We start from the raw sequence: 61,578 nt of genomic DNA on the forward strand, positions 1-61,578 counted from the left end.
GTTTGTGCAGTGTGTGGGCACAGACAATAGGCCTTTGTCTCTCCGCATCCTATTTTTCTCCAGTGGGTTGACACACAAACACACACACACACACACACACACACACATGCACACCTACACGCGCACACACACACACACAGTTCCTCCTGGCTTCCGTCAAGTTACAACAGTTTAGAGACAGCAAAACAGGAACAATCTGATCTTCTCTTCCTGCCTCACATTTCCTGCCCTCCCCCCCTCTTTCCCCTCCTCCTCCTCCTCCGATAGAGAGAGAAAGACAAACAGATGAATGAAAAGGAAAAATGAAGGCATAAGGAGAATGAACAGGAGAGAGGAGGATGGTGGGAGGCAGATGTGACGTGTGAATGTGTGCGGTGAGGATGTGGCCTGAGATCATGGGAAAAAACAGCAGGACCGAGTTGAGATTGTGTGATGGGGCAGGTGCTGAACGCACACAAAGAACAATCATCTGACATCAAGCATGATGGTGAAATCCTGCACGATTGTATAACGTTCACCGTGCGAGCAACTACTTTAAGGCTGATTTTTGGATATGATCGACATATTAAGGTTACAAAAAGGTATATATAAGATTTAAAGATGGCATTTATCCTTCTGTGTGGACAAACTGGGATAGAATTTGTGCCATAAAATTAAGAGATTATCAAAATATATTATCATTCATATTCCAGGTTCATTCTTACACAAACATTCATGAACTACCTATTCATTTTTATTGTTGATCACTTTGCAGATTATATATATATATATTTTTTCATGAGGAATTAGTTTTTGCATTGCATTTATCTTGTTTTGTCATACCCACAGTCAAAAACAAAAGGTCATATATTTAAAATCACATACTGCAAATATATTGTCACAATTTAAACGCTGGGGCCAATGGATAAATGGCATTTTTTCAAAAAAAAAAAAAAGTGAAAACAAAACTGTATTTACCATCAATCGATTGAGCAATTAACTCTAGCTTATGCAAACTGAGGCACGTGTTGCGAAATCACACTTTACAATAACATAATGCAAAAATTTAAAAGAAAAAAAACATTTAAGAAGATAAAAAATTATATTTCCATCAAAAAGTAAAGCAGGGAGGCCATGCATGTATACAATGAAAGCTGTAAAAGGTGTCTAAAACCATGCTGATGGCATTTTCTGAAGTAGCTTCCTCTGGAAATACTTCTGTTTATCACTGAGCATGCTCAAGGACACGGTTAGCTGTGTACACTGCCTCTCTAGTTAAATAAGCTACGACGAATACACCACGCCGTTTGTACGTGATGGGACAAATGCAAAAGAGCAGCACTTTTATATGTTTTGTGCACAACACTATCAGGCCGTGGCTGTGCAGACAATAGCTGCTACAAGGGTGCATTTCTGCCTGATTTTCATGGAATTTGTGGATAATAGAAAATGATTCTCTTTGTCACTGTATGAGGTTTAAAGCCTTATGCACATAAAACAGTCAATGGCGGTTGCACGTGTAAAAAATTGAAGATCTGTTTGCATGAAGATGAGAAGTCAGTTGCACCGTCTGCAGCGTGCAACACACAAACTCAGAGACTCCTGAAGACATAAAGTCGATACCGGTAATTTAGCGACAACCTTATGATGAAAGGTCACAATGCACGTTATGGAGCTGCTTTATGAGATACTCTCGCACACATATTTTCCTAAACTCTACCACACACACACACACACACACACACACACACACACACAGTCAGAGCACCTGATGAGATGTGGTTTCTGAAGAAGGAAGTGAAAACTCAGTCCATCTGCTTTAACAGGAAGTCAACAGAAGCCACATACAGGCATGCTGACGTCAATCAGAGCCACAGGAACACCTCCCCACTGCACACACACACACACACACACACACACACACACACACACACACACACACACAGACACACACACACAGAGTGATGCATACACGCCACAATAAATACTCATTCGGGTCCAACACCTTCTGAGACCACAATTTCAAAATTGCACTACACACACACACACACACAGAGTGATGCATACACGCCACAATAAATACTCATTCGGGTCCAACACCTTCTGAGACCACAATTTCAAAATTGCACTCAGCAAAGTTTAAAATACCATCACACAGTGAAATATTCACTAAGACACACGTCAATGAGATGAGTGATGCTTGCTTAACACACATGCACACACACTCACACACACACTTTAAATGTATGTAATATCACGTAATGTTTTATTTCGTTTTCAATTTTCACATGAACTCACAGATTCAAATAATGAATCATAATAAAAATTCATTCAGCACATTTTTGATCAACTATATACGTATTATCTGGGATCACAAATGAAAAAAGCCAAAACAGAAAACAGGACATAGATGGTCCTATGATGTCTACGGACAAAAGAGGAGTAACAAACACTGTTATCTTCGGTAGATTTTTTTTCCCCCTTGTTCTGCTCTGATCTCACATCAGGCCCTGAGCTGGATTCATTTAAAACTTGTTGGTTATTTGATGGTTAACTGGGCTCACTGTTCTCAGTTTCATTGTTGCTCATCTCTCTCTGCTTTTACACAACAGCACATTTGCTGTTGCGGTTTTTAATGTTCTACCTAGAGACTGTGGGAACATCTACCCACAGCTGTGCGGTCGAAGGTGTAATGCGTCAGTATTTTATCAGAAGATGTAATGATAATCTTGATAAGTGCGTGTAAGGTCAAATGTGTAAATAAAAAGTGCACAACACACATGCTTAGTGGTCCATCACACTGTACACTGTGCAGGTTTTTTTTTTGCATTTCATTTTATACATCGTTCTTGCAATAAAAACACAATATTCCTGTTGTTCTGCTTGTTGCTATAACATTTCTTTAAAAAAAAAAGTCTTTCTCAAAAGTTATGAGTTTTTATATCAGAAGACTTTGAGAGGAGAAATTTCTTAAGATGTTTTCCAAGTTTAAGCAAAGAAAACATTACAGTGATATAATTCAATGTGACCGCAGGCACTGATGCAGGTGATGTCAGCTGTTAAGATCTAGCTGTCAGTCTTCCAGGTGGGGATTGGAGGCCCAGGGTGCAACCATGTTGGTTGGACATGCACCCAAAAAATCTGTTACGTGAGATTTTCATTGTGTGTCTGACATTTAGCAGGTCTGTGTGTGCGTGTGTGTGTGTGTGTGCGGCCCACCCAGGTTGATAAAATCTCTTGGTTTCAGTTTGGGTAAATCTTACATTAGAACACCTCAAACTGGGTGGAGACTAGAGGCTTCTCTGTCTGTAGCCGCCAAGATAGCATGTACCAAACTGAAAACAGGGCGTTTAGAGAACTGCGGTGAATGAACGGTAGCAGCTGTATGCCTTGAACCTGCATGAGTCCCTGCATGCATACCTGTAGCAAACTATGATAAAAACAGCCAGTATTTACGTACTGTATTTATTGCAAAGAGTGCAGCCAGGAGCTTTTGCTAGACTTATCTTTGCTCTGAGCAGCCGTCCTCCCAGTTTTCAGCAAACCGAAGCAGTGAGGAGTCCGAAATGACAATAAAATGTATCACTGCTTGCAGAATACAGTTCCACATCATCGTTATGGAAGAGAACTTGTTGAATGTAACAAAGAAACACCTTCATTCCTCTTTGTAATCATGTAAACAATGAGTATAGGAATGGGTCAAATGTATGATTCTGTGCCAAAAGATGCAGTGAAAAGTTGGATGAAATGGAAAAAAAAATTGGTGCACCAGTGCAACCAGTGTAAAAGGTCAGTGTGACGCCCCAGTGATGGCATAATTTTGTATCAGAGGTGTACAAAGACAGTCTGAGTGACAAAGATCAGTGACATTTTTAATCCACACTGGGAATAAAGAGCCTAATGTCAAAAATAAAGAAAGAATAAGCATTAAAAGTGGCTTGTGTATTTGAATGCCAAATGACTGAACAGATAAAACCTCTATTCCTTCTCCCTCCATTGAGACACAAGCAGGATATGCAAAAAAATGTTTTTTTTAAACCTGTATGTGTGTACTATCTCATGCATCTCTGCTGAGCAAGTGGACCGACACAGATCTTAGTATTTCGCAAAGAAATGAACATACTCGCACACAGTTTGCACACACCTACACACAAACGCACTCCGTTAGATACTGCACAGTACTCATAAAGTCATCTGTGCTTACACACACACACTCACACACACACTCACACACTGCCTCTTGCTGGCCTAGACACGTACATGCACACACATGCAGCACAGACACACACACACACACACACACAGCTGCTTAAAATCAGATGTGATGAAAGAAGAAAAGGGGAGGTTTGCCGTTATCTTTAAGAGCGCTGCTTTAATAGGCCCAACTTTGTGCGAGCCTGCATGTGCATCGGTGTTTGTCTCAACTGCCAGTTTCATTGTGTTTGAACAAGGTTAATGAGCTCGATGACAAAATAGTCTGGACCACAACGCTGGAGCTGCAGACAGATGGTGAAAAAAAAAAAGCGAAAGTCGTCACGTAGGCGAATTCATGAGTACGGGACGAGACAAGGGAGGAGGAGGGGGGGACGGAATAATGAGAACGAGGAAAAATGGTGGCAGAAAAATGTTTGAAGCTAGATATGAGCCAGATAAGGTCGTTCACGTAGCTTTACAGAAGTCAGACACGTAGCGGGACATTTTTGTGAGCTTCTTACCTGGGAGACAAACTCTGGTGATTGGAGGCTGAGTCGTTGCTGCAGGAGACCTTCTGGAAGAACCAAAGAAAGACAGAAGGAACGAAAAGGTGTTACAGATAAAGAATATCCTGCATAAGTGCTGTATGTGACCATCTCATCAACAGTCAGATCATATAAATTACAAACACATGGTGTCAAGATGTCTAAAGCGAGAGGTCTGGCAGACATTTTTATAAAAAGATTGACTTTTGTCTGTTAAATATGAAGCTACAGCCAGCAGGTAGGTAGTTTATCTCAGATCAAAGACTGGAAACACTGGCCTGACTCTGTCCAAAGGCAGAGCTGCCTCTTTGTTAAGAGTGGAGACTTCAGACAGTCACTGCACCCAGGAAAGAAATAGTTCTGCACATATTCTCCTGAACTGGTGAACTTGTTGCTGCTGGTAGGCAGATTTCTATAACTTTCAGTAGAGGCAGGCTACTTACTGAGAGTCAAACCAATCTTTCCACCAAACTCTTGTCATCAGGTAGCTTTGATTAGGTTTGCGATTGCATTTTTGTTGTAGCTGAGCCTTATAGTAGGGCAGAAAATGTACTTTAAAAAGATTTTGGAGCATATTAAATACCACCCATCCAAATCATTTAAGTGTTTACTTCAGTCCACTAAGTGAAATATACATCTATGCAGTGGTGTGCCATCAGGGCCAGCAAGGCGGACCTAAACTCAATCAGAATCACTGACTTGCGTAGTAATGTTTTCCCATTAATCTTTTAACTTTATTCCCAATAGTCTTTCTCTTCATTTCATAGCGTGTCTCTGGGCTGTGGGGCTTCCAGCAACATATGTTTATATTAGAGCTTTCTTTTTTTTTTTAATCCAATCATATTTCAGCCATCATGTGTTGCCAGGGTCACAGAAATCTGCCCTGAGGCCTTCACAATCAAAAGTGCCTGTAGCTTAAAATACAGTGTAATGAAATTGTTGCTTTAACCAATCAGATTTAGAGTTGGTGGTCCCAGGGCCACCTAGCTGGCCTACGATGACATCAGCACTTTCACGTCCTCTGATTGGATGGTCAGAGAGCTTAGCCAAAGCTAGCGGTTCGTATCTGTAGCGACCTGCACAAGCTAAAACTTTATCGTGAAAGTATTATTTTTTTGTTTTTCTTTTTAAGTTAAACAAGCGGACAGTCTCAGCCTTAAAGGGAATTAAAACCGCCAGAAATACAACTGGACAGACCCGACTTTCAGCGATAAAACAGGACTTATAGTTGGAAGTGAAACGCACGGATTACCTGAAAAATTGATATCGGGATACCACCACAACAACCGAAAAATCGGATTTGCAGATCCAGCCCTACGAGTTCCAACATGTACTATCTATGTTGTTCCTTTATATTTACAGTTAACTTCTTCATTATGAGTTTTGTTTGTCTTTTTGTTAAATTAGCAAATTAGCTATGAAACCACTGATGCAGCGGATTGATGGGTTGATGACAAACCAACCTTTTTTTTTTATTTGTATTGTCAAAATTATTGTTAGGGACAAATAAAGCAGCTGCTGAATATGATTAGAAACTGTTACTTTTACTCCGTTTTTATATTTATAAAGCTGTGCAATGTATAAGTTACAATTTGCCTCGTTTAGTTTAGCGTCGAAGCTGTTAAATTTGAGTTTTCTTAACTCTTGAAATCCACCCAAACAAACTGAGTGTTCCATCAGCTCTATTCAGTGGATTCTGTTGCTTTGCTTTGACACTGAGAGTCACGTGTTTTACATCTTCTCTCAACACAGCTTACAAACATGTGGTGCTCACTTGATCTGCAAACACCAACGCAGAGGTCAGCATCCTCACTCATGTCATTAAATTAACTTCATACAGCTCTCCAGCCTCCTGCGTTCGCACTTAGTTGTACATTTTTTTTAATACGTTTGTTACAAGTTGGCCGTTCGTGACCTCAGAGACACTCTGTTCCGAGCTTGTTCCACAGCATCACGTGTGCAAAGCCACCCAGGCTCCCTGACATGTGTTATCGTCGGAATAAATGGTTAAGATGAGCGTGCCCCCACTACAATACTAAATATACTGTTTGGCGCTACGCTGTGCCTGTAGAATATATTCTTGGTAGTGATGAATAAAAGGGTAATAACTGATCAACAGAAATAGATTCACTGTAGAAGAATAAATGTTCCGCCATCTTCAATTTAGTATATCAGAAAATATAAAACCTATTCTTAGGCTCTGCGTGCGTTTTTTTGTTGAGCTGCGTGTATTTGTTCAATACCCAGACACAGGCATTGTACACTTGATTTGACTATAAATAGAGTAAACTGTGCTGCGTGGCGCTGGTCACTGTTCTGTATCATGTCCCGAAAAAACACAGTCAGATTAGTTCAAGTGAAAACGTGACATCTGAAGGGACAAAAGACTGTGCAGGCGTGCTCCTGGCGTTCGTGTGCCAGCGTCGATAAATCTCCTTTCAGCAGGGGGCTCGGTGATTGTCTGCCTGATCTTTGTGTGTGTTCGGTATATGTTGGTCAGTGTGTGTGTAGCCGGGTGCGCGTCAGGCTCCTCTCTTGTCTATGTGGAGACGTCAAAGCCGAATGTAGGTCAGACGGGCTTCAGGTTGTCAATACGGCGAGCTGAGTGTTAGTATAGCCGGCGGTGGAGGCCAGCGCTATTAGCATCTTTAGAAACTGATACGCATTCACACATGAGCCATTGTAGTGCAGAACAGAGGGAACGGTGGCCTACATACATATTTCCAGCACATCCAGATCTGCAGTCACACCTCCGCTGGGAGTGATGATGCTGAAGGTGACTGCTGCTGGAGCTTTACAGAGCCGTGCTGCTTTTGTGAGACTAGTGGAAAATGCAGAGTGCTATTTTTGTATAACTAAATGTATGTTGGTGTGAAAAAAGTTTGGAAGAGAGGATAATGAACTATGGGAAGAAATCAAAGGGCAACAGCTTTGCTATGTAAAGAGTAAACTTACTCACTGAAAGATTTTTAGGTTTTTGCATCATTGTATGGAAAACACACAGGAGGGACGACAGATTAAAAAAGCAGATCAAAGTGCATACAAATGCATCTGTATCAGTCGTCACGAGTGTGATTTTGCGTCACCACAATGCAGCAATTCCTCACAGAGAAGCATTATAATAGTATGACGCACAGTCAGAAACCATTCATTACTTTCTCAAGAAGCAAAAGAGAAATGAAGGACTACTTTTTTCTGTAGAAGCGGCATAATAATAAGTTACACTCAGTTATTTCTAAATTCCCCCACTGCAAAATGTTAAAAACTCTGGTAAAGCTGTGTGTGTGTGTGTGTGTGTGTGTGTGTGTGTTTGCACATGGCATGTTGTGTGTTTGTTTGCAGCACTAGTTCAGCTGCTCTCCTGTGATTGGTGGAAACAGCTGTGATGTCAGACGGCTTGCCTCAGTGAGTTTACAGCTCAATACCTCCACCTTGTGACCAACGGATGGAATTGCAGCGCACATTCTGACCAGGTGGATATTCAGCCTTTTTCCTTTGACTTGTTTTTGAGTTTTTTTAAAGCTATAATTATTATTTTTAGAAGTGGAGTCATTTTCAATTCATTTTGCACTTGTAGGGGAATATAAAAACAAACACAAAGCGGAGCTAAGTGGACTTCTACCTCGTTTATAGCGCCCTTTGTGATGCCATGTTGAGTCTGCCAGATGTATTTTTCTAATTTCTGTAAATGTGCAAATATGAGCTTAAAATTGAGCACAAGAAATACCTACTTTTGAAAACAAAAACAAAACCAAAAAAAGTCTTGATTCAGAAAAACTTACTTGTTGGAGGCACACTGGACATTGGTCAGTACTGTGAAGTTATTCCTTACACTTCGAAGGCTTGCCAGAACCTAAACAAGCACAGAGAGAGGTAATCAGTGGCATCCTTTGTACTTCATTTACGTCATTTGTCTTTTGTTTTTTCTGGCTGTAGCGCAAAAAAACGTAGAAACTCACTAAATTATACTTTTATACACTCATTTAAAGTCTGCACTTGATCAGCGTTGACAACCTCACTGCTTAGGAGGCATTTCTGGATAATTCAGGCCTGCCTTTACAAAGGGCTGCGTTTTGGGTAACAGAAAAAAGGCGATATTTACCTGAGCAAAAGGCGTTACGATCAGGTCATCACCATGTCTACAAACACACAAAAGACAGAAATGTGGTTAGAATCATACTCAAAATACAAAACAAAGAAAATATTAGGCCTTCCCATTGCATGAGGTTGATATGTGTTCTCTTAGCTTGGTCGAGGTAAGAAAGGAAAAATGTTGGGGATAAGCAGTGATTACCATGACCCAAGCAGCCTCATTACTATAATTACCTGAAAAGGAAGGAGCCTAAGGAGGGAGGATGGTCACGGGTCAAAAACAGTGTTTGTATGGAGACTAACCTGAGCCAAGGCAGGAGACTGAATTACTCATCTGTGGGTTTCCAGTTATTGTCATGTTATGCAATGTCTGGAGTCATGCAGTGGTCATAGAGGAAATCCTTGAGAGTCAACCCAACCCCATCATAGACAACCCATTGAGAGAAACGCCACTGGTGGGCACTTTAGTAGCACTTTGATAGTAAACACAAGCAGGACAACTGTGATCACAAGCATGATTTAAAAAAAAAAAAATCTGTTACTTAAACCAAAAAATACGACTTCATATTTATGCCTTTTAGTAATGAGTCGATAATTTACATTTTAAACTTTTTGTTGAATAAAACAAAGAACACATGTTTATTCTGTTAATATGATAACAGACAGTATGCATTTCCAATTAGTTCATCAGAGAACCTTTCACATAAAACAAACTTAAGTAGAATTGTACCATTGTATGTGATCTTATTATTTTAACGAGTTATGCAATCATGTTGCTTTTAATGACTCCAACCAAACTGAAAGTGAAAGTAACTTGTTAAAGATGTGTTGTGAAAAAAATCAAATCAGTTAAAGACTTTGATTAACACATGAAGGGTAGAGCAATGGAAGAGGCTTATTATACTGAACTACATTTTGATAATTTCACCCACAATTTTGTTACAATTTTAACGACTGAACCATAATGTCACATATGTTAGTGTCTATTTATTGTTTATAGTCAGAATTACGTTCTATGCTTATTGTCTATGTTCTGTTTATAGCTATATCCTATTTTCTTTTTTTTTCGCTAATTTAATACTTCTTTTCTATGTTCATTTTGCACCGTGGGGCAATCTTACTTCTCTGTATGTTGTACATATGGAAAAACTGACAATAACTTTAAAATTTAAACAAACAAACAAACAAACAAACAAATAAGGTATTTATATTTACTCATATTTCACTCATCTTGCTTGTCATTACTTGTATGTTATGGAACAAAGCTCTTATTTAATATTGTTTCATTGTAGAGGAGAGAGGTGTGACTGTTTAGTGTCACTACAGACTGGCATGATGAGGGAGGTAATAAAAAGAGGGTAGACTTCTGGAAACTAATAGCGACAAATGAACAGGATAAAAGTTAACTTCACCTTGACTGTTGAAATGAAATACTTGATATTAATGAAAATATTGATTGCTTGAGGGTGTCATGCATATTTGTGTCTGTATACTAATATACTATATATATTAATATACTATACTGTACATTAACCTTCTTATCCTTTTTTTTGATTGTTTACTGTAAGATTCTTCATTCACTGTGTTGTGCAGTATCACAAAGTTTTAACACCATAAATGTTCAAAAAATGAAAAATTAATAATTTTAAATTTGGTTTTTACTTTACAAATTAAAAAAAAAAAAAAAAAAAAAAGTTGTAATCAATATGTACAACATTTTTCCAAGTGTTTATATGTTTCCAACGCCGAACAAAACGACAGCTCTTTATATTACAGTTCATTCTTACTTAGGTTTTAAATTGTTTCTGTGCTCAGATGCAGTTGAGTCACTGGTGGCTTCTCTGAAGGCTGCAGGAACTTTCGTTTGTTGCATAACCTGGATATGACAAACGCTTTATTTCTGACTAACTTTGTCATGACACACGTAAGAATAAAATGATTTTGATGAAATGTCACAATTTTAAACTTTAGATTTGTTTAAATCTCCACATTAAATGGCTCCTCACAGATGAGTAGTTCAAGGACTGTTGTAAAGTTGAAATTATGTTTACAGTTTCTGGCTCAGATAAATGGTCATTTTAAAAACAAAACAAAACATGCATTTCAAACTTATTGGCAGGTGTTATGGTTCATGAGGTTAAATAGGAATGTGAACAGAAATGTGTATAGTAATGGTTTGACACTTAGCAGCAGCTGAACGAATGCAAACCCATTAAAGTCGAAATATGTGGTGGCTCAAATTTGCATGGTTAAATTCAAACTAGTTATAGTTCTATAGGTCTCCTTAGAATATACATTTCAACACTAAAGGCCCCTATTGGCTGTTGATTTAACCCCTAAAACACATCTCTGAGCTACATATTTAGAGGTTTGTAGTCATGACAATAATTTCTCTGCTGGTGATATGTCTTCTAGCATGTAAACACACCATATGGGAATGTCAGCAAGGTTAAAGAAATAGCTTGATTTGCACCAGATGGGATCCTCAGGTATTCCATAGTGATTAAGATATTCAGTTGCTGCTAACATTCACATTTAAATAAACTTATTTGCTTCCATATGTAAGCCTGCTTGCAGTCTAAGTCTATATCTGTGTGTGTGTGTTTGGTATTTACACTCTGTGCGCTTATTTCCAGTCATTGCTACTTACAGTTCGGAGGCAATGGAGGAGTTTCGTGACATGGACTTGGGTGACAGATCATAGTCGCTGTCGGAGCGATAGAGGAAGGACTCCCGGCGCTGGTTGTGACCGGGGAAGTTGGTGTGGAGGACCAGACCAGAGCCGGGGGAGGCCTGGGGGTCCAGAGGGCTGCAGCTGGCAGATGGGCCATTCTCCACATCAAAACTGGAAACAGACAAACACAAAGAGGTCAATTTTTTCTATTGTAATTTTTGATTTTTTTTTTTCCCAGTCATGAGAAAGCAAAGACTTTTTATTTTTATAGGTGGCAGAACAAAAGTGAGTGGAATTGGATTGAAATTTAAGCAATAAAACATTTTCTTTTCATTTTATGAGTTTTTGAAAATATTTATTTGGAACAAAAATTAAAAATTAAAAACAAAATAAAAAACATGGGGGGAAAAAAATGTACAACATGAGTTCGAAAAGGAGCAGGAGGAAATATAAATTTATTAACTCCCAGCCCCTTATCACCCTATGACTCATTTATCGGATTGATTATGTGTATGGAATTATTATATACTGTATATCGGCGCAGGTAATTGATTATATATTGATGCGTATCGCCGATATATAGTATATAATAATACCATACACATAATCAATACGATAAATAGGTTATTTACTAACAGATTGTTATAGAAATGTATATTACCAATATGAATATATTACAACATACATATATGTGTAGGCCTACATACACACTAATAACTAATGGATATTATATGATATATAACAATATTTAGTCGCCCTCATTGCGATATCTGTGATACCACTACTACTAATTAATCATTAACAAATGACAGCTATGGAGGTACACTACAACTATAGATAATTTACAAGATTTATATTGTATATGATAAGTAATAACAGTGTTAATGTAACCTGTCTTCCTCCTTATACCGACTGAATACATGTTTTTTTGTATATGCTTTTGAATAAGGCTGCAAATAACTCAAGTAAACTCAGAGGTCAATCCATACAAAGTGCCTTTCCTGTAATTTCAGCTCATTCTTATTCTGATTTGTTTTCATTATGAAGCACTCTGTGGATTTGATTAGGTTTTAATGCTTAGAAAGGGGAAGAGGAATTCCAAGTCAACAACCCCTTATCAGATGAGCTGCAGACACACACTCCCACATAATTATGTAGACAAACACACACACACATATATGAATAGATCTGACATGACCGGGCAAAAAAGGGCAGAGTGACACACTGGAGTGCACAACCTTCATTCACTGATGAGGATTAGTGGGAATGAGACGGAGGAAGGGGAGGAATGAAGGAAAAGGAGGAGGTGGATCTCAGAGACATCACTGAGGAGGAGGAGTTAGTGTGCGGACACCATCGCCACAAGGATGGGTTTCTTTTCTTTTCTTTTTTTTCTTTCTGTGGCTGTGGTGTATCTTCCCAGACACTTTCCAAACAAACAGCCCGCGTGTGACATTTACTTTCTCGACTTTTCCGCTGTAGTTTGGCTTTTCTGCAAGTCGGTTTCTTTCATGACTTTGTCCCGCCACCACTGCTCCTTCTGTATGGTAAACACACGCCAGCAAGAGGGGCGCTGGTTACACGACAAACTCTACTGACCCAGAACTCTGAAAGATTTATTCCTCGTGTTTATCCAGCAAAATATCCAGTGTTTGTGTAAAAAGGTCACTTTCTTTTTTTTTGGAGATCAGCTATATTGTGTATTTTTCTTGTATTGCTGCTCCTCCGCGACCCCTCTTCTGTTTATTATAATGAAATCTGGAATGGAAAATGCTTCGGTTCACTGAGGCAAGAGGATTTTCCAGAGGACAGACGCTGTAAAGATGTCAAACTTTCTGTTGCTGCGACTGGATTTCTCCATTAGTCCGCGATAAAGAGGTTCGAAACAGGCTTTTACTCTGATGAAATCGTAAAGATTAACTGCTCTATGTTCGTGTTATTATTATTTTTTACAATACATGAATGATGGACTTTATTTCTAAGCACCGTTTGTAGGACATGTGGGACTAAAGGTTCTCCTGTTTATTATCCCCAGGGGAAGTGAGACTTGAAAGCCAAGGAGCTGACTTTTTATTTACACAAATGATGAGCATCTGGGTCCAAACAAATATTATTACATGTGTGACATCAGAGAGAGAAAAAAAAAAAACTTTAAAGAAAAAAAAAAGACAGGTTGAGTGAAATTTATGCATTTTTCAAAACTTCAGATGTGCAGAATCTCTATACAGTAGATTTAACAGCAGGGAGACAAACAGGATGTAAATGAGACCAGACGATCAATTAAAGCCTCAAAATGGACAAACTCAGCCTCAAACAATTAGACTGAGATTAGAGATTACAGAAGAGTAGTTTAAGGATGGCTGATTCAAAGGAAGGGGGGAAGAAAAACAAAAACAGGGTCTCCTGATAACAGCCACCTTTCCTTGCTCTGATAATCTGAGGCTCCTCCCAGTGGCGAGAAGGCAAACAGCTCTTTCTGATGGACAAAGTAATGCTTTCCACCTCGTGTGACAAGTTCAGTTTTCAGGAGGTTCGGGGAATTCCAGAGATGGAGAGAAGCTAAAACTCATCACACACTGAGAAGAGTAAAATGAATGCAGGTACTATGACGGTATTAAGCATTTGTACTGCAGCTTTGGCATGACAGGTTGAAATGAACTGTGCTTATGTTAAATAATAAAAGTAAAATACACAAACACACACACAAAAAAACGTGTAGAAAGGTCTCCCTAATGGGCCGGTGACGATCCATAGAAATAAGTGAAAACTATGCTACTTATGTGCACAAATACAGGCACTGACGGGCATGAAGAATACAGAAACATGTGGTATCAATGAGACAAGAATGTTCATTCTGGGGGCACAATGGCCAGACTCAAGCAAAACAGAGAGTGTTGGAGATGCAGTCGTGACTCGATAATACGACGCTAACTGTAAAAACTTCTGTTATGTCGGATAGCAAGGCTGTCGGATTGTCAAGATGGAGGTCTAGATGCAAGGAGGGCTTGATGCTAGAAGAGTCATTTGTTGTTGATATTAATTGTTTATCGTTGTTACAATAACTAGTGTACTGATAGAACGCCACGCTGGATTTCACACCTAAATGACTGGTGTGATTGTGCACGTTCCGGCCAATTCCACCCTGTTGGAGTGCACCCCCAGGGTAGAAGTGGCCGCAACACAAAGGCACTACTTGGCTGCTGATGTCAGTTTAGGATAGCTGTTTCCACCATCGGTGGCGGCAGGGGAATGGCGGGCGATTCTAAAGTTTTTAGAAAAACAAGATACGCCCCACCGCTACCATCCATGTTTACTTCTGCAAACACTGAACATGCTCGCTGCGTGTGACGTCGTCATGTCCTCTTCTGAGCATGCGGGACACTTTTGGGTCGTATGAAGTTCACACAGCAGATCACATACAAATCGCATTTAATTGGAAATGTGAACAAACTCGCAAAAAAATCGGATTTCACCAAAAAAATCTGAATTGAGCATTAAGTCCTTTAGTCTGAACGTAGCCAATCTGTCGGATTGTTCAGTCAGACAATACGCTGTTATCCTTATTTGTGACATAAAATGTCATGTTGGAGTCAGAATCCAAGGCTGTCAGTATGTTAAGGCTATTTTTAATGGGTTCCGTTCGTTTTTCCAAAAAGCCTGTCGGATAGCAAGGTTTTAGGATTGTTAAGGGTCAGAATGTCAAGTCACGACTGTATTTGGGCAAGACAGGTGTTTAGGGACAAGCAATGATGTGATTATATAAAATATTTATAGATGGAAAGCTACCTCTTGACATTAGATGATCTAACATGGATCTATTTAAGTTCAGTGATCCGTTAATCAATGTTATTAGCATGATCTGGTTGTCGCTGATCAGTTTGCATCACAATTGTGTTCCTGAATATGTGTCACTGCTTGATGCATATCAACTCAGAGAAAGAAAGAAAGAAAGAAAGAAAGAACGAACGAACGAACGAAAGAAAGAAAGAAAGAAAGAAAGAAAGAAAGAAAGAAAGAAATGTTCATCACATGCGCTAGTTTCCCTACATAATTTAATGTTCAGTTTTCTGCTTTTAAACATGTCACAATGACGCACTCACATGATGTAAAAGAAGAAAAGGAAAGAATGAAAAAGAAGAGAGAAGATCAGAAGCAAATGAAAAGTGTACATGCACACACATGCATGCCTGCGCTATCATGCACTGAATGCTTGACTGCTCAGCCCTGAGGTCAATCCGCTGCTTTGTGTGTTGTGATCACGTGCAGAGACGACTAATTCTGGATTCAGCGCAGCCGAGTCCACTCGACCAAACCTCACTCCTTTGCTCTCTTCCAACAAAAGATAGAAAGTTTCCCGCTGACTTTGTGGGTGAAGATCAGATATAGCACCAAGGAAATTCAAAAGGATGACATTTTCACACGGCCAACAAACGCTTTCAAGACCCATCTGTCCAACAAGGCTGTCGGTTGACTCAGCAAACACCCATCAGTTTGCTTTTTTTTGTGCCAACTCTGCTCTTAGAGAACTCACATGCATCGGGAAGAGTCAGGTAAGAGAGAGGAGAGAAATGGAACAAGGTTTACAAGGTAGCTTCAACCTCAAAGCACACATGTGATGGTTACAGTATTAGGAGCCTATATATTGCAGTGTACAAGTACTCAAATACAAGTAAAAGTTACACATCCATAAAGGCACAAAAGCACTATTAGGAAAACATTAATTAAACAGAAAAATATCCCAAGTTGCTAAATGAAACTAGCAAAGTACAATCACCACAAAACTCTAATTTCCACCACTGCAAACTGAACTCTCGGAGATGTGGAGTTTAGTCACAGGTCTTATTGTTCGTGTGTTCTTTCATCACTAAATCATCATTTCCTTCCCCGATCTGAGCCACATGTCTTTACAGTTACATGAGTCACGTTTTTACAGTTTCGTGAGTCATGTTTGAAGGTGCGTTAACAGCCGAGGTGCAGGTGTGACGACAGCGCCGTTACAAGAAGTCAAACGAGGAGAAAAACATGGACAGCTCCGTCGCAGTCCTCCCCCCCTCAACAAAGAGGGCTGATGGCCACTGTGTTATGTAAGATACACCACACGACTACAAGTCTCAGAGTCTTTTGTCTCAGCGTTCATTGTCTCAGAGTCCTTCGTCTTTAGTTGTGCAAAATTATGGAACAATGTTTCAGTAACCCCGTTTGTAATGTTTGCTTGGACTATGTTAGTGTAGTCTACTGGAAATCATTCACTGTTGTTTGATATATTGATCTTATTGATTTGTAACGCTGACTAAATGTGGCTGAGCTAATGATGCCTATCAACATCAATTAACTTTTATTAATTCAATCCATAATAGAACAGATTAAAAAAAAAAGTCTGCACAGTGCTGCCCACTTAATGTCATAGAATATCCCGTTTATAATGATAAAATATTGAAATCCTGAATCATTTCCTATATAACCGATAGTAAAACATCCTGTTTATTGTCATAGAATAATGTCATAATCCTGGTTTTTGTCATAACGAAATTCCCCGAAATTGATTCCAGGAAAAACTTTTGCCCGTTTAAAGTCCTGGTTGGCCGATCGTTACGGCTCACAGGCCGAGTGTCGGTCATGCGTGGCAGATTATCAGCCACAGAAGGCAACGTGTTTGTTTGTTTGTCAGTTACCTGCTCACCTGAGATCTGATCACTGAGTTATTCACACATTGTCTGACGTTAATTAGGGCACATCAAAGAGAATTGTTGCAGAGCATGTCGTCACTCATGACTGAACTGCTCAGTTCATCATGATAAGTTAATCCTCTGTATACCCTCTGATTGAAGGAAATAACTTTTATTGATGAGGCGGCTTTTTGTACCGACAAAGGTGAAATTTTAAAACAAGTCTTTCCTTAAACACTGTATTTCCCAAATACATGCTAAATACGTCCGACATAGGCCATGTATATCGTGCTGCTGGTCCAGTACGCTAGTTTTCACACCCAAACTCGCCGCCATCTTGAAGCCCGGGTATTAGAACATCCCAGATATAGTCATAATTCCATCCTGGACCGAGGGTGTGAAAATAAACGGGCAGCACTATAATAATCAGGTGCAACATGTGTACACAGAACCAGCTTTTGGTTGCTGCTGTAAACAGATTCCTCCCGAATGTGGCTTCTGTGCAAAAAACGAATTCAAATGTTTATATGAAAATGAAAAAATAACAAAATATTTTTAGTTATGTGCTCTCATTTCACTTCAGCTCAGTGTGAGAGTCTTGTCTTGCTTTGTCCGTTCTGTTTCTGTCTAACCTGCTGTATCACCAACTCATAGTAAAACAGAGAAACATGAACCAGCAAACGGATCAGACCGAAGGAGAGACAAGTCAGGCGAAGATCGTGTTCGTGGAGTTGAGGACAAGCCTTTAGTTTGCCGTGCTAATGTGGACTAATGGATGTGGCTTGCTTTTTTTGCATTTATCTTTTCAGTGTTGGCTTTCATGTACGCCACCTTTAGTGTAAATGAAACGCAAAGGGAGGGGAGGGTGTGGCCGACATGTTGAGGTGCTCTGAATGAATCCAGTCCAGCATTTCACAGCCTGAATGTCAAACACTGAACCTTCAAGACTTGAAAAATTGAAAACCTGTCCTTCATTCATTGGGTTTACAGAAGTAAAAATCATAAAGTAGGTTGTTTTGTTTGACTAACTGCCTAAAACACACAGATATTCAATTTAGTAATTTACTTAAGGATTTCAAACTGATGATATACTTCTGTTAATTTGCACATCAGGAAAAACTTTTAGTTATGACCTAACATCTTTTTTGTTTTGTTTTGTTTAACCAATTAATTTTACTTCTATTCTTTGTATCATTTTGGGCTCTGATATGTTTTATATTTTCCATCTCTTTATCTTAACTTCATTAACTATTGTTGGCTTTTATTTGCTCTCTGTACTTTAAGTAGCCTGAATTTATTTATTTTCTAATTTATTGTCCTGGATCGTTGCATTTATACATCCCTTCAGTTACACACACTAATACATGAGTGAATTCAGACAACAAAGCAGCTCTACAGTGACATGAACACTGATTTCCTCGTTTCTCTTGTGGCTGACTGATGCCAATGCTTGTGTCTCGTTGGTTCCCAGGTAGCACCGACTTCAACCCCTCCTCACCCATGAGACTATTTGGAAAAGTTTGTTTAACTATTTGACCTTTGAAGGCCACTGCTGGCTTTCTGGATCAAACTAGATCAAAGGTCCACTTACTAGTTTTTCTAAATTTTCCACTGCATCACTTTCTACGGCCCCATTTGCAGAATAACGACTGTGAGATGTGATTAAAAGCTGGGAGAAGCTACCAAGTAGGCCCTAAAGCTGAGACAGTGTGTTACATACTCGTAGCCATGGTTGAAAACTAAACTAAACAAAAGCAGGGTTCTCGAACAGCTCTGTAATTGTTGTATCAAGTGATGACTGAAAGCTGAAAATTAAACTATTTATCTGAAAGCTGTGTTTTTACTCTGGTCTGCTTAACAGGACAAGAAGGGAAGAATTTAGCCTTCAATAAACAACACAGAGACAAGCATCTGGAACAAAGACCCTTTTCTATGAAGTGGGGAATCCTCATGGTCTAGAGCAGTGGTTCTCAATCTGTTTGACCCCCAAGATAACATAAGTTTGTGTTCATGCCCCCCTCAATTTGAATTTTTAATACATCATGAGTAATAACTTTGTGGTTTGTGCATTAATGCGTTAAAAAAAACAATGTGTTAATTCCACTGATTTATCTCTTTACATGAACATGTTAATTTTATTTTGAATGAATGAATGAATTGAATTTGTTTTGAACAAATGAAAGGAAAAAAAAAACAAAAGAAAATAATTTTAAAAAGAGCAAAAAAAGACTAATAAGATCGCACAATCAAATCATAATATTAACAAGTTCAAAAAAGGAGTGGGAAAAAGTATAGACTTTTAATTTTGACAGCCCTAATACAAATTTATTTGATAAATGTAGGATCTAGTTATTTATTTATGTATTTATGTATGTATGTATTTTTTTTTTTTTTTTTATAATGACCTGGTGACCCCCTGAATTTATCTTGGGACCTCCATGGGGGTCTCAACTCCCAGTTTGAGAACCACTGGTTTAGAGGACTAACACATTTCTCTGAGAAACCAGTCTCCTACCAGTCACCCACACCTTTTCTTTGAAGTTCAGAACAAAGTGGACATCAGCCCTTCACTCTTGCCTATTAAGCGCACGCATATATACAAATCTCAAAATGCAAAGTCACAGTCCTCGTTCTGCAGAATCCGGCCTCGGGCTCAAAGAGAACTAGGATTGTTTATCCAAACAGTTCAGAGATCAAGACAACCGCAGTCCAGACGGTTTATTCCAATTATGAGCTTCCTCAGTAGACGGGAAATAATCACTCAAACTAGCTTGACTTCAAGGAATCTGACAAGGTGTGAACAGGAATTAAGGGGATCAAAGCGTCGCTGGGCTTTCGTGACGCACAGTTGCACCGATTTCGGTCTGTGGAAAGTCTGTGACCTTCCAAAAAAGGCTAATTCAAGGCATTTTCTTGATAATAGATATTCTTTCTCACTAACTACCATCATTATGTTATTATAGGTTTAGTCAGGCATGTTTTCGGTGTTGTGTTTCACTAAAGCAATCAGGAAGTGCTCCCTCTGACCCCAGAATGAATTGCTAAGATGACACCACATTCCTTTCCCATGATCCAGCTGCATGTGTCTGCCTGACGAGCACACCGACGGACTGATGGGACGAGTTAAAAGGACGGCAGACTTGGCGATGGAAGAAGAGAAGTTTTCTCACAGTTTTTCATTGTTTATTTAGTTGGATTTCCGTTGACCTGTAGGTTCAACACCGGACAGACAATAGTAGATAGGAAGATAGAGATTCTGTTTTACTCCTGATGATTTCATGACAATTTCTTACTGGAAAAAAATGACGTGATTAATTGTAAAAGCTGTTTCTGTCTTGTTTTTGTCATTTTTAGAGACATTTCTATGAAAGACAAGCGTTAATTTGCAAAAACAGAAAACTCTATTTTTGTAGATTTTCAGAAAACTTAGTTTTTTTGTTGTTTGCTTGAGAAAATATCAATCAAACTGAAGTTGAGTGGATTTGACTCAGTAGAAATGACACGAAAGAAATAGAGATAACTTAAGTTTGATTGATATTGTCTCAGGTAGACGATGGAAAAGTGGGTTTTCTGAAGGTTTGTGACGATGCAGTTATCTGTTTTTGCAAATGAACTCTTCAGAAGTTCACTTTAAACCCATGTGTTCAGCATTCATTAATGATTGGAGAGTTTTTCCACTTCTGCTCGTTTAGTTGACTTTAACTAAACTTACTTTATCAGAAGAGTTCATTTGTCTAATTCGTTTCAAATCACTGTATTCAGATTTAATCCAGTCTGTAGTTGTAGGAAATAAACGGTGGTTCTTAATGTTAATAGCTTATGAATAATCTATTAGTGAATTATTGACTATCAATAAAACTATTAGTAACACTCTTTAAACCATTAAAACATGCCTGATCAACTGTTTCACTACATGTAAGTTTAGTACCGCTTACATTACGGTTACATTAGTATACTGTCATTTTGTATTGTCCTGTGTTTCTATCTGACCTTTTCTTAGTGCCTTTTATTATATTATTGTCATATTTGCTTTGCATTGCCTTGTTGTTAAATGGTACTATAGACATAAACTTGCAAACACTAACATAAAATAAAAAATAGCATATAAAATATAAAAAGGAACCCATTCTCCATCAGATTCTAGAAATCTTCTTGAGACTTTCAAACTATCATCTTTTGAAGTTGATAGTAAAGTAAAACCAAAAGCTTTGGGGCCGATGTGCTACGTTTGTTGTTTTCATGTGTAACATACAGCAGCCAATCATAAGTTACCAGTTTTTTGTTATTACTATTGTTATTATTTTGTTTCAGATAGAAGGAGAGCTCCCACTTTTTCAGCATCAGAATAAGAATCAGAATCCATTTTATTGACAAGTTGGTTTGTCCATACATTTGTTTTATGGTGCAAATGTAAATAGTGAGAAGTACAAGATTTAAAACTTTAAAAATGTATTTATTTATTTTTTTGTGTCACAACATAAACAAGAAGCAAGTGTTCCACATCATGTGAAAAGTCAGAATAGCAACTCAAGCTACTGAAAAGTAATAAAAAATATTCAGCATGTTTTGCATGTGTTCTTGACACAGTTACAAGTTTACCACTTGATCTGGGAAAGTCCTGCACTGCAGTCAGAAGTGTGCTGAAAGGTCAAACCAAAACTGTTTTGAAGACTCTAATATTACATTGAGCCAAAGAGATTTTCAAAGCTTTAAAAAAATATATTATACACACAGTCAACTCACAGGCCTTAAATGGGAAAATAAATCTACCCAAACCAGTAAACACTCTACAGCCTCATTTATGTACAACACGTCACTGATTACCAGGAACCTGAAGTAAACTGTTCGTCGCTGTGGTTGAAGCTCAGTCTGACAGAACAGACCCTCCATGAATCAGACCGACCTGTGAGCGAGACCCGAAACTGTGGAGCGTCTTCTTTTACACTCAGCGGAAGTTCAAACCAGGCGCTGCTATTATAAACAGTAGCAAAGTGCACTCAGGTGGCAGAATAAAGACGAGTGGAACAGTTGTGCTTTTCTTCCGAGGAAATGACTCTGGCTTCCCAGCTCTGAAACAATGCTGTTGTTTCAGGTCACTGTCCAGTAGGCTGGCTCTCATTTACTGGTAAGAGTCGGACAAATCAGCATCCTGTCTGCTGAGTCGTGTGACTGCAGGTACATGGGTGCCAACAGGACTAGTTTCACACTGTGTGGGAGACAGGTTTGCTGGAATGGATTCTGGGGAAGCAGGCACAATGGCGTCATTCAGGCTGCAGCTACGACTGTTCCCAGTAATCTTTTGACTATTTTCTCAGGAAAATGACATAACAGAGAAAACTAATGACTTCTACTTCACCGTCATCATTTTAAAGATGATTCCTACTGAACCATGAAGTAAATATGGAAATATTGGCTTTTCTACTCAACAGTCAATTATAAATAAAATCAGACAACTTCTGAAAAGTTTCAAAATGTGGTTTGCAGGACAAAAGACATCCACATATGAATGTTAAAACCTAAACGTTCATATTTTACTGCATTTCGAGGACAATTATAATCATCATTAACAACTACAGACTATAAGCCGCTACTTTTTTCACACGCTTTGAACACTGCAGCTTAAACAATGATGCGGCTAATTCATGGATTTCTACAATTTTTACGAATTTGCCTCCAGACGAAAGCGACATTGAGAGCGACAACGAAAGAGAGACTGAGGAAGTGTGTGACGAAGTGATTCTGAGGCTGTTCAACTTTGACACTGAAGAAGATGCCTTTAGTGGTTTTAGTGAGCAGGAGGAAGATGAAGATAGAGATCAATGACTTGCTGTTGTTACAGACACTGTTTGTAAAAAAAGCATTTATGGTACGTATATGTGTACGTATTTAATTAAAAGTTTAAAACATCTTTCTGTGTAAATATCTCATGTTACAACGTGGACACCTGCAGCTTATAGACAAGTGCGGCCTGTATATGTACAAAACTTGTTTTCATTTTAACGTTAGTGGGTGCGGCTTATATACAGGTGCGCTCAATAGTCCAAAAGCTACGGTAATGAAACAAAGGTCAGGCTACACATGCATCTAAAAAAAAAAATACTCATTTACAATCAAACCTGTGCTCAAAGTGTTAAAACGTCAAACCCGTGTTACATATTAAACTCAAATAAAAACGAGATGACAACCCAAATTTGTCGACTGCCTGTTAAGAAAGAAATTGATGCCTGTGCTTTGTGAATCAATGAAGCTACTTGTCATAGAAGTCAGACAATATCAGAAAAGTTTCAAACAGATTCCCTCCAGTATGCAACACCACAAACACCAGCTATATGTACAGGTCAAAACCTAAATGTTCATATTATACTGCATTGCAAGGACACACATACATGTAGTCATCCAAGTACTGATAAAAGGATTATACAAACCTAAAAAAAAACCCCAACTATTCACTTTCAATCAAAATAATGCTCATTTTAATCTCCACATGGGATTAGTGGGATTTTTGTACAATTCTAAAATGGTACTACAAGTTAAATTCAAATAATAATAATAAAAAAAAGCGATTGCCGCTTTATTTTGCTGCTGCCTGTTAAGACGAAACGAATCCTCGTGCTTTGTGAAGGAGAGAGCCCCAGAGTGTGACAGACTGGGAGAGAAAGCATTCTTATACTCTGAATTAATCTCTTCCTTCCTGTGTGTTATGGCGAGGGGAAACCAGTGACCATTTGTCTGTCAGCTTGTGCAAACAGAGGTGCTATGGTAACACCTCCTGTTTGCCTCGCTGTTAGCCGAGGTTTAAATATTATTTTTTCCACTCACACTTGAATTGGATTTTGTCATGTTACTAAATGAACAAATCTACGAAGGTTAATGTCAACGTCTGGCCTGCAAAAGTGTAGCGGACCGGAGGAGGAAAAAAGATGCTCGGACCAGGCGGAGGATCCTAAATAGACCTTTCTGTTCGGTGAAATGTGCCAGAGCTCTGAAATAACCCCAGAAGGACTGATGAGCTGACTTGAGTGATCCCTTCAGACCAAACCAGAATAGAAACTGAATTTTATGTTCCAAAAGATCTCCTTACATGAATCTGCAGCAGAAATACCTAAAAATAGGATAATTACCCGAGCTAGTCCAAACATGCACATGCTGAAGCAGACATTTCCCAACACAGGAACTAAACGGTTCAACAGCCTCAAGAAGGTCGATCATCTCGTCACCGTCGTGCTGAACTTAGCAAAAAAAAAAAAAGCTCCATTCACACCTTTTTATTTGAACTAAACAGCGCACCATGCTGCCGTTCTATTCAAACATCAGCATGAAAAGTCTTTTATTTTCATCAAAAATCTAATATATATAGAATATGTCTACTGATTTGCTCTGACGCAGGATTTCATTAGGAGCGCCATCACATAACGTTCACGAGTCCAGGTTTTCACGGAGAATTTAACAAACGCTGCAGCACGAGCACAGACGTACGTCATCAAGCTGCTTTAATTATATTACAGTAAACATATTTACTTTTATTCTATTTACAACTAACAAGGCAGCATATTCATTCATTCACAATAGACAGTAGGAATTTGGATAAAAATATCCAATTGTGATTTTTTTTTTTTTAGACAGATTCGATTATATCATTTTTAAGTTCATTATTGACTACATAAAACATGTGATGGAGCATTAACGCACGAGACGCCTTCAAAAGCGTGACAGTCACACAGGCAGGACGACGTGAATTTGTCAAATTATTGCCACGATACTTTGCAGTTTCCTTGCAGCTTGCATGATGGATTAATTGTTCAGCCGTACTTTACAGTGGTGATGTCTTTACTACATGTTTCTATGAACAATCTCTACCAGCATCAGAAAGTTGCTGGGGAAAACACAGGAAGCCCAGGCTGACCAGTCACAGTTCTTGTGGTTCCCATGCGGTAACTCTGTAGCCCTGATGTGCACTTACATATCTGAAAAGGTTCCCTTAACACACAACTATAAATTAAACCTAAATGCTCATTTTATACAAAACTGTGTTGGTTCAAGCTTATGTTGTATTTTCCCTCCTGACCCACAATGGAAAGAATTCATTGTAAAGTGTGATCATTTTAATAAGTCTGCGTTATTAAATGAACAATCTATTCTCCTGCCCTGCAAAACACACAAAACAATAGAATTATACTCATAAACCACTGCTGGTCCTAAACTTTAATTTGTAAAAAATACCTCACACTGACAATCAGGGGCCTTTTGTCATCTGTGCCAAAAAAAGAAGAAAATTCAGGAATCCAACCGGATACAGGACTTATTAATAGAAACGAGGCCACTAACGTAATCAGAATTATACATGCACATTTAGGTACAAAGTCATCTGGCAGCTGCTCTCATTCAGAATCATTTACAGTCTAGATACACGGTCTTTGTGTCAAATGAGGAAACGTAAAGCAGCCAGCGGTGAGGGTGATGATGAAGTTAAATTCAACTACAGTGCATGTGTGAGTGAAGTGAGAAGTTATATATATATATAGCAGACAGCGATGGACACATTTGAACTGAAACACACTTTGACATGGATTGTCTGGAGGAAGAATACGAGATGAAAGTGACAGCAGAGAAACACGGACTGAAAAACAGGAAAAAGAGACAGAAGTTTAGCAGGTTGTTTCTTTAAAAAACATTCCTGGGCTGGTAAAAATTGCAGTGCAGCATCTCTTTTCCTGTGGTCTGTATAAAGTCAGGCTGCCCACAGTTACAGATCCTCATTGCACACATTGAGCCGTGTGCAGGAGCCGCAGCTCAGTTACACTCACGAGTTGTAATCGAGCGACGCAAATGATTCAGACAGATGTTGTTTATTGAAGTCCTGACAGACAATAAGAGATAAAAAGTTAGCAGATACGTTATGTTTTTTTAAAGTGCTGTGCTTAATCACAGCTTTGTTTACTTCTACGCTTCGTCCTCCGTCACATTCTGGAGGGAAATGTGTACTTTTTTTTAATGAACTCTAAGCATTTCACAGCTAAATTTCAAAATAAGACCTCACATTCAAAAAAATGAAAATAAAATAAAAAATTATACAAAAGACAGAGTGTTGTTCAAGATGTAATCAGTGGCGTCCAGCATATTTTTGGCTCATGTTTCCTCAAGAAAAAGAAGTGTACACTGCTCAGGGTCCTTGTCATATTTCAGATGTCAATAAGTTGATCAACCAAAGAGACATGTGCTTTCTAAGCTTCCACATTTCTATACAACTAAACTGTTTTCTCAAAGACACATTGAGGGAAATATATTTCCCACTGGACTACACTTGTTTTGTGACATATTCCAAGTACATTTCTGATGAACATTTATTTCATTGTTTCACTGTAGCTCCTTTTCAGCCAACCGATCTCACACTAGATAAGGAGAAGCTTCAAACATGCTTTAAAAGGGTCACAATTCAACCCAAACTGGGAAAAACTAACCAAGTAATATGGGGCCTAAACTTCACTGAGCTTTGACCAGATTATCTTTGTGAAGGTGTCAACCAAAGTGTGATATTTTCTTAACCCTAACTATGTAGTTCTGGTGTCTCAACCGAACCAAACAATGCAACAAATTTGGAAGTAATCAATTAGTGAAAACCTGATTTAAAGAATAATGAGGGTTCTGTGGCTGACTTGCGCCTCCATCCTCCTCCTATTGCCTTCTGTGGAGTTCAATACTGCTTTCCTAATACGTCACAGTTTGGAAAATTTGTTTCTTTCAAAATGAAATTATGTGTCTTTAAATGTAGCCCAGCTGTATAAGAATGTAATTATTGGGAGATGGGGTTAAAACGTCCCACATGGGTTCATTTGAGTAATTCTTCCGGGCCAAAAGAGGACAACATTTCATTTAAAATTAAATTTAAAAAAATAAAAATAAATTCTCGTCTCTTTCCATTAATCTTCTCTCAGCTCCCCAGACTAATCTTGTGACCGAGGAGGGGGGGCAGGACCCTGAGGTTGGAAGCCACTGGGAATAATATAAACAAGCTCTACTTTCACCCACTGCTCGCTCAAAGGGACTCATTAGGTTTCCCTCTATAGGATTCTAAGGTCCTGACGTGAATGTGAAATATCCTGAGATGACCTATGATGTCAATCTGCACTAAACAAAAGTAAACTGAGCTTAAATTGAACAAAACTTGCTCTAGTTGTGGTGAAACGCTCCTCATGCACTGATGAATGCCCCATATTTTATTAACCAAAGTTTGTGCAGGTGAGGTCATTTCCTTGTTTGTGCACTTTGCTGCTGATACAGTTTTAGGTGGAAGTCAGAATACAGGATTTTTACTTATTTGTACCTTCTATCACATTTTTGAAGGCGTTGCACCATCATCTTAACCCTTAACGTGCTGCTCCTAACCGTCATGATCATCATCACCAACCACGGCTCGCCATTGCCTTAATCCTTGTGAGCCCCCTGAGCCACCAGCATTACCACTTGTTATCCTCCTTGTCATTATCTTAATGGACATAATCACCATTCTCATCATCAAACCCACTTCACAGCAGCGGCGCCTAATTTCAGTTTTGGCGAGTCGCTCTGAAATCAAAAGCCCCCGACCAGCATAACCGCGGCAGACCAGCGCTCGCCAAACATTTTTTTCTGCCTATGCATCTCCATAACAACATATTACACTGCGAGTAAAGCGACCTGCAAATAAAAATACTGCTGAACCACAAGCTCTACAACATAGCTCTGCACCCCGCCCATGGGCAAGCAAGCACAACACGCTGTTATTCAGAGTCCTGCGCTGGAGAGAAAAATGGGTCACCAAACTGAAAGAGGAATCCCGTTTCAAATGCTTGCAGCTGTTTAACATGTAACACAATATAAGATGAAGTGAAGGAGCAGCTTCCAGGGTCAGCTGTGTTCAGGTTTTTCATATAAAATGTTGCACTGATACATACAGATGATATTTTGAGGCAGTTGAGGGTCATTTTGCCAACAGCTCAACTTGAGCCACATTGTTTTTTGTCTGATGATTGTTACAGTCATGCTACATCCAACACTGCTCTCTTTTACCATTTAAAAGTTTCCAACATAGTGAGCTGCACAACATTAAAAACCTTTGAGAGGTGTTTAATTTGGTTAATTGTACTTTTTCCACAGGTTTTTGTCTCTTTGGGACGACTCTCTTCTCCCAAAAGTCACCGTCTGACACCGATACAGGTCTGATCTGACGTAACGAGGCACCACAGGCTGAAAATAAAACGGAAGCCAGCACCCAGGAAACCTTCTCTATAGATAAAAGAAGCTATGATCTTTTGTTAGGATGCCAGGAATCCAGGTCACTGACCAAATATTTAGTTAAGCCCATCTCTGTGGGAGATTATCTGCTGCACATGTGAGAAACAATCCCTGGGACATATAACAGCATGTAGGCTAATTCATGCACACACACACCACCTTGAATGGCGCAGGACAGATGCATGTGTGCCAACATGTTATGCGGCAAACAAACATACATTCATGCGGCAGAGGGAGGAAGCGGGTACGGACTAATTATTCCCCATAGCTCACGTGGGTCTCGTCTACCTGTCTAATGATTCAGATATGCAGCGCAGCACAGTGCACCATCTGTGTACTTCTGCTTTCTTCAGTATAGTCCAGTACTTTCCACAGGAAACCCTCGGTCACAGAGGTGGAACCCACCCAGTCAGAGGTGGATGGCCGACGTCGCCAGACCTCAGCGACTCCAGACATCCATGATTACACTTTAGATTTTTGCAGTCATGGCTAGTTTTGCGTTAAAAGATTAAAGAAGCATTATGTTGACAGAACGCTCAAATCACACAAACTTCTCTAAACTGCTCCATAAACGTTATGCTGCTGGACAGTCATTCTGAGTTTCTAAACTTAATTTGGATGTGTTCATTTCATCATTATCTTTTGTACTTTTTTGTCACATGACGTCCCCTAAACCTTGCCCTAACAGAAGCCTGACGTGTCCGGCTGAGCTAGAAAACCTGCAGTCGTCCTAGAGTGAGGCCCAGCCAAGTTTTTCACACCAGTTTATTTCCTCCTAGAAACCGTCTGCAGTCAGCATGCATCAGTGCTGCTCATTTCTTTGCAGTAACAAAGCAGAATGAGTGTCACAGTCTTTATAGATGTTACTCTAAGTCATGTCCAGGGGTTCAAATGGAGCCAACTGGAGTGAATAACATGTTCTGATGTGTCTTTATGATCTTGAGCAGCTGAGCTGTCGTGGACAGATTTACGGTTTCTACAGTGAAATCATTGAAAAGAAAAGCTTTAATCAGGGCTATTGACTGAGTTTTAATTTCAGCAATGTTTCAAATACGGTGTGTTCTGGCCTATCAAGTAGATCATGACTGGGAGTTTTATCGGGGATTTTCAGCTCTATTTTCAGTAATGGTGCTACTGTAACAAAAAGCTTATCTGATCGCTTAAGTATAAGATACATAGATAAAATATATAAGAAGCAGTTTATTAATCTAAACCTATACGCTATTGTAGTTATATTTGTGTTGGATCAGTGCACAAAATGTCCATTGATTTTTAGAAATGGGAGGAATATCAGTGTTTCCTGGTCCATAAAATAAATGCAAATAATACTAATGATGATAAACTGTCTTTGCTTATAGAGCCGCACACTTACAGCGTAGTATTATTGTCTATAATGGGACTTCACAGTGCTTCACTGCTGCATGGTGGGGAATTTTGTTTCTTCAAAAATTGCTTAAAATGTTGCTTTAACCAAATTAAGAAAAGGGACAGAAAGTAGTTGCTGTTACTCTGGGCGACGCACATCTGCAAAGCTAAGTGTTTTGGCTGAAACCACTTTCTGGTATAGAAACAGTCCCTACTTTGACTGTCTGCAGTCTGGTCTCCGTCTCATTGGACAAGTGCCTCCATACTCACAAATCCCAGCTGTGCCGTATCAGAAACCCATCAAGTAGGAAAATAAACTGTCAGATTGCGCAAGTGACATAAAATCAAACAAACCAGCCAAACAAATGACTTAAGCTTGATTTTCGTCATTAAGCCCGCGTATCCCTCCTGAGGCCAATCTGCCAAAACCTTCATTCTTTCCCATATAATGCCCTCCACTGATGGTGTTATCCCAGAAATGTTTCTAAAAGAGCACTGTGGTGCAGCTGTATCACCACAACTACTATCACATTCCTGAAATATCAGTTCAACAAAATTACAGTAGAAAAACATCATCTCATATTTACAGCATCCCTACATGGTGATGAGCCATGTCCAGAGACTTGGTTTGGTGACATTTTGATATGTGGGAAAATATGCTTCCTTGTACTCTGGATGAGCTGGAACTTCAAACCATTTTGGCTTGTGATAATTTATAGGCAAACCACGTCCCGTCCAGACCCCTCGTCACAACATGTCTGAGTTTCAGGATGTTTCGTTGCAACGGATTTTAGAGGCTTGAAGATGTAAGACTGAAGCTTTTTTATGAGAAAAAAGGCAAAGATTAGAAAAAAAAGAACAATTTTGTGGAGCTTAAATGTTTCTTGTTAATCATCCTGTAACCCATGACCTCCAGATTAGATAACAACTTCTCAAGAAACACATATTGGCTCTGGGAAGTTCACGCGGTAATGATTGGGGAATGAGTTAGATACTTATTCTGAGCTCAAAAACAAAAATATAGGCAGAAAAGAAGTCCCGCATGGCAACTGAGTCAAATTTACCATACTTGCTACAGGCTGAGACAATCACAGACTCCTTTTTTTCTTCTTTTTTTTTGGTGTGTTTATATCCTTCAGGTCATCTGGTTGTGATTGTGCTGCACAGACCGGACTATATTTACACTGCTGCTAGAAAAAGTGTCAAGATAATAAACAAATTCATTGCAACACTTCAAGACTAATTTGCATGGCAAACTACTTGACTCTTGACTGCACAAACACGGCACGCAACCTATTCAAAACGAAAGCATCCTGAAACCATTCAGTCGGCACAAGTTGGATTTTCTCAGCCAAACACGTGAGTAATCCAGCTGACTGCTGCAATGATTAGAAACACATGAGTTGATTGTAATGTATGGGAAATAGGAAGTACTGAGTACATCCTGGACAAACACACAGCAAAAGCAAGGCGTTCAAAGACTCTGAGAAAACCCTTAAAAACAACTTTCCTGAATTATAAATTGACAAGGTAAGTCAGCACTTGGTGTCAGAGCACATAAGAAGACTTGAAAACCAAAGGAACAGGAATTTCTTTCTGTTTAAGTGTGCTGCAGCATGATAGTAATGTGTGTGTGTGTGTGTGTGTGTGTGGTTATCCGCGTGTCCTAACCTGTGAGTATGGACGTGGTTGGCGGCGTGAAGTTTCCTGATGACTTCCTCACTGAAGTCAAAATGAACCCTTCCTCTGGCACAGGGTGAACGCCGGTACATTGCCCCGACACACACATGCACTCAGGCACAACACACTACCCGGCACAATAGCATCACACATGTAACCACAGACACATCGCAACACACCCAAGTGTTAGAGTCACAGGCGCAGCAGTGCACACGCTCACGCAGGCACACCGAGCAAGTGAATTTCACACACTATCGGACGCACCATTAGACACATGCACCTCTCATACGCTTAACATAAAACTCACACAGTACTTCAAATATAAAAAAATAAAAAATCACACACACTTTCCCCTCGCTTGAGCAGCAATGCATGACTTATTCAAGCTACATGTTAATACGTTTACACCAATGTTACCTATCAAACTTGTGTTAAATAAAAAGTTACTCTGCAGATTATCCATCCCTCTCCGTGGAGCAAATGAAAGCAGCAGCAAACAGGTATCCAGACACCTTCTCCACACACTTGAGCTCATGTCACACACAACAACAGCAGCAGCAGCCGTCCACACGTCACATCACGGAACTCTCTCAGCCCTCGTTCACACTCTGACACTCTCCACACTCTCTCTGCACTGATCCTCCTCCTCGTCACAGACTATACTTCCTCCCCATGCCGTGAGTGTGTGTGTGTGCGTGTGTGTGTGTGTGTGTGGAGCTCTGTTCCCTTCAGAGCAGCCCAGCAGACTTTAGGAGCTGCATCTAAGTCGTGGAGTGGAGTCTCTGGAGCGGAGTCACAATCCATCCATCACTCACATCCTTGTTAGCTTTAATTAATGTTGTACGGATGGAAAACATGCAGAAGCGTACGAGGCAGACACGTGGCTACTGAAAAAACCGACTGACTGCATGTATGACTGCTGTGCTGTACACACCTCGAGGGATTCATTTACATTCAATCGCTCAACAAAACCTTGAAATATTCTGGAAAATAAATTGTACAAATTGGAGGAACTGGTTAGTTTTACGCATTACTACAGTTTTGGAAGCAACATGGACAACACCAGGCTGCAGATTTGATTGTGGTTAAACAAATTTCTGACTTTTTTTTGGTGCCTTTTAAACCCATGGACACTGGTGCAATGATAAAAAATGCTACACTTTACTTTAAGTCCTTTTATTTAGCATTATCAAGCATATCTAAACCCTTAATAACTGGTTTGTAACACACTCTAGATTTTTTATTGTCGTAAGAAATATTTGTGACCTAAATGTTCATTAATGTATCCGTCAAGGCTGGAGTATAAACACACAATGGATGACAGTAAAACAGAAAAGTAACATTGCTTTCTAAAAGATGTCCTCAAATGATGTCCAAAAATGTTTGAACGATTTATTAGGATTTTTAAAAAACTGTGTACAACTCCTTCACAGTGTGTCATAAACCATCAGATATTGTTGCCTAAACTGCTCAAGCATCAACACTTCACTCTTTCATGATTATAAAAATAAAAACGGAGATACAAATTGATTGTTCTGGCAGCTGATTATTGAGCTCGGACTCGACATTTTCGCCAACAACCTGGTCTACCTTAACTGTCAGTGTGAGAAAGAGGTGGCATCTGGCATCATGGCAGGGGGCCGCGGTGCCCGGTGACACTGTGCAGCATGCTGATGCCTGAGCCCCCATTTCATGATAAACTCTGATGACAGACCTGTGATAAATAGCAGCACATAGAAAGCGTGGAAGAAATAAGGTTGAAAAATGCAATCGTTTCTGTAGAAATACGTTGAAAATGAAGCTACAGTAGGATGTCCTTTAAGGCAAATCAGCTTGAAGATTGAAGAGCCTTTAATTGTAATAGATGGTCAGCGTTGATAAATAATTTATTGTTTTGGGGAAATAAAATGTAGAATGTATATACGGTATTTCACATTTCTGCAAATATTTCATTATATCTTTTGATGGGACAGCATTGAAGAAATGACAGTTTGCTACAATGTGAAGTCGTCAGTGTACAGCTTGTATAACAGTGTAAATTTACTGTCCCCTCAAAGTAACTCAATACACAGCTATTAATGTCTGAACAAAAAAAAAATGAATACACCCCATGAGAGAAAATTTTTAATAATAATAATAATAATTGATCAGATTTATATAGCACTTTTCTGGACACTCAAAGACGCTTTACACTGTCAATTATTCATTCACACACATTCATTCTGGTGGTGGTAAGCTACAATTGTAGCCACAGCTGCCCTGGGGCAGACTGACAGAGGCATGGTTGCCATTCTGCGCCTACGGCCCCTCCGACCACCACCTCAAACAATCCATTCATACAGCATTCACACCAGGCAAGGTGGGTGAAGTTGCAGGGCGGAATCGAACCGCCGACCTTCCGATCATTGACTGACTCGCTCTACCACCTGAGCCACAGCCACAGTCCAAATTGGGCCCAGAGTGTCTATATTTTGTGTGGCCACCATTATTTTTCCAGCACTGCCTTAACCCTCTTGGGCATGGAGTTCACCAGAGCTTCACAGGTTGCAACTGAAATCCTCTTCCGCTCCTCCATGACGACATCACGGAGCCGCTGGACACTAAAGACCTCGTTCTCCTCCACCTTCTGCACTCAACTTCTTTGGTGGACCATGGTGAGGCCTGTTCTGAGCGGAACCTGTCCTGCTATGGTCCCGGCCACCGTGCTGCTGCTGCTCAGTTTCAGGGTGTTGGCAATCTTTGGCCATCTTTATGCAGAGCAACGATTCTTTTTTTTTTTTTTCAGATCTCCAGAGAGTTTTTTGCCATAAGGTGCCATGTTAAACTATGAGAGTGTGAGAGCGATAACACCAAATTTAACACACCTGCTCCCCAATCACACCTGAGACCTTGTAACACTAACAAGTCACATGACACCAGGGAGGGAAAATGGCTAATTGGAGCCAATTTGGACATTTTCTCTTCAGTGTGTACTCACTTTTGGGACATACTATATCTTGTTTGGTTAATAGTTCCAGCTATATTCAACCTGTTATCCTGGTGCTACATGCATGTCACTGTGCGTTACATGCATGAAAAGTTGAATGAAGTGGGGACATATCACCTGTCAAGAATGGACATTTACAAATTATGGTAAGCAAACGGACACAAGAGACAACTATAGAGTTGCACAGCTGTACAGAAGATATAAATATCCTTATGAGACATCAGATTGGATTAATAAAACCCAATGAAGCTGGATAACTGCGTGAAAAGATAATTACAACTGCAAAATAGGAAAAAAAAGTATCTGAGATTGTTCTTCTCTCAATAGTTCTTTTACATTACCTGTTATTGGAAACTGAGAGAAATCATGAGCTGGTAAACACACATCACTTTCAGTAACATACATACATAATTAAATCCCACAGAAGGTAGAACATCCGCAAAAAATCATTTCACTGGAGTTAGTTTCCCTTTGATCTGTAGAACTTTGTGACTCACAGCACAGATTTTAAACCACGATTTCTACTCATCTGTAAAGAGAAATTAAATCTAAACTGTGAAATCTCTGATGTAAAAACTGATACCGGCTGCAACCGTAACTTTCCGACTGTGAGTTTCACTTCTCATAACACAATAGTTCTGAAACTTCACGGAAAAAGCCTCCTGAATGAAAACTGGAGGAGTTTCTAATAAGTAGCGTCAAGGCGGGACAACGGAGCGTCCTTGTCATTTACTTGGACGTGATTCAGAAAGATGACACACGATGTAGTCGCTTACAAAAACACACAAGGGGAGGATCACACAGACCAAAACTGAATCGCTACTACGTTCCCACACTGCATCTCGCCCCACTGCTTCTCAATAAACACAATGACGGGAGCAGCGGTAGCCACAGGGCTGCACGTATCCTGTGCAACAAAAGCAGTGACGTTCCTCCTTAATGGCTTCTGGAGGGTTCACCATAGAAGAAGAAGATATAGAAAGAGCTCCTTCCTGCTCTATGATAGTAAGCATCTGTGGTGCAACAGTGGTAACTGCTGCAGATAGTGAAACACGGAGTCATTGATCATGGCTGTAAATGTGAGTGTTGATGAAGGCTTAGATAATTGGAATATTGAAATGTGAAAGGAATGCTCAGTTTTCAAATGTCAGACAGCATTTTTATTTTTTATGAATATAACAAAATTCACTGTCATATTAATCCAAATTACCTGTAAAAATTCTTTACTCATAAAGAAAGCCTTCGCTGCCTAAACTAATTCTGTGGCTTTACATAATTTAGTGGCGTCACACAGTCAAATCACTCTAAAATTAGAGAGACCTCATGATGCGATCTCAATATTCTGAAATCAATCACGTCCTTTACATTTGTTAAGCATTTATTTGTCACTCAACCACATGTGAATTTTACACATGTTGTTTAACTAAATGTCACCTCTACCGGGTCCAGCACACGTCAACAGACTACCAGGAAAAATGCAATAAATAAACAAACGGCAACAAAACCGGAAACCATGCACGTCTCCAGTTGAACAAGAATAGCAAGAGCTTCTTGCAGTGAAAGTATGTGAGTGAACAGACGAAGAAGAAAAAAAAAAGAAAGACCAATTGTGTTTAGAAGTTTCGGCCCTGCTTTGTTTCATTTGTTCTCCCTTTAAAAATTCATCAGGCACAAAATAAACATGATGTCAAGACACAGTGGCATTAGAAAACAAAACCTTGGCAACATAACAAATACTTCAGCAGCTGGCACCAGTTCTAATTATAGTGCTGGAGGGAAACCTGTTGATCCATTCACTCCAGGACAAGAAACCTGTATAAGATTTACTGTCACACCTTTATACAACTCTCACATCATATCATCAGAAATTATTCCACACTCTGGCTTTCTTCTCCCTGATCTCATGGCTAAAACTGTTAATATAAAAAGATGCACAACCCCTCTATGGACATCAGAGGGCAGCATGTCATTACAAAGAAAAAGAAACCGTCTCCGAGGCTGCTTCTTCTGAATGTCGGCCTCCACAAGATGGCGATGTGCTCCCTGTATCTTGCCTCGTGTTAAGAGGAGCCGAGCCGAACAACTCACATTTACAGGACGTGGCGTGCAAGATGTGCTACCAGATGAGCCGTGCCCCATGGAAAGCAATCAGAGGCAGCATTTCACATGACGCCAGCACAGTTCCTTCAAATATTATTTCATATTGGGTCAACTGTTTTCCAAGCAGTTGTGCAGAAGCCGTTCTACAGGCGCTGTGACAACGTGATGAGAGCCCGTGACCCCACCGTCCTACAGCCATAATTATGAATTAGGATGATGGGAGGGCGTGCTCGGAATTTAACGAGACGCCACGGAAGTCAATACGTGTCTGCAAAAGCCTTCAATTACACCATGGGAATCTATTTATTGATGACTGTTAGTGAAAAGTTGCTCCAATTAGTCTCTTTAATTCAACTGGAACCCTGCGTTTGATGAACTGTTTTGAGAGATAATCTGTAATTTGGATACAACGGCAAATAGCAAGCTTATGTGCAAAACACCACATTTTTGATGTATAGCTGTAACAGGATTTCACATTAAAGCAGAAAGCTGTAATTAAACACTGAGCGGGTGGGCGAGCCAATAGCTGAATGGTTAGACGACATTTCACAAAGATGCAAATGCTGGCTCGCTTCCTCATTCACCATTCTCCATGTGTCTCTGCTGCTCCTTTCTAATTAAGACATAATGCCAAAAAAATATCTAAAAGACAACAATTGTTCAGACATCTCCAGAGCAGCCTGTCGTCCCTCCTCCAGCGTAGCCTTAAATCGATATCACACCACAGATGAGGAAACCAGAAACAAACCCCCAACTTTATCCAAATGTCTTTTGTCTCGATGAACCGCAAAGAAAGGCTGCAAATAGAATCGCAGATGCATTGACAGAACCTGACAGGCACAGCATCACCTTTGACACGAAAGCTGTCTCTGTCATACAAACACCCGCAATCAGATTAAATCAGGATCAAACAACAGCCATGATCCCTGAAAGCTATTTAAATATAAACTCTAAAAAGAGGAGCGGAGAGATTAAAGGAGTGTATATGAGGGTGGACTGATAACTTTTATCAAAGCAGCTGCAGACACAGGGACAGACATGAAGTCGTTTTTAGGGGCAAGAAAAATTACATGTAGCCCTCAAATGACGAGAATCTAAACTAAGGTGCTGCATTGATCCAAAAACATCAAAATTGATTCACGTGCATTGCAAAAATAACAATCATGTGTTTACTTCAGTTTAAATGGAAAAATCAAACAAAAATAAGACAGAAAATTCATTCAGCCGGATCCTGAATGTGAGTCTGATTGCTGTAATGAGTTTCCTGTTATGTTTGACCTCAGAGGACAACAAGGTGTGAATGATCATACGGAAATTAAAATGTCTACGTACTCTCATCCATCTGCAGAAACTGCTGTGGAGCTGGTGGCCAAACAGCTGTCAGAGCAAACCACAAGGCAGTGATAATAAAATAGCCGCCGTGTCACTGGAGGCAGACAATCGAAAATCGTTCCACTTCTTCTTAAATTTCAATTAAATCCCTACATCTTCTATAGCCTGTCCTTGAAGAGGGATTTCTAAGTAGGAAGTATTAAATATAGCATCTAAAACGCTCAAACAGTGGGTGTGCATTCAAAGCTGACAAGCAATGCTCTGCTGGCCCCAAGCTGTTAAAAGTATTAAACTAAAGCTCCGTCTTTCTGCTTTGTCACATCTAATGTAACTGTATCACCTAATAATTCCTCGATTTACTCTCATAGACAAATAAACCCACACAAACACTGTGTTTTCCAAAAGCACCGGCCCAGTATTGTTGAAACTACAAAGAAATGGTTAAAAATTTGGATAAATGAAAATGTTTCTGTTTTATTAGCTAGTTTTACCTCTTCAGGCTTATGAAAGTTCTTAAAATCCCTCTCCAGCCATTGATTAAACCCCTAAACACTCATCTTTGTGTATCAAAAACGACATATTAGCTTTGTTTTTTTATTCATAAAAATCATGCCTTCCTGGCTACAAATGCCACAAATGTTTCTTTACACACTCGGTTGCTCTAGAATGTGCAAATCTATTAAATGTATAATTCTACCCCTCTGCCGTTCGAGCACACCAGCTCACCCAGGATTCTGCTCAAACAATGTAAATCAATGCTACACAATGCCAAACTGTAGGATTGGAGTACTGGAAAGTGATTTTGAAGAGGAATACAGAGAGGTCCACATTGCAAGTTGACAGGATTGGGAGCCAGAGGGACAGTAAATCCAACACAGGCTATTGTGTTAATATGTTAACCAGCTAAACATCAACAATCTCTCTCCAGAATCACAGATTCCATCTTTAATTGGTCACGTAAACTATACATTAAAGATTGGGGCAGTGTGAAAGTGCCTTAAACCTGCATTCTTTGTAACAGCCAGCAGGGGGTGACTCATGTGGTCGAATAAATAAGTCATGACCCTTCAAATGACCCTTTTTCTTCCTTGATTTGTTACCTCAATAAACATTTTCCTGACAAGTTTATGGCCCCAATCAACACTTTCAAGTCTCTTCTAATATAGTATGAGGTTTGTTTTGTAAATGATGGTCTCATCTAAACAATGGGGGTATGTATTAGGGCGGGGCTACTTTGTGAATGACAGGGTGCTATGGTATCGACATGCATAGTGCCCTCGAGTTCTCAGTCAGATCCACCCCTCGCTCGTAATGTCTGATTTCACAAGAGGATTTAACAAACCAGCGGGTGGCGCCATAATGTCCACCTTTACATACAGTCTATGATTGGTCACTGCTCTTGAGTGAAAGCTTGGAACCACTGATCCAGTGCACTTGAAGCAAACCACGCAATAAATTAGTGAGCAAAAGTGTTGGTTCGTATAGCCATTGTGAGATCTGCTTCCTTCCTGCATCCAGTTCAGAGTGGCAGAGCATCCGCAGTATAACGACATCTAACCTTCCACTTTACAAGAAGTGTTCTCCACAGACGCGACTTCCTGCTGAGCGGCACTTCAGTACTGCACTGTGTGTTTTTATTATTACCATGGCAAGTCCTTCTACTGCCGCTAAGACCGCCCCACACAGTTTGAATTCGTTCATGTACGTTCACTTGTACATGACAGGTAAGGCAATTACTGAGTTGCCACGGAAACCCTACCTCGACGTATGAACGGAGAGCAGCACAAAAACATGCAGGTCTCTGAGGTGTGAACATGACTGTGAACCGTCCACTCAACCACTGACATATCACTCGAAGCTCACAGCAGCGTCAATCCAAATAAAAAAAGACAAGCAGATAGGAGGAGATAATAAACCCTTCCCATCTACAAGCTGCCACATTTGATGGTAAGATAGAGGGTGAATTTAAGATTCTCGGGTGTCTGTCTTGCTGGTCTTACCACAACACGGCTTTCTGAGTCAACCCCCACCCTCTGTCTCTCTCTGTGTAAATCTAATTCCCCTTTCTAAAAAGAGGGCACTGCAGTCGCTCCCCCCTGTGATTAACCTAATCCCTTCGCCGAGTGGTGCTCCTGTCTGTGCGGCACCGTAACGTATTTGACGTCATTGGCACGTACGCTGTGATATCCAGGGGGCATGAAAAAAAAAAAGTGCATTTTTAGCAGTGCAGAGCGTAACACTGTGAACCAGTGAAAGCCCTGGAAACAAGAGCTCAGGCACCGACAGCCTGATGATAACGCTGTGGACGCTTGTGGAATAAAGCCGTGCACAATTTAAGTAGAAAATGTTGGACTTTCACGTGTCATAAAGGTTTTTACTACAGCTGGTGTAACAGTTGTGAAAAAAAAGAAGAAACGGCTTCACCTCTAACATTCCCTCATTATGTACTTACGCCTCTCTGGGAAACATGAAGAGGATTTGTTAGGGGGGGACTCGAAAGCCTATCAAGTCTAACATCAAAAGCGCTCAATTAGTTTGACATTTTGCAGGGTTATGTTGTCCGCTTGTTAAAGTGACACCAGTTTGTCCATGCATAACAGGTGAGCCCAGGAAGCTTTGTGATGCAGACTGCTCATAGGGGGAGCTAAACCCTGGATAGTACGTTTCATAGCTTCTGTCAGCTTTCTTTCCCATAAAGTTGGAATAATTTTTGTTTTCAGACCTATCCCTCTTTTTTATTTCTATTCATACACATCGGTAATCACTTCTGACCAGGTGCAATGATCACATACTGAGTCCCACTTATGCAGGTGAAACAAATTCTGGGACGTCCTGCACACTGACACCATCAACAGGCTTGTGGACAGTATGCCACGATTTCTTAACGCGTTGATCCATGTCAGGGGTGGCCATAATCAATATTAGTGACATTTGAAAGAGTAATATTGGACATTCTAATGCATGAAATCCCCTCGAATATGTGCTTCCTGTTAAATTGACAAAGGTTGAAAAATGTAAACAAAACCCTTAATCCTGTTGTTCAGTATCCCCAATTTAGTTTAAGCCTGAATACACAATCTGAAAAAAGTTAACTGTGATTTAATTTTCACTGTTATATGTATTGTATGTATATTGTGACATCAATAAAGTTTTGAGAAGATATACGCTTTATCTATCAAGAATAAATCACATTGTCACAATCATTTCATAAGAAGAGGTAAAAAAAAAAAAGTATTCCAACTTTATGGGCAGCAGTGTGTATATATAAAGGTGTAGGAGGGGATATAAGGGATACATCATTCTTACTATTTAGAGAATATGCATTTGACACCAAACAATAAAATCACAAAAGAGGCAACGTTTACTCATTGTGCCTGAAATTCTTGTTTACCCTTTTTTTTTTTTCTCCAAATAAAGACAGAAAAGGGACAAATTGGTGCACACAAGGTCACCAGGAAATTAATAGCTTGACGTAAAAATGTGCATAATAACACATGTTTAATGGTGTAAATCTTCAGAATTCATCAAACTTTTCTCAGCACATTTGGGCTAATTAATTTCACCCTCTTGACTTTTACACGTTGGTATGACTGAGAGTTTGATGAAGGCTTAAAATCAATTTGGTGTCATTTCGTGGAGAGGCTGCTGTGAAATGTGTTATCTTGGCGCAGGGTCTGAGGATGTGTGAGAGTGGGTGGAGGCCTGCGGTAAGATTCCACCAAAACATGAAGAATACACCTTCCATCTACTCATATTCACATGTGGTGTCTTAGCAGACTTGCTCATGTTACACGGAGTTGGAGAGTCCTGCAGCTTCACTGGGAATTTGGGGCTTGTGTAGAACTAATAGGGCCACAGCAGCTAATGTTGACTTCAATGGTAATGATCAGTAAATACCTCCAAAGCATAAGCTGGCTGCTTATTAAAACATCATTTTGGTTTTTCTTGTTCTGCTTGTGAGACGTGTGGGTGTTCGGAGATTTACTTCAGCTGATCTGTGCTGAGCAACAAAAGCAGAAACTGATTATTTCTGCTCTCAAGTGATTTGTGTAATTACTTCAATGAGAAATTGATTACAATTTTGCTCGACACTGGCGGTGACATGTGACTGTGAACATGTTTTCGTGTGATATTCATGTTTTGACAACCTGCATCAGCGACAGTGACGTCGGCGCGCGTGTCAAAATAAAAAATACTGTTCGGAGACACAAAGGGCTTCGAAACGCTTCCTCAACGGTCACACTTAATTATTTAGAGCTATACACTACTACACTGTAAAGGAAACCCAGCACATACGTCACTGCTCCTTTTCAAACGTACGACCCACATTTTTTTCCTAATCTATCATCTGGGAGTGTTTGTGTCTCTGGTTTGTTTATACAATGTCATTTTTCCCCACAGAGTCCTTTCACTGACATGCTTGTCACTGTGTTGCAGTGAGAATATTTAAGGCTAAGAACACAGCGGTTGGCTTGTGTTTGGGGTTAGAGGACTTGATCCTGACATGGGAACAGAGAGTGAGGATCGACTGACTCGGTGTTTTAAGAGCTGATACCAAGCAGGAGTGATCAAGGAGTCCATGATGGGTTTTTGGAAGAAATGTGCATTTTAACATTTAGACTAACACAAACTCCAACACCGAGGCCTAAATGTTTAATGCAAAATTGTATTTAAAGACCATTATTTATGTTTGGCATATATGAAATTAATAGAGAGGCTATTGCCAGGATATCAAGAGGCTGACAGCTCATTTTTTCTTCTAGCAAGATTCACTTATAAAGACAACAATGATACCAGTAATCAATTGGATCTGATAATCGTCCAGGTGTACTCCATGTTACAAGCCAATGGTTCTCCAATTTGCTTTTCCTTTCAGCTTCGGCTTGTTTTTTTTTTCCTTTTTATTTCTTTATAAATCTGGTCCATCTCCACCTGTCAGCCTGCAGGATACGTAGGAGTGTTAAACCGCAAAGTGGTTCAAAACAATGATTCACTTCGGGTTCACAGATCAAGGAGAATAAATGAGGTAATGTTCACCAGATCTGTAAACCGGCAGCTCCGCACACACTTCAGTTGTTCAGAACACGCGTGAGGGCTTCACTTTTAGAGCCGCAAACTGAGTTACAGTCGGAATAAAGACATTTCTGTGACTTTACAAGCTGCAACTAATCCCGCTTTAGGCTAGATTTAGGTTAATTAACAAAAAACAAGTTCATTCTGCCGGACGAGACTTTGCGGCATTGCGAAATTAGATAGAGTGCCACCGAAATCCCCTAAGAGGAAATGTTCCTCTTGTTGACGAAACCCTATAATATCACATTTCACTGAGACAACCTGAGAAGCTGAAACCCACTTACTGCAGGGTTTAGGCGAGCTTACAATACATCCACAGCAGTGCAGCATTCTTTAATTGTGTTATTTAGATCCCCATTAGGAACAGCAAACGAAGAGGAATTGTTCAGACAGTGACTCGGTATGGGTGGAGGCGTCTGTGCGGCTGATGAGACGAAGGAACAGAGAGACGGATGGCGGGGAAGGTGAAGATGGAAGAAGAAAAAAAAACAACAAAAAAGGGCAATTTTCACAGCTGGCTCGCTTCCTATGCGCTGAGGTGATTTCCTTGCAGCTAAAAGTGTGATCCGCAATTTCCAGCAGCAATCTACCACACAGCACACCACTGAGCCACAACTACAAAGGAGCGAGTCTGACGAGAACGACGCGGCGTCCGGCTAATTTTAAACTGTAAATACGTTCTAAAGGCAACACAGTGCTGACTGGATCACATTTTCTGTCAACATAAAAGGGAAACTTTCATGTCAAATTGTTGATCAGGAAAATATTCCATTTGTTTGAAAGAAGGGCTGTGATCTAGTCTAGTACAAAGAGAAAGTCAGCGGTGACTTTAGACACATGTTTTTATTAAAGACCCCCTGCGGTGAAAAGCAAGTTTCCTACCTTGTTAATGCATCCACATAGTGGTTTTATATGCTGGAAGACTGCTTGTTTTGCTCACGATGTGTCTTCCAGCATATAAAAGCACCGTATGGAAATGTTAACAAGGTAAAGAAAAAAAAAAAGTCGATTTTCACCAGAGGGGGTCTTTGAGCAAAACTCTCTCTAACCTGAACCAAATGCTTTTATTACCGAACAACACGGTCCCACACCTTCTTGCAGCTCTGGCGCAGTTTATAAATCACATTTCATTCAAGTAATAAAAATGCTGCCTCAGATAGGGTTGAAACAAACATTCTCAAAGAGACACACCCACACCGCGAGGAGCAGCATTAACAAAGCCACGCTTTTCCTCAATCTTCACATACCAAACCCAGGAGTGTCGACGAGAGCAGAAAGAGACGATGGGAACTTCCGGCCTGGATGACGTCATCATCATCATCATCATCATGTCGGTCACCCTTGTGATCAAAAATCAATTTGTTTCTTGTTTGCTTATTGTTCTGTGCAGGTCTCAGCTCAATAACTTACTTGGTTTGATTCATCGATGGTGAAAGCGTGAGACTGGTGTTATTGAACCAATCTTCTTAAGTAGTAGCACACGCACAGGCGTCCTGGCATCCTGGAATCCCACCGCGGACGGTCACTTGATAACTGGTTTTAATAATCAGACCGGCGGAAGAAAAATCACCATTTATGCTCATTCCAATCTCCTCTCAGGTCCTGCAGGTCAGCAACTTTAGAGCAGGACGAGACAGAAAGCAGGTTTGAGCCAATTCGAAAACGATCCTCATTCTGTCATTAAGGACGGAATATTTGTAGTCCTGACAAAAACATGAAGTCCTTAAAATCAAAAGCTAGCTTGTTTAAAAAAAAAAAAAAAAAAAAAAACATAACACCAGGCCAAATATCACAAGCTGACAAAACAGATTGAAAATTAAAAATGTTAACATTTATAATCCCATGACCCAATGTTAATCAGAGCATCTGTTCCGTTCCGGTTTGTCTCTGAGCATCCAGAGCCAAGTTTCACGTCTCTGCCTGTCCCTTTCTCGATGAAATTGACGCTGTTCCTCTTTCTAGCCTCAGCCTCAGTTCAGGTTTGCTGGACCACGTACAGGTCACATTTCATGGATGATCTTTGATCCCGCAGCCCCGAGTTACCAGGGGACGCATGTGCACGGGCCGTCGCAACAGCTGTTAAACAATCTGACCTTCTTGGCAACGACGAAGACTGGCTTTCATCAAATTATTTATCATATTTTCCTTTTTTTTTTTTTTGCAATATTATAAGCATAGTTTCTGAATGAATACAGAATTTTAGAATTCAGCTAATAGTCAAAAACATTATCAGCATAACATATCAGCCAGTAAACACAATTAAATTGTTAATTTTCCTCCCAGCTTTCTCTTTATTCCAAATACAAGTCAAGGCACCAGGGCAAAACAATGGCTTTTGTCTAGTCTGGAACAATAAAACACACTAGATTGTGTATCTGATAGTGCCATTGTTGAGCCTTAATGCTGTGACAAGCTGCTTTGTGTTGTTTCTTATCGGTTTCGGCAAAAGAGCAAGAATGCATCATCTATTTTTTATATGGCTGCAACAGCATCGTCCTTTAACCACAGTACCTTTGTCACCTTAACATACAGTGTAAAAGAAAAAAAAAAAGTGTTGCCACCAGTTGTGATGTGTTTAATTAAATAATCAGCCCCTTTGGCAGCAAGATGCAAAAGCAATCACACTCATTATTTTCTCCTCTCGTATTACCCGGCCACTTGCTTCATAGCACTCTGTGTGTCACAACAGCCGTGTCTGTCTCACTGTACATGCTGATTGGACCTAAACAGGCTCTGATTACACAGTACAGCGGTCCGCAGCTCGATAAGGACGACAGCGACAGCTCCAGCCTGCATTGAGGAACACAATCCCCGCTTTTGAAAGCAGCACGCACGTTTCAAAAAGCCTGCGCAACTGGCTGATGTGCAGCTCGACACTCGAGACTGCATGTATCAAATGGCATTCAGCGAGCGCAAACACCTGCAGCTGAATACAAAATCTGTTTTTACACTGGTGCCCATTTTGCTGGTCCATTCAGAGCGCCTGTATGAAACAACACGCGAAACTGCCTAGCAACAAACGGGTTCAAAAGCTCTTGACTCATGGCGCCGTGTGGTCGGCCATTGTTTGCTTGGAAACCTGCTACTTAGTCGCTGCGTTGAGTTCATGATTCAGTCGGGAAATTATTCTTTAAAGAAATCTATGGGCAGAACAGGACAAGCTTCAAAAAGATTCTGCGTTAAAACTAACTATGATTAAAGCCCAGACGTAATATGAGCACACAGTGTTTCATTCATCTTCCTACCTCGATATCAAACTAGTCATTAATCATTTAATGATCAGCTGTCAATCACTTGGAGCTTAATGGAGCCCATAAAACGACAAAGCAAAGTTTAAAAATGTAATTAACTAATCAGCTGTGACGGAGAGAAACACAAAAGGTACAAGATGACGGTTCTACACTCCTTAGTGGATGTTTTTGTGAAAGCAAATGTCTTGGACGATGTAAACAAAGCTACATTTCTCATGTTTGTTAAAACTGGCTAATTACAGGCAACTCATTCTCATTCCCAGGGTGTCAAATATTGTAGTTTTGTCAAAACCACTTACATCTGAGAGATATGCACAAGGCGTTCTTTGGCCCATTACAGTTTTTCCCAGTTCAAAACAGTCATATTGAAGTTAGATTGGTAGAAAAGGTCTAAGTCATCAGGCCTTCACCCATGAATCAGAGGTTTGTGTTCCATTACTTAAAAACTATTTAGTGCAGGGGTGTCGAACTCCGGCCCTCGAGGACCAGAGTTTGACACCCCTGATTTCGTGACTTATCTCTCATTTTCATTTCTGCTGTTTGGGTAAGTTTTGGCACAAAAACTCAAGTCCAGGAAAAGGTCATGGTTTAGGTAAAACACATCCTTGTGCAACACTAAGCACATGCTATAATACAAACATCTTTAAACCTGAAAAGTAGTGACAGAGACGACACCAGCAAAGAACATTTGGCTACAGATTATATTGCCATGCAGTTTGAAAAATTATGCGAAAGTGGATCCTGTGTGTTCAAATGTGACAAAAACAGATCCTGAAGAAGCAACAGCATGTGACAAGTTGGAAGATACAGCATGGTTTCCCACCCTAATCTAAATCTCCAAAAAAGCAACACTTTTTCATATTAATAATGAATCAAACAGCTTCCGATGATGTAAACAAGCCGCTGGTCAGTCAGTCGCACAGAGAATCCAACCCTGGAGGTTTGTGCAGTGTTCAGCCTCCACCTTCTTGTTTTCCAATCAGCGCTGTCTTGGTTGAGTGTTGCAGTTTTCACAAACCTCCAACACAAAATGGCAGCCAGTAGTTTGGACCAAATACGACAAGACAAGCTCTGATTGTTATCTGCTGAGCACAAAGCAGCAGAGAGTTGAATTTAACAAGTGACGAGCCAGCATCGACATGCTGGAAACCAAAGCGGAGATAAAAGGGAGTAATGTTACACTTAAATTCATCCTGTCAGTAAACACGACTCTGTTTGTGACGATAATGTTCATAGTAAAAATTCTGTTTGGGTTGTTTCTGGTTTTAAAGTCCATCTGCCCCTGGTGGGTAAAATAGCTTAAAGAGGCTTGAAGTTCTTATTCTTTACTCTGACAAACCAGATTAAATCCCTGCCTGAGCTGTATTGACCTTATTTTCCCAGTTTAATAAATACTGCATATTATGGGGCAATGCATTAGGATCTGATTATTACAGAATATCTATCTGCTTTACCGTAATCCCCCCCAGTGTTTCCACAACACATATTTACAGCTGACATTAAACCAGCCACTGGACTCCAAATTGCAAAACAAACATTCTCTCTGTGTGTAGCTGAGTGCAGCACCTCCTGCTTATTGGCAAAAAAAAAAAAAAACCCACAGATGGAGTGTGATTCAAAGTTCAGCTAACTCATATGCACACATGCAGCCACTCACTCACACACACACTCACGCTTCATCTACAAACAATGTCAGGCTACGAGAGAAAATATTCCTCAGCCTGAATATTTTACAACTTTACAGTTTACAGACAAACTGACTTAGAATACCTCTGAACAGGGAAATGTTTCAAACGCACGAGAGAGAAAAGAAACACAGAGATGAAAGTTTTGAGGCGAGACGCATTTTCATGACAATCAACTTTGTAAACGTGACTCCGCCGCTGAACAGTAACCTTATAGTAAGTCCGATGACTCATAATACACCCGAGGCAGCGACTTGGCAGCATTTTACTCGCATGTCTTGCTTTAAGGCCATGATAGCTTTAAAGGAATGGTTTTTGTCATCAAGCTAAAAATCTAAACTTTTTTTTTTGTTTCCTTTTTAAAAATATCTTACATGTGCTTCTACTCTATCAAATATGAGCCTCTTAACCTTTTTGCAAGTCAACTACAAAGTGCACAAAAAGCACTTGAGAAAATGTAAAAATTCTAACTCACACAGTCCTTAAATCTGATCCTTACCTCAGCGCCTATTAGCAAATGTAGAAGTCAAAGGCTTCTGTGATCATGTGTTCAAATATTATATGTAAAGCGAGAAATAAAAGTGACCTGAGGGCCCACAGTGCACTGAGTATTTTTAAATGAAAGAAAAGCTCATTAAAAGTCACCGAAAGCAGCTGGATTGTCGTTTTTGCTTGAAATTAAGCCATATTTTAGGAGTTGGTGTTGGCTGGCTATGCGAAAGTGAAAAGAGGATTTAGTTTGGTAGAAGACAAACCAGGCAGCGTGTTGTGATAAGGGATTAGTTGGTGGAGAGCTGTGGAAGTGATCGCTGGCGTGAATGAGTAATTGGTTGGACGAAGAACAGAGCATGAGGAAAGAGAAGAGAAGAGAAGAGAAGAGGAGAGAAGTTTTCCTTTCATTTTGAATCAGTTAAGATGATGCAATTGAGATATTAATCTATACCGACTACTTCAAGGTTACTAAGAGAGGATCAACGTGGTGCTAATTAGATGGAAAACTGTTAATGTAACCGATAGTCTTTAGGTCAGCTGGACATGTAAAACAAATAATAAAAAGTTTCAAATTAAAATGGATTACTGACTTTTTTCTCTCTGTTACCCTTTTTATTGAAAAGCCTCTTGAAATTAACAAACATATGTCACAGTACATTTCTTCTATGTTCAAACTATAAAGTAGACAAGTAGTTATGTGTTAATATCTAGATATGGACAGAAACCCAAAGTATATTTCAGCATTTCAAAAAGACAGATGCGAGCTCTCTATTCACCAGGATGTCACGTAAAGGAGCCCAGGACTATTTATTGGCAATATTTATTGAGTGAATAGATTTGAGCATTAACAGATTTCACTGGATAATTGGTGATGCATCATTTAAGCCAGTGAATTATTCACCCTTTTATTTTTATCCCTATAAATAGTGTATTAGGCTTGCGAAGGAAATTTAATGGGAGTCCTTTTGATCTGAGCAAATGTAGCTGCTGAGTAAATTTAAGCGAGTGCATTTAAATACCGGTGATACATATTAATGTGGTAATAAGATGCTTTCCCCGTTAAGGTATTATTTATGATGCGAGACTCCCTTCATATTACCGCTGTCAGGTCACGTACTGAAAGAAAAAAGGGAGGAGAAGATGTTGCTCAGCTTGCTGCCGCCGCCACCGCCGAGGCTGCCAATGCATGTCACGGCCCACCACCACCCCGGCATCGACCTGTGGGCTCTGATGCTTCATGGCTCCCCACAGGGGGGCCGCATTGATCTCGCTCTGCTCTCACTTTCGCTGGCTTTAAATTATGCTTGGCAGGGAGCGACACGACACCTTTAGCCTCAGCACCAAAACAGAATCTATACCCTCATTCCTTCCCAATTAAAATCGTCCGAGTCGATACGTGAAACGGCCGCTGTATGACGCATTCGACGTCCAAAATATTAGGAGAATGGGTGGGATCAAGGTAAAAAGGCCTTATTGATTGTACTTCATTTGCATCTATGTAATTGGATAACGAGATGCAGACAATAACAAAAACAAAATCAATTTATGCAATATGTCTAATGCATAGACAAATGATGTTCTGAACAGTCTGTTACAGCTCTAAAGTAGGTTTACAACTAGGCACTGATGCTTTACATCCTTGACACACAAACCAGATATGAAGCACATGTAAAAAACACCACAAAGGCCAACACCGACATCACCGCAGCTCACATAACAATGTACAATGTAATTATCTCTTGGGTCCTGTTGTAGGTCTTCACCTGTTTCACTTCACATTAACCACCTCTGCATGCGTGCGCGCAGGTCTTTCCGCATGTTATAGATTGCGCATGCATTTGTGCGTCCGGCTGTGCACAATGTATGCATGCGTCTCCTCCCTAGTGTGTGTGTGCATATGTCAGTGTGTGTCAGCGTGACGCACACAGTTACTAGCAAACTTTGCTGCCAGGTTGCCATGGCTGACGGCTTCAACAAAGCTGTGCTTCAAATAGCTTCCTGTATCTCCTTTCCGTCTCTGCCGTCTCCTTCTTTTTCTTCATTTTTCCCCCCCACATTGCTTCATCTCTTCAGTTGTTGCTTTTCTCCTCATCCTCTCCGTGAGGTACATGCAGCCTTTTTTTCATTTTTTATTGGTCTGGTCTTTCTTTTTCCACATTTCCATATTCTGTTTGTTTGTTTCTATTTTTGCCCCTCAGTCTATTGTTGTTGATCCCCAGTGTGCCTCCTGTTCTATTTCTTCAGTGCTTTGTTGTCATGCATGCTATTATCTCATTTCCTATAATTATATATCAGTATCACTTTGTGCGTCTGTTTGTGTGTGCTGCTCTGCTCCTTACCTGTGTCTGTCTTTGTTTCTGAGATGAACATGTGATGGCTTCCAACCAAGGCTCTTGGTCTATTTTTATCTTGTCTGAGTTTGTCTCCCACAAATACCGACTAAATGGGCCATTTGGGATTGTGCTTCGTTCTAGTGGGCTGTTTCTTTAAGGTGTTGTTTGTTCTGTCTGAACTGAGGGGAGAGACAGCATTTAGAACCACAGTGATCTGAGGGGACGTGTCCTACATAATTCATATTGCATTCTTGGTCATTTTCATATTAAACACTGGACCCAGCTGTCCCCCATTAATTGCTTTCCGTTTTACACGGCTCGATCCATATCCATCCATCTATCGATTTGATCCGCTGCTTTATGCTGAGTAGCATCGCGCGTGGCTGAAGCCAATTCCAGCCTGCATGAACGCACTAAAACTGCACGTTCATTAAATGTGTCCGTTTGCAACTGAGGACAGAGAATCGACTGGAAGTTAGATCTATATTAGCACCTGTTTATGGATTCAGGAGCTGTCAGTCCTGTTGGGTTCAGTCTTCTTTAAAAGCATGTTCAAAGCGCTGAACAACTTGAACTAAACAAGGATTTTTAATGGGGTTGTTTTTGGATCTTTGTCATCTTTCTGGGAGGCAGAGTGGTACTTGAGAGGGGGACATGGATGTAACGGTAAGACTGAGTCATATCAGACCAATAGGTGAGCTTAAACTAGCTAACATTAACTGTAAAAAACCACAAAATACTCCCACTCAACTTCAAAGTGACATGGCTTACACACAACCACGATGCATTTTGAAACTATAAAGTGCAGCTACGTGGCAATGATTGGGGGCTGCAGATGAACGAGTAGGAGATGGTTCAGAGGAGCTCAGAGCTGAAAGAAAAACCCAGAAGAAACGAACACAAACTAGTTCATTTTATTCTGTGCGAGCTAAACTTTGAGGAAGCTCTTGTGAAGTGTCAACTTGCTCAACACTGTTCACACCTGCAAACAATTTAGAGGCTTGACGATCAGCTGGAGTCTCTTTCCAGAAACCTGCGATAAGCTTTCCCAGGGAGAATGAGCGGTACGATAGCCTGATAAGAGTAGAACATCCCCCAGTCCTCCTTTAAAACAGGGACACACTTGGATAATAAAAGGTACATCGCGCTCCAACACCTCCTCGTGTTGCCCACTTTCATCAAACCAACTGTTACAAATGCATAAGATGTCTGCACTCGCAAACTGCTCCAAAAACTTAGGCAGGTTTGACTTTATTTTATTATTAAGAAGAAATAAAAGCAGCCTTTTGCAGCCTGATATCATTTTCGAGGGCTACAACGTCCTAGCCAGGCAGACATATTCATGTAATCAGCATAACCATCTAGAATATACGCATGTGTAGATATATCAACGCTTCCATAACACTGAGGCTCAGGCTTTTCACCATGCTGTGTCCGGGGTTTTCTGAACAGATATGAGCCCAAAAAAACTCTAGAATGTCACCCTACCATTTTCTACATTGAATACTAACCCCCAACCAATTGCTTCTTAAAGTTTTTCATTGTGTCTCCTCTCCTGTGCTGTCTTTATTTTGTCTTTACATTGGCCTCATGATAATTCATCAAATAGCCTATGGGTGGCAGGTCTTTGGCCAAAACTCGGAAAGTACATATTTAGTTTTTCACCTCCATTTATACCCAAATTTATAGAAGTCCTGAATATTTGGTTTATTTAGAAAATACTCTTTTTTCATGGATTCACAGACTCCACCCTTGACTATACCACCATTGAGAATAGCTACACAAATCATTCTTTCTAACCCATGACGGTGCCTCACCAAAGAAAGAACCTATTGTCAAAAGACTTAACAGGCAGCTAGTGCCTTGTTGCAGAGCTTGTCAAGTTCTTCAGGGACTTCCATTAGAGTCAATGTGCAAGGCCTCCCCTGAGTCTTTTAAATGCATCCTTTTTGGGAGTTGGGGGAGGATTTTACAGTCAGATTCAGGAACTATCCCTTCTGTCTGACAATATCTCCAGTCAAGGTCAGCGATATCTGCTGTCAGCAATGCTGAGGCAACACCCTGCTTCCCCCCCTGAGTTTCTCACTATGTCTTCTCCGGCCCATTTCACACTCCGCTTTTGGGTTAGAGAACAGAAGCTGAAGTTCTTCAGTTCTCCTAAAATCTTGCTTCTGTCGCAGGGGTGCAGTGAACTCCTTCAGTTCTGACCATTGCTATACAATAAGTGTTGGTGAGCATGCCGGGGTACAAGAGGGCCTGTGTGACATAAACTTTGTTGTTTCTCCACTTCTGTGTGCAGCTCAGAATTTGTGGAAAATATGCTACACGTGCGATAGTGCACATGCTTGGCAGAAGTTTGTAACAGAGTTCTCCAAGTGAACTAGAAAAGTAGCTTAATAGCAGCAACTGCATATCTCATCTGGGAAGTCCACAAAGGCTTGTGTGCATGTTCGGGAGCTAGTATTATCAATGCTCATTTCCTTCTGGGGTTCTCAGGTTTTCACCACAACAGGCACCGACAATGTTTTAGCGACAACGTTGAGCAGTGACACCCTAAACAGGAGGCTTGAACATGTCGTTGTCAGATTTCATATTCAAATCAAAGGCGACTGGCTATAAAAAAAAAAAGTGTTCAGCTGGGGTTGAATTTTCACACCCTGTACATGTGCTCACCATGGTGATGTTTTGTTTGGAGAACTACAAGTAGCCAATAGCAAACATACCCCACAAGAGTCTAGGCCACAGGATACAATTAGAAGCTTCGGGCTAAGGCACGGCACCAGGCCAGGCTCCCCTGTAGGCACCAGGTTATCCTGTGTCATGAGCCACTGACATCACCAGTGACACCTATGTAAAGGGACCTATGTGTGTTTGGGTGGACATCCTGGGGCTCCTCTTTCTGTGTGACCATTGTGCATAAAGGTAAACTCACATTCTCAATGCCACACACACACACACACACACACACACACACACACAACTGTCTGCAACCTGAGTCTAGGAATCAAGTTCCAGCCTCTCCTCGACACACAAACACACACAACCTGGTCCCTCTATCACACGCACACAGAGGCCTCTATCTCACAATGGGCCTGAGACGCACTGACAGAGAGCCATATAATTCATATGACACCAGCACCACATGGGAGCAGACTAGAAGCAAACCTACGTCACTCTGGTTTACAAATGACAAAGAAAGGCCAGACTTTTAGCAGGATCAGCACATGAGAGAACAGGCCTCTTTCTCTTCTTTCAGCCCTGCTCATCCTCCACCTCTCCATTTCTCATACTATGACTGCACTCTCATCCACTCTCTCATGGCTCCTCTCCGTCACTCACTCATCTGCTCTGTCCTCTCACCTTACCCTCCAGGACTTCTCGTGCTGTATTATTTAATGGTTGTTCGTGCAACTCTTCCGTGACTGTTCGCTGTAGTGAGAAAGAGCAAATGTGGCACTGAAGGCCACAACTTGGGAGCCACAGATGCAGCGGTGACCTCTAGCCGGTACTGCTGCACAGGAGTTCAACATGCGATCGCTGGAAATCAGGTTGTTTTATACATCCATCCATTATCTATACACCGATTAATCCTCACGAGGGTCCAGGGGGGACTGGAGTCTATCCCAGCTGACTCAGGGTGAAGGCAGGAGACACCCTGGACAGGTCACCAGTCTGTCACAGGGCCACACTTAGAGACAGACAACCAAGCACACTCACATTCACACCTACGGACAATTTAGAATCACCAATTTTGTTTTATGCAACACATTTAAAATAATAGTCATTTCTAGAAGAGAAATAAGACACATTACAAATTTACCCAACAAGTTTAAATACTAAGATCCCTACAGTGCAATTGATGAGATGACGTCTTCATTTAAATACCTCAAAAATATGTATATAAAATAGGGATGTCTGATATTGGCTTTGTTGCCAGTATCCGATATGCCGATATTGTCCAATTTCTGATTCCGATATCAATATATGTTTGTTACTGAGGCCACACTTGTTTACACGCTTCTCGACACAATCTGATGTCATCATTTGCACGCCAGTAAATGCCGGTGAAATCCAGGCATTATTTTATCGGTTTTCATTACAGGCAAAACAAACAAATAAAAATAACTATGTTGACAGATATTACATTTTTATGCCATAATATTGGTGGGCCAATATGATCGGACATCCCTAATATAAAATTATACATGGAAACCCAAATGCATCCAAGGATTCCCTATGAGCAATCCATCTGGTGACAGGAGGGAGGAAGAATTCCCTTTGACACCTTCAACAGACCCAGGTTTAGGGAGGACAGCCATCTGCCTTGACTGGTTGGGGTAAGGATAAAGGGGAGACAGAACAGGGTAAGAGACAAACAAACAAGAGAACATAAACACTGGACCGAGAGGGAAGGCATTTTACCATGCGCTCCTGACTTAGTGGAAACCACTCGGACCATGGCTCTGATCATGGTTGCTCACTGTAAGACACATCACAGGAGTCCAAACATAGGGCATTGGTATTCACACCTAGTCATCCCTAAAGACAATGGGAGGCTGTGAGAGAAGATGAGCGAGCGAGCCCAGTGGTGGAACAGCTATATGTAGGCGTGAGAGGATTGTTTCAGTTTTTCCTGCTGCCTGTAAGTCTGTATGCTTTGCAACAGCATCCCAGCAGCTCTCTGACAAAACACAGCTTGCATCAAAGTCTTCGCCCTGCATGGTAAGGAATCAGTGGTTTGAAGGAATGAAGATGGGAAAAAAAAAATGGGAACGAAATGATAAGAAATGGAAAGGAGGGACAAGACAAGAGAAAATGAATGCAGGGAGATGAAACGTGATAGTATGCAGACAAAAAAAGGAAGCAAGTGAGCTCCGGACAAACAGCGTAGAAGGATCAAGAATACAGTGAAAGGCATGTGAGGGATCAAAAAGAGGTGTGGAAAAAAGAAAACATACACCGTCTTCCCGAAAGCTCGTCCAGCTGAGTCACTCACTGCGGCGCGACTGCAGAGCCGAGCCACCTCTGGTCTGCCCCGCATTCATTTCACAGCACAGGCTCTGATAAATTATCAAGCAAGCACAGTCACAGTCACTACAGCAGCTGTGAGGCTGGCACTAACACGGCTGTCTAACAAGCCAAAATTGATACAGTTGCAGGCACATGCTAATGCGACACACTGCATCAGCATGTCGCAGAGCTGAGCGGGGCGCATTTCTAAGCTCCATCCTGAGGTTTGTACACAAACTTTGATGGGTTTTATTTTGGTAAGTTTCTTTTTATTCCCATTTACATATTGCTAGTAAGCTCAACTGTCTGTTGTAGTGTTGCTGTTTTTTTTTATTAATGCTACAATATTTTTCAAACGCTGGCTCTGTGGCTGTGATGATTTTAAAGCACAGAAAAAAAAGATCCATATCACTCACACTTTAAATAAAATAATGTCCACATGCTAATCGATACAAAGCCCTGAGGCGCAACAGACATAAACAAGTTGTGACTTTCCTTTTAATAAAGCCACAGGCTGCGATGAATTACCAAACACACACACACACACAGCCACACTCGGTGACTGTACAGTACCTAGGGCAACACTTAGTTTAGCACGAAAACAGCTGCATAACAAGGTTGAATTTATGCAATCGCCGTTCCTTAAAATCCATAGTGCACCGGGGTAGACGGTGTAATTCTCAGACTCGTTTGTGCCATGATGCAGCAGAATCAATTACAGAAAAAGCTATTTAAATGGCTGACTGTGCAAGCGCTCCCTTCTCTGTATCCTCTGAGCTTTAATGAGCCACAGAGATAAGGTAATGCTGGATTAACGAGCCAAAAAGCCAAACTCCTGCCATGGTACTTGTGGCGTGTAAGACAATCAGCAGTCCTCATTAATAACCACATATCACCAGTGGCACTACCTACTATGTCTAAACACTACAGAACACTTGCTTTGTTCAACTTAAACAGAAGGGAGAGGGACAACAACAAAGAAAATTGCGCAAGCGCCAATAACACAGATCAACAGGAGCATTTTTTGTCACTGTAAAGCATCTTTAATGCCTCTAAAAATTTGTCATGTGCTTAAATTGCTGCCAATGTATAGTTGTGAAAGTCAACAAGTGTCAGAAGTGAACACATTAAAAAAGATGTCACAAGTTGTTGAGCTAAACATGATTCATCCAACTAACCGAGGCAGCCTGACACTTTCTCACTGCCTTTTACCATCACCTGTGTCCGTGACGTTAGGGGGTGAAGGAAATAAGAATGGTTTCATTGCTGTATCTGCTACAGGGGTGCTTGACTTGATTGATTGATTTTAGCGTGAACTTCCAAAAGGCTGGTTTTTACAAGGCCAAAAAAGCCACATCCAGCAGCCATCCACTGGATATAACGGCCAAAAAAAAAAGTAATAGCAGCTATTTTTCAGGCTGAGGGTGCCCCAGTGAGAAAAAACTGGAGTAACTCCTTACAATATAATACTGACGGTACACAGTATTCCCTGTTCGATATGTGCTTCAGTTTTGGAGTCACTGTTTAGTAAAATGCATTTTTAAACTGTGAAAATATTAAATAATAATAATATATAATAAATGCTTAATTATTCACAAATTCTTAGTCTAACAATTAAGACACTCAAAGTCTGCATATTGGTAATCAGAAAATATTCTGAGTTGTTTACTATTTAGTGTAATATAAATCAAATATTTAAAACACCAAGAGTGAGACATATTCACGAGGAACACAAATTAACCAATAGAGCCAGTAGTACAATTTCATCTCACACATAAAAAATGACTGGTGGCTTTCATGTTCAGTGCAGATGACAACGTTCAGAGTTAAAAATAAAGCCAAAACGGAAGCGCTGAAAACTGCAGTTCCTCCAGTGGCCACTTGAGGTTGTTCCAATCTCTACAGACCTCCATGTTAAAATGCCCAACTTTGCAGGTAAAAATAGACATTTTTATAGCCTCCTAAAAGAACAGTTTTGGTCTCTATTGCTAATTTCCTTGTTTATGACACCCTGACAGAAATTGAACATTTATATAACTCACCTGTTTAAATTTAGGATACAGATTATGGCCGCACAGGAAGACCAAATAAAACTCAGACCCAACAAGTCGTGCTAATCAAGACACGGTGTCTCAGTAGTTATTAAAGTCAACCTTACTAACATGCTATAGCTGGTAAACACCAACTGGTGTAATGTTTAAATGTACCAAGTGGAACTCAAGCTGTGGAACTTTGGTTCTGCAAATTTGGTGTCATAAATAGACAGTAACTGATTGGCTGATGGTGTGTATCGTACCGAGGGAATTTTGCATCAAACCAAACACTGAATTCTACAGGATGTTAAAGGGGAAAAATACAACTAAGAAAAGAGAAATATCGTAGAACTTTCAATTTCCATTGCACATATCCATTTGGAAATATACACCATGCCATATATTCATGTAAATACCATAGTTTATAGACACACACACACACACACACACATACTGGTTAGATGCTAACTGCATTTCCTTTCTTTGAGCTTGTACATGTGTAATGACAATAAACCTGAATCTAATCTCATCTAATCTAATCTAGAACTGGATGACAGTTGAGAAATATGATTACTCAAAAGTACATAAAACACTGCCACCCCCGGCACTGAGCTTGTGTGGATACTAAAAGCAGAACAAAGGCATCTGCAAACACAAAAGTCCTTATCATGATGTACAAATGCTCTTCTGCCCATCAGTAAGACTGCTGGAGGAAAGCTTTACTTCCAACGTCGCTGCAGTGTAAGGGTCAGGCTATGCTTTAAAAGAAGTCGTAGTATGATGTCTTCTGATTCCTTGTCGAAAATTGAGAGTGCGTCCACAGCTGTGCTCGCCCAAAGACAACAGGTGTTGCACAGTGGTGAGTACACTGTCAGCCGAACCAACAGAAATGGAAGTCAAAACCTGGAAATAAGGCCTAACTTGTAGTTTGCTAGAATAATCCTTCGATCAACACAGCAAATGTATGCAAAGTCGCAAGTGTTTTGAATAATAAAACATTTAATCCTACATGTGCTTCTGCATTTATTTGGAAGCATATTTTCATGTCTGTATATCCAGAATACATGCATGAGTCATTGCTATTGCAGGTGGTTGGCAGCCTTCTTGGTGCTCCCGTAAACCAGACAAGACAGAAACTTCAATGTGATGATGAACCATAAGGAATATGGGCCCCAGCGCAGATGGTCTTACTGTCTGCCATCTTCGCTGCTTTCCAGATCTTGTTGCATATTTGTCACTTCTTTTTTTTTTGTACAGAAATGTGACTGTAACCAACCTAGACTATAAACCACAACCCACAGGCAAGTACATTTACTACTGTCTGCTGCTGCCCCAGATGCAGCGCCCAGTCTGGTTGAGTGGTTCGTAATGACAGATGAAGCCAAAGAGAAAGACACTGAGAGAGGCAGATAAACCCTCAGGGACATATTTAGGTGATAAAAATGACAACAGTAAACAAGTCTGTAATTAAAAGCTCATCTCTTTTTGTCTCCCTGGTGGAAGGAAGCGGATTGTTTCCTCCTCGTGATTTACCCTACGAGCTACAGAGCCACTAACATTTGCAGCATTTCATAGCAGATGAGAGGAAGTCTTAGTTTCTTATTACATCAGCCACAGAGCTAAAATTGTCTACTGCGCTTCAGATCGATTCTTCTGAGGTTCGAAGCTGCTGATTAGTGTTTCGTCTGTGATAAAGTGGGCTTCACGGTGTCACGAGTCGCGTTTACACTTCACAAGGAAGCGAGGTTGAGTTGAAGTTCTTTATTGCGGCAAAATCCCAATCCTGCAGTTGGCGTCATCGTCATCATCATCATCATCATCATCATCATCATCCTCACCACACAGATCCTTAAATAATTACAGTCACTGTCATTATTAACCATCATTAGACCATTAAGGCTGTTCAGTCATTATCATCTGAGTCCCTTCCAGTTCCACCACTCTCATCACTCGCTGCATGTTGATGAGCAAGAGGTGTGAGAAGTGTCAGCGGGATGAACGTGTTTGCCCGGACCCGTGCACGTCGCTGTGCGATCTGCGTGCGCACTACTGTGTTCCTGAGGGGTCTGTTGTTTTTGTTCGACACTCTGCCTGGACTCCTCACAAGGAGGACTGCAAGGACGTTGGCAGATGGCGAGTGCTGGCAGGTGCTCAGTCCCCGGCGCCAAACACCGACAGCCAGCAGGCAGAGTGGCTCATAGTTACACGCAGGCTTTTTAGGCCACACACACTTGACACAAGGTGCTGGCAGACAGGTCGACTTTAAACACAGCAGGGGCACCAAGAAACCCATGCCGACTCACGGTCATTATTACACACATGGACGTTGGCAGCCCAGATCGTGAGGTGGCCAAGACTCGCAGTGTTATAATTCATTTTGGGTCTGGTGTGACTTTTCTAGGCCAGGAGTTGTAAAAGTGGAGTCTGGGATCCCCCAGAGGTGAATGTAGGCAGAGAGGCGCTCCAACAAAATGAGCAATATTCTACTCACTATGTGTTAATCATTCGAAACTCTCTGAAGTACAGAAAGATGGTGGCGTCTTGTGGGCTGTTTGCTCACCAGCATCTCACAAGCCAAATACAACATCTCCCCAAGGAGTTTAAAATGCTACCAAGTGGGACATCCTGTCCCAAACAGGGTTGTTTACACTTTTGCAGCATGATTATATGAGTTTACCACTTAAGTTTGCTAAAATAGTCAGAAAACAACAATGAATGTGACTTATTGGTGCTCTTTCTGGTGGTAGAAAAAATTGTTACTGTTTAAAAATAGCTACAAGCTGGGACAATGTAAAAACGCTCCACAAAATAGTTCTCTGCTTTTATCAATAATGCAGACGCAGTATGTCATAAATATTATATTCTAAATTATTTTTAGAGATGCATTAACCTGCTGACTGTAGTGAAGTGGAGGCTGGTTGAGGTGGAATTAATCTGAACTGCTTTATATACTGTTAGACCTTTTAAGTCTCTCCCAGGTCATAGAATAAACCTTTAAAAAAAACTCATCTCTGCATTACAAAATTACACACAAGTTTTTACATGAAAGTAAACATTTCTTATGATAAAATTGCTTAGCTGTAACTCTATGCTGTTTGTCACTGTACAACTGCTCTTTGCTACACACTTGCAAGGCGCAATATGCGCAATATTGCAGTAATTCAGCCCTTCTGACTGTTGAGATTGTCATCAGTACGTGGCTCATTTCACTCACGATGTGTCCTCCGGTATGTAAAACACAGCATATGGACACGTTAACAAGGTCAGAAACTTGATTTTTATCAGAGAGGGGCCTCTAGCAGAGCATCATATTTTGTATGCAGCATCATATCTTTTTTAAATAAACATAAGCTGAAAAAAATGTGCAACAAAAAGGGCCAGAATTGTGTTCATGAACAGAGGTTTCAAACTGTATTTACATCGGCATGTGTCACTTGTGTTATCTTCTGTGTAACATAAAATCCAGATTCATCCAGCTACATTGTATATGAACAACAGAATTATTAATGCACTTGAACTTCTTCGGGATTTAACATCAAATTCACCAAAAAAAAGAAGAAAGATGTCCAGTTAATCATTTTGTTGTTTGTTGCAGAAACAATAATTTAGACTTCGTTTGGACACCAGGAACGAGGGCCAAACTAGCAGCACCAATCCAATTTCCTCTGATGATCTAAGAGTCAGAAGGCTGCTATTTGGGGGAGGCAGGAAATTGTGTTTGTGTGTGTGTGTGTGTGTGTGTGTGTGTGTGTGTGTGTGTGTGTGTGTGTGTGTGTGTGTGTGGGTAAGCAGCTTTGTCAAATTTAAGAACTGGAGG

At 40.4% G+C, this 61,578-nt stretch overlaps 1 protein-coding gene across 1 annotated transcript; it reads right to left on the reverse strand.

The window, feature by feature from the left end:
• Positions 1–4,605: 4,605 nt before the first annotated feature.
• Positions 4,606–32,075, reverse strand: LOC103368408 (cAMP-specific 3',5'-cyclic phosphodiesterase 4B-like). Its single transcript, XM_008296793.1, has 5 exons — positions 31,458–32,075; positions 11,461–11,655; positions 8,821–8,857; positions 8,501–8,571; positions 4,606–4,747 (listed from the first exon to the last, which is right to left on the reverse strand). The coding sequence occupies exons 1-5, from the start codon at positions 31,556–31,558 to the stop codon at positions 4,639–4,641; spliced, it is 513 nt and encodes a 170-aa protein (XP_008295015.1). The 5' UTR covers positions 31,559–32,075; the 3' UTR covers positions 4,606–4,638.
• Positions 32,076–61,578: the final 29,503 nt, after the last annotated feature.

This window comes from Stegastes partitus, unplaced genomic scaffold, assembly GCF_000690725.1.
Source record: "Stegastes partitus isolate 25-593 unplaced genomic scaffold, Stegastes_partitus-1.0.2 Scaffold25, whole genome shotgun sequence".
Classification (NCBI taxonomy): Eukaryota; Metazoa; Chordata; class Actinopteri; family Pomacentridae; genus Stegastes; species Stegastes partitus.

Bases quoted from the DNA above. Each gene is read 5' to 3' on its own strand.
- LOC103368408 (XM_008296793.1), bottom strand. From the start codon at position 31,558: ATGTACCGGCGTTCACCCTGTGCCAGAGGAAGGGTTCATTTTGACTTC. The intron at 11,656-31,457 runs GTTAGGACACGC...GTCTGTTTCCAG, and splicing joins AACCACGTCCATACTCACAG to TTTTGATGTGGAGAATGGCC. The intron at 8,572-8,820 runs GTAAATATCGCC...GTGCTTGTTTAG, and splicing joins TCGTAACGCCTTTTGCTCAG to GTTCTGGCAAGCCTTCGAAG.